Raw genomic sequence first — 60,948 nt, 5'->3', positions numbered from 1 at the left:
CTTTCAGAAATGCAGTTTGTAAGGACTAAATGCACTAGGAGACTGGAAAGAAAACTGTAACATATATGGAATAATTTTTCTCATTGCTTTGGGTATCTGTGCTGATTTATAGCTGTGGTGAGGTGTAACAGAGCCCATGTAGGCCTCTGTGCTGGCATACAATACGTAAGTACTCTGTTGTAAGAATCACTGATTTACACAAGTAGGAACAGTCAAAAGTATGATAACACCATTTACTTTAGATAAATAAGTAAAATTGTTATTGGTCAGCTTTGGTCAGCCCAAATATTTCTTGGACATTACTTTTTCTTGTGTACATATGGTGGGTTTTGTGTACTTCTTTCATCATGTAACTTTGATTATAACCCAGCCATACTGAAACAATCTCATTAGCAGGCTGATCTGAGAAATGCTTCCTTTCATGTCCTCCATATATTAAATGTGCATTACTACACTCACACTTATTTTGGTGTTTTCTAGAAACAAATATTTTCTGTATTAATGAATTTACACTTCATAGATATCAACAATATATAAATTATTATTATATACATCAGGTGTAGAATATACATGATGGGTCCTAATGCAACAAAATGGTTCAGTCTAGAAACTAGCATTATCAAAGCAGATTGTGCTAGTCACAATAAGAGCATGTCATCCCATTTATGGTCACCACAACTCCATAACATCCCACAATGCTGGAAGTCTGTAGTAACATTCAGTGGACCTCCTTAGCTATATTGCTACTATGTTCAGCAGGATCTCTAAGTAATGAAGGAAGGAGAGCTAGAAGTGTTAGATCAACCGTCTTAATAACAAAGAGAAATTTCACTTGTATGTTGGTTTGCTATGAGGTACACATACTTACTATTACATCTTTTTTATACATTCAACATGCTTCACATATGGTGTTGCATCCCATTTTGATAATATTCAGATGATCAGTAGGCCTATATTGTCGCTGTTGGATGGTCATTTTTTCACATAATTTGTATATGTCAGCTGCTTTCTATACTGTGTTATGATTTCAGGACAAACAGACCAAAAGAAATTATTTCAAATGACTTGGAATAAAATCTTATGACCTTAACACTGAAAATCAAGCATATTCTTTTTTCCCCTATAATCTTACTATTCTAGAGATATGAGGTTTTGTTCTGACAGTAACGATATGTTTATCATGAATTCTTAATTTTCTTCAGATGAGTCTTCCTGTAAGTGCTGGGATTTTTAGACCTTCGGCAGTAAAATGTAAACAGGACATGATGCAAAGCTGCGACTATTGTCTCAGTCCAGAATCCAGTTCATGTTTTAGTGTGATCTTCACGGCAAAAACAGGAGCCAGACAGGCAGAAGGAGTTAGCAATGTGAAATTTGTTTCTGCCTTCCTGGGCTTATGAATGCTCTAGTTTGACAAATAGAAAAATCTATTTCCCCTCCCTTTTTAAGGTTCTCTCATTTATTTACTGTGGTAGCGTATCTAACTGCAGATATTTCTATTTGGGATTAAAATGATTTCATTTCTACACAATAAATCTATTATATATTTTTTAAACATTTCCACATCATGCAGTCTAGTCCTATATCCATGCCTTCTTCTAGATGTGTGTAAAAGAAAAAAACAATCATTGCCTTTTATTCTCATATCATACCAAGCAAACACATCTATACACAGAAAACAGTAGTTTGAAATACATAGGAAAAGACAATAGATGAAATGTAAGAAGGTTTGATATATCATGGGAAATTAAAGAAATATTTGATCTGCACATAAAATGTATCACATTGATGATATTGCAAATAAGAAGTGTTGCATTTTTGACAAAATACTAATAATAATAATAATTTGGGCCTACAATATTACTGTGTTCCTGTGTTATCATTTCCTAAAGGTTTGTTGTGTATGTTTGGGGGAGGGGGGTACAGGTTGTGAGAACGCACCCACAGATATGCTTTCCAGCTCCGGCTCCTCTGGAGTGCTACTTCTTTCCTTAGCACACATCAGAGAAAGAGTTTGTGTGTGTCACGGCTGCCCAGCAACCTGCTGGCTGAGGACCAACTTCCCTGTGTCTGCTCTGGTTACTTTGTGGATTCCTATGTGGGGGTGTGTCTGAGAACAAGCGATTGAATGAACCACTGATTGAATGGAAGGCTCCACAAAACAATCTCCTCCCTACGGCCTTGAGTGTAGCTTATTGGCATATTTAAGGTCATGGCTGTTTTGGTATGAGGTTTACAAGCTGTACTGCATACTCTGATACGTATGGTGACAAACAATAACATCACCTATATTGCATTTTAGCAACTTTGCATGTACCTCTGTTAACTGGATAGATATAAGCATGCAAGATTTTACTCCAACTCTTTATGAAACATAGTACAGAAGAAAGCGGGAATACTTGTGATGTTACCTAAATAAATACTTCAATATGTTCTTATTACATTCAGCAACAACATCAACAATAAAGTACTGTGATCATTCTAGGGTAAAGAATTAGACAGTCACCTTTTGTCCTACAGCATACGTGTCAAAGTGTTAGAGGGAAAATGAGCTTGTGAATGTTGAAAATATATACATTGGTTATTTGGATTTTTGTGTTAAATTACAACTAAGTTCATGGTAAAATTCACATGATTAAAACACTGAGAAACATAAATATATATTTATTTAAATCAGTTCACATATAAGTGAAAGTACACAAGTCATACATTTATAATCCCACTGTTTCCTCAATTTTCTGCAGTTTTTTCTTTCATTGTGTAGATATTGTCTAGAAAATTATTATTTTTCCACTTAGATTTTCTATAACTTAAGTTTAACATCAGTGGGTTGCAAATACTGTCGAAAATGTTGCCTATTACGGATTGAAGTGAGAGTAAGTCTTCTTCAAATGCAACATTTCATGGTAGATAATTGTGAAAAAAGATATATGTGAATGTGACAAATGAAATCCCTAAAATTTAACCTTAAAATGTAGCCTTGAAAACATCTGTACCAGAAAAATATGAAGGGATCTCCCTCTGTCGCAGGCCAAGGCTAGAGTAGGCCGGCAGCGGGCTACTTGCAGCTCCGCACTGCATTAAAGCTGCTCTGTGCTGCCCATCCCCCACACTCAGCACCAGAGCTGTGCTTCTTTTGCAAGCAGCGAGGCTTCAGCTAGAGAGGCAGGCAGAGAGAGAGGGGAGAGATGAGAGGGGGTGGGGAGAGATGAGAGGAACAAGAGACCATGTTATTCTTCTAAAGAGAAATATTTTCTCCCGTGAGATCCAGGCTCTGTTTCTTTCAGAGTCCAAGCTGAACCACAGTATAAATAGATAGAGGTTATTTTGTGATGATAATGTATTCTGCCTTTCAACCGCTTGCCGTGGTTTATCTGATTTTCTTCTCACCCTCTCCCTCCCTCCCTCTCTCTCTCTCTCTTTTTTTTCCATTTTCACTTCCTGCTTGCTGACTAGCCCAGCCCACCAGCAGCCCTCCTTACTTCTGCCTCTTCCTCTGCCTCTCTCAAGCAAAGATCTCCTTTACTTTAGTTTTTCTACAGTTTTCCCCTCTGGCACTTGAATGTTTAAAGAAAAAAATCAGGACCGTTTTCATGTGTCTCTCACATTTGTCTTATACATGGTATATATATTTTCTAATAATGCAGAGTAACTGCGTATGATTTTTTTCTTGTTATATCATAATGTGGACATTATTGCGTTTGTCCTATTGGGTGCCTTTCATTCGCAGCAGTTTATTAGAGAACAAGGAAATATTCAGATGACGACAGACCTGAACGGAGTGCTTGAGGTAGAATAGAAATACTATACACGACACTTCCAATCCAGTCCATTCATGCTGTATGTCAAAAAAATAATTTATATCAAGTTGTTGTGCTAAATTATGTCTTGCCAAGAAACTGTTTTACTTCTTGTTATGCAACGTCAAGACACCCCCCTCCCTCCCAAAACCACCCCCAACCGAGTCCATTCCGCACTCTGAAGAGAGTCCAGGCCAGGTTTCTCATGCTCCAGCCTATCTCGGTAAAATGGCTGTGTGAGCCTCGTGCTGGTGTGATCCGTTCCTCCGCTGTAGTCTAGTTCTGTAACAGAAACCCCCCACAGTTTCTGTGTCGGTTAAATTCACTCCCGGGACTTCACTTTACTTACACTTATTCAGCAAAGCCGTGCTGGCGGTGCAGCCCGGATTCGGTCCGGAGGAGCGGGGTGGGGATGAGTCGGGACGCGGGTGAATTGTTGTAAAACTGCTGTATTTACATTCAATGTTGAGCGTTTGATTGTGACTGGACTCGCCGAGAGGGAGAGAGGGCTATCATGGCCGCTCAGGTCGCCAGCGCTGCCTCTCTCAACACCAGCCCGCCTTCCGAGCTGAAAAAACCGGATCGAGACCCAAAGGAGGAGTCGGTACCGGGGGAGAAGCAGCAGGAAAATAAGGAGCCGGGATTAGAGAGCGGATCTCCGGGCCGCGGGGAGCTGCACGACCGGGCCGATGTTGGAAATGCTGGGGGAGGAGGGGAGTCGGAGATGAAGAACGGGAACGGGAACCCTTCTCGAGTGAATAATTCTCAAAATGATACCACTGGACCCGACGGGAACAACCACCCAGGGATGGTACACCATCACGCGTCCGCTTTTCCGCCGCCTTCCTACGGTTACAGCCAGCACTACGGACGGGCCCCTTTTCATCAACATGGCGGACAACAAAGCCCTGGCATGGCAGCTGCAGCGGGGCCAGGCGCGCTGTCGAGCAACATGATGGACCCGTATCAGGCGAACTCGCACGACCACGGCTTCCCCAACCACCACTTCAACAGCTACGGCCCGTTTCCGAGCCGGACGCCCTACCCGGGCCAGGGCTACGCCGTGAACTCCCCGCGCAATCCTCCGGCTCAGGCGGCAGGGGGGCAGGCGGCCAAGCCACAGCCAGCGGGAGGATCCGCGGCTATGGCTGCATCCTATAACAGTCAGCGGTATTCTATGGGAAATCCACAGCCCACGTCCACCCCGACTCTGAACCAACTCTTGACCTCCCCGAGCTCGACCAGGGGATACCCCAACTACCCCCAGAGTGACTACAACAGTCAGGAAGGTGCTAACAAGGGACCAGCGGAGATCGGCAGTAGCAGCCAGTATGGTGGGGGCCATCCGGGCTGGCAACAAAGGACCCATCACCCGCCGCCCATGAGCCCGGGAAGCACAGGGCAGCCCCTCGGTAGAAACCAGGTAAATGGGCATTTACACTTATTTTTGTAAAGAAAAACTCGTTTCCCTTTGCCTAGTTTCTGTCTAAACGTGTACCTTGAGCACGCTAGGCTAGCTATTGTCTAGCCTAGAGATACTCTAAAATGGCTGCCTCCTTGGTTTTTCATACACCACTTCATTTAACAGCGTTTATTTTAGCGGAATAGTGACGGTGTGCGACTTCGCTGCCTGCTTATATTGTGTAAAACGACCACTGCGGTCCACTGAAGGACTAAAGTAAGCGCACAATGTGTGTAAAAGCGCGAAAAATGCATATTTTGTGCCACTTTCTTTTTCCAGCAGCAGGCGGCTTAAACGTAATTAGCTGAAGGTTGGCTAGCAGCTCGATGTGAACGGCGTTTCGGCGTATAATTTGGAGTCTGTGTAGTTTGAGGAGACTGATGTGCGTTGGTTATCAGACAGATAGCGTTCATTCCACGTGTCAGTTGGTCAGATTTGGATAAAGGTGTTTATTTTGGGTCAGGTTAGCGGACGTTTCACGCCTGTGTTTGAAGGACTTGCTTGTTTCAACGGCAGTATCTAGCTAACAGTAGGAACATACCGCAGTAGTGAATTTGCATGTTAATATGGTTTCTTGAAAAAAAAAAAAGTCGATATGTGCGCAGAATTGTGTGATTTACTTTGAAAAAGCGACGTTTCAAACATGGCTAGGTAGGCCTGGCCGGACGGTATTAGTTTGCCTGTAAACGCAAGCCAAGTGATTTGAGTGAGTGCAGATTGCTTTGCTGTGGGATTTGAATTGTGGAGGTAAAATCCTCCTGTCAAAGGCAGGAGACAGTTGGTCTTGGGTTGACATGCTAGCCGAAATCTGATTGGCTCTTCATCCTCAGCTCTTGGCCATTTATAATTGCTTATGATGTAACGCAGAAACAATTCCTGATGAGTTAATATTGCTCGCGTCCACACAGTGAAAGAAGAACATGCAGCTTCTCCAAAAGTGATGTTTCATGCAGTAAATGAAATTTAATAGGTTTTCAGTATGTTTTGAAACAACCTTTCTGATTTTGAAACAACCTTTACTGTGTTCAGTACTGAGTGTGGTGAACTAATCTGTAGTTCTGACCTTGTCTTTGCAATCAGTAATGATTGCAGGAAAACACGATTGTGAGCACTATTTGACCTGTTATTGCTAAAATGACTAATTTCATTTTGAAATTATCTTTGTTACTTATTTATTTAAAGCATTTAAGGTCTTATGTAGAGACTTTTTCTTGAAAGATGAAATGCTTGGAATTGAATGTCCTAATATGTTGCAGATTCTTAGGTGAAGTGGTGTTATAAGGTAATGATCCCTTTATACCAAACATAGGCTAAAGGCAATTACGAGTATTGGAAACTCTTAAACTTGAAAATAAAACACAAAACAGGCTTGTATGATATTGCAGTTGCAGTATGACGTGCAGGATGGTAAAACACATCTGTGCATTCTTTTATGTGACAGTTGAAGATAGAGCTGCGTGATTATGACCACAAATTATGTTCAGTTGTAAGACCATATGAATGTGTAATTTGCTAGAATACCAGTGAATGGTGGTCTTGATGAACATCTGACGTTTTACTTGCATAGCATATAATGTAAATTCCTGTGATTTGTTAGTGCTCTTAGGCATATTATGGCCTCTTTCAGTGCCACTGTAGAGGCCGATTAACAAAGCTTGTGTTCTGTGGGCCTAATCAACAGACAAAACTACAAATATGTGCAGTTTCTGGGTTTACAGTTCGCTCATTGGTGATGCTGTTAAGGCTATAGCAGTCAGTGGGACACGTTGTTTGCATGTTTGGGGGACTAGAAAAATATATATTTTATTTCTTTAAATAAGTTTTTTTTGGTAGGTAATAGCTATGCCACGGTAATTGAAATTACTTAAATTTTGATTGCCTTTTCATTGATGACATTTCATTAGAAATTGAAGAGCTAATGCAATCGATTTTAATTGTCTCAATGTGATGCTGTACCGAAAAAAAATTGAGTAATAGAAAAATAATTTTATTGGTGTATTTTCAACTACAAAAAAAGTTTTATGCGAATTGATATATGTAGAGTTTCCCTAATAGGACTTAGTAGTTATTTCGTAAGATCGTCATTCTTAGTTTTAAAACAAAAATTGTCCATGGCTGACAGACAAGCTGTGTACAGAAACCAGATGATGGTGAAAATCCTCATCTGTTTGTCTGTTTGTTTAGAGGGGTTAAGCAATATACTGCACACTCATCGTTAATGGCATACAAACTCAGTATTGCCTTTTAACTATATCATTAGGTATAATACTGCATTTTATATAACTTCTCAGTTTTTCGCTAGTTTCTTAAGTCACATTAGTGATAACCACACTTAGATGTTTGTGAGTAAAATGAATCTTTTGAGGGTTTATTTTTTTATTTATTTTTTTGATTTTCAGTTGTTATATTAAGGTAATTTACAAATTCTTTGTTTGTTCGTTGCTAGCTGGTGGGCTTGTCATACACTTAAGCTAGTCGATTTCATTTCATTTTCAGTGTTTTAATAAAATGAAAGCTATAACAGTACCTGTACAAATGATCACATTTCTAATGTTCTGCAGCATTATATGTATCATATACATTATCACTGTGAAGTGTAGGGTGTATGTGAGGTTTCATCTGAAGGTTTTACGTAGTTACACCAAAGTCACAAGTACGCTACCTCATTTCTGTTTACTATAATTTAGAAAGGTTTTATTCAACTTTCACATTTAAATCTAAATCAGTCTGAAAATGTCGGACAAATGTAGGTGTGGATGATGTGGCTATAATCATTGTGATAAATCACAAAATGCATTTCTGAGCAACTGCATGCTTTACTAGAAAGAACATGATTAGCCCTGTTTGATGGAAACTGCAACACAGTTTGTGAAAAGTTCAATACGATTCATTGTATTCGTAGTTCTTCATGGTATTTATTTATTTATTTATTTTTAATGTAGCCCTGCTGGTGTTTTCTTGTCTGTTTAAATTTATCAAACCTCAGGAAAACTAAACGTTGTGGTGCATATTGTGGGAAAACATCTTCAAGAATCTTTATTTTTATATCACCTGCCCTTAGACAGATGGTTTAATTTCACATTCAAGGTACGAGGTATGTTGGTGCCATTTACTTCAGTTTGATCAGTAAAAGTCATTTAAAAAGCTTTGTTTTTTTGGTAGGTATGTTGTAATTTGCATATTTGGCACTGCTATGTATGTTTGATGTTGATGTCGCTCTATTTTCTTGATCTTGTTTGTTTTTCTACTGTTTAAAATTCCAGTTTTAGTATGTATGGGTTCTGAGCATTTGTAACCAGAGCAGACTGAAACATCACTACACAAAACTATAAGATAATATGTACAGGAAAAAGGATCAATGCAGCGTTAACAGAGACTTAACGTCCACTAGAGCGTTCTCTGACAGTTTTCACAGAGACTGGCACTCTTTTCATGATATCTTCATGATCCTGTTGTAATTTTGTGAAAATAATTCACTTGTTTATTGGTTATTGTTAGCTTTTTGTCATCTTTGAAGACAGTCTTGTCTCTTATCAGTGTGCCTTGTGCATTTCATTCTTAGCTTGCAATCTGTTCGTCTGCATTTGCCAGTTATATACAAGGCTTCTATACTTTATTTCTCGTGTTGTTCAATTATGCCATTTTCTCTATCCACACTTCATATACATTGACAGTCATGTACTATTAAATTGTTTTTTTTATTGTTTCAACACCAAACATAGCTGACGCAGATACCAATGAGTATTGATAAACTTAGCATAAGCGTAGTTGGTTTTGTTTTGAAGCTGTGATATGTGGGTTTTGTTGATCAGAGCTGTTGCTGCTGTGCTGTATGGTGTCCTCCCTGCCCTCAGTTCATCTGTTGGAGCTCCAGTATCCACCCCATCCCCCACAGCCAATCAAAGAGCCAGTCCAGCAGAGACTCCTGCCAAGGGAGCCTTTGCTTTATCTTATGCAGATTAGCCATGTGCTGCTTTTATTTATTTTATTTTTCCATTTGGACACTGGAAAATGTCAAGAGCCGCTCCGGCTCAGCCACTTAAAACTAGAGTTTGTTTACCAAAGGAGGCCTTCTGTCAGGTCTGCAATTACATCAAAACAGCTTGAATCGATAAAAAGATTTGGATGTCTGTGGAGCCCCTTATAAGAATGTTGTTGTTGTCGTTGTCATCATTGTTAGTATTAGTAGTAGTAGTAGTACTGTTCTGCAGTTTGTGATAACAAAGTGTGTTGGACTTTGAGTTGGTTTGAAATGACATTTTTTTTTTGGGATGACTGTTCATCTTTTTCTGGTTGTGAAATGGCACAGATGTCAAAAGTATGAAAATAAATTTAGGGAGGATGGGTTGCACACCTTCAAATATATGCTGCACTAAAGCGGTGATGTTTACATATTTTTCCCTTTACCTAAAATGACTAAATTCTTGCACCCTTGCCTCAAAACATGGTTTGGCTATTGTTAAACAGTTTCAGAAAATAGATGTTATTTGAATATGCAAGTCAAATCGGAGTTATGTTTGTTATCAAAATTGTGTCTAACTTACTGTGTATGTTGCGCCTCCTACTTGAGTCTGTTTCATGGGGGGGAAAGAGATTCTCATTTGCTACAAGAGATTCTCACTTGGCATACCTTTTTCTAAACTGTGCAGTTTATATACTTATTAAATACTTGCATATGGTATTTAAGATTACTTAACAATCTTACAGATGAGGCAAGTGTGTGATTTCGGTATGCAGTTTGTACAATGATGGTCGCAACTGAAGGTGCAAACTTTGAACATCAGATGTGTCTTGACTGACTACATTTGTATGAATTTTGGTTTTGGTCATCCATTGCTTTAATAGTTTTTGCTCTTTTCATAAAGAAGGTTTGTTAGTGGAATATCGGTTCTTCAGTCATTTTGTAGCTTTGTGTTTCAGTCTGGATGTTGTGTTTTATGTATGTTATTTTTCAGCTACCTTTTAGTGTTTGTGTTATGTGAGTGTTAGCTGTTTTGGATTTGCCGTGCTTGAAATAGGACAAAACCTCCATTTTTATGACTCAACTAGGGCTGTTCAGAATGTCATTATGGCAGTATACTGTGAATATGTTTGTGGCAATATGCATATATAGTGATGGCTGTATCTTTACCATCACAGAGAAGATCTATAATAGTTTGACACTGAAATTTCAGTAGTAATGTATATAGCACTTGCATAATAATCTATATTATTTCTGAAATATTCCTGCAGTGTTGGCTTTAAATTAATTTGATGCTTGAGTAGTGTCCTGTTGTAAACTGGTAATTGTCTGAATTTACTTTGGGGTTCTTAGAGAAATTCCTAGAAAATTCTGTAATATTGCTATTGATTTTTTTTTCATACGGTTAATTTAATGCCTACTTTTATTTACATTGCAATTTCAGTTTTGCTTGTCATTCAAGTCTGAGTGCAGTATTCATAACATCCAGCAGAAGCAAACAACTCCAATAGCTAAGGTTTTGCCCTTTCTTGGTGGTGTTGTTGTTGTTGTTGTTGTTGTTGTTGTTGTTGTTATTATTGTTGTTGTTGTTATTATTGTATTATTGTTGTTGTTGTTGTTATTGTTATTATTATTATTATTATTATTATTATTATTATTGGTGTTGTTTGTTAATTTGATGATGATAAAGAGAGGCTGCGCTGGAGGTGACATTTCACTCTGGCCCCTTTTGCATGTCATATGTTCAGGAGAGGATACAGTTTAAAGTGAACTTGTTAGAGGTGTGTGTGTGCGTGGAAAGTTATAATTAATACGCAATAAATATGCAATAAAATAAAATCATTTCTATTTCAGAAAAATGCATAAAATGACTAATTCTAAAAATACAAAGCTGTAAAAAAAAAAAAAGAATAAAGACAATATTCAGCCTTATTTTTCCAAAAGTGGTAATATTTAGGTGTGTGTGTGTCTCTTTCTCTCTCTCTCTCTCTCTCTCTCTCTCTCTCTATATATATATATATATATATATATATATATATATATATATATAGAATATAAAACAATTATATATGCACATGCGCGCACACACACGTTATTATTTAGTGCTGTTAGCATTTTGGTTACTCGTTTATAGCGTTGCTTTGTATTGTAGCGCTGCTAAATGCTACACAGATGATGATGATGATGCTGCTGCAGTGTGTGTGATCTGTGGCATGTGTTGAAAATTTGTGAACCACACTTGTAATACAGTCCTTAAAAAGTCCAGCATTATTTTCATATGCATTATTCTTGTTTGCTTCAAATTCTGTTTAAAAATACATCAGTAAAACTTGTTTTTATTAGGAGTTCTCTGGAGTTGATCAAGCACCATTGAATACCTTTGGGATGATTTTGGAGAGGCATTTTTTGATCCAGAACTAATCATACAACTTTACCTGATCTCATTTATGCTCGTGAGGCAAATCTTCATGACAACGATGAACATCTAGTGCAAAGCCTTCCCAGAAGATTAGAGGCTGTTGCAGCAGCTTCTGTAAAAATCCTTGTTTTCAGAAGAAACATTGATTTAGGTCTACAAACTTTTGATCATAGTGTATATGTTGTATCGTGAAGTTGCCAATATCCAGCCCTCCATTTATAAAATGCTTCTGAGCATTTTGTGAGTAGTCAGTGTATGTTGTCCTTTTGAGGGACACACCTCCCAAAAACGATCCCTGTCCTGAAAAATGTGCACACCATCAACCTCAAGTCACATTGCTCACAAGATTCTGGGCTTCTCTGTTTATACTGCTATGGCTTCTGTCATTTATTCAGTGCCAAGAATGCCTCCTTTTATTAAAAAAAAAAGGAAAAGCCAACTTGGCTCAGTCTCAGACAGAAGTACAGCTGGGATGTGTTAAATATTCGGCAGACTGCCTTCCATTTGAAATGAGTTATATATAGCACTCTTCACTTCCTTAACTAAGGCAGAAAAAGGTAACATGCAGGTTAATAACCGTGGGAAACAGTGTTTCTGCTGCACACCTCCTCCCCCTCTTCTCTGCCTTCTTACTGTGATCACATTTTATGCTTTTTTTTTTCTTACTCGATAAGTTTGTAAGACGGCTTTGCTTATCAACATGTGGAAGTGTCTATTAAAACATATAGTATGTTTTATCAGTATTAGAATAGCGATAAAGTACTAATAAGTATTAGTATTATGTCAATAGATAGTCACAGAATAGGCAGCTGAGGTTTACAACTTGTCTAGACCTCATAAGCCTGGAATGAACTACAGTTTCTTCGTTTGGCAGTTGTTGTAGGCTGTTAATAACTACATTTGCTGAAGGTAGGTAGCTTAGTAAACTGTTGTCTTCTGTGTCCTAAGCTTCAGTGCACAGGAGCCTAAAGAAAGAAAAATAGCTCTGCACTAAGCTCAAAACTGTTGCACCTGAAAAGATGGTGCTAAGACTGGGTTTTATTGAATGACAGTGTTTAATTGATGGTTTGAATTGTTGTCTTGTCTTCAGTGTTATTTAGCAGTGATTCTTTTGCCACATGTCTGCATTGGTGCATTGGCATGGCTATTGTCTGTGTCTTAAAGGGATGCATCACAATTTGAACATAATTAAGTGCACTCTAACAGGTCACATAAAATTTAAATGTTAACTGATGCGAATTGTGGTCATGCTCTAAGAATATGAAGCTATATAAGAATCATTGATGGTGAGTATTAGAAATATCAGATTGGTGCTACCAGGTGTCATACTGCTAGCAGCAGAAAATGCTGGATTAGATATGGAGCAGGAAAGATTTCAAACCAGTTCAAATTTAGCCTGAAATACTCAATCACGTTGTATAATGTTATGATATTAGCTGTGTATTTTTTTCTGTGGGCTAGTAGAGTCTACTTATAAATGGTCATCTTAAGTGCTACAATTAAAAATAGTTCATTTAAAAGCTTAGTTAGTGAAAAAAGCAGTTGAAAAATAGTAGTATGTAAGTTAAGAAATGTTTGTCACAAAATCGGATCCTATTAGTGTGTCATACAGCAAACAGCCATTTAATATCACCTCCTTGTTGATTGTGTTTGTAAGCATGTGTAGACATAAGTTTGTGTTGAATTCATGCCCAGATCATAAACTTGTCTCTGGTTTCACAGACTCCAGGCTCTATGGATCAGATTGGCAAAATGAGAGGTCAGCCATATGGAGCAGGCAGCCCTTACTCCCAGCAGCCTCACCAAGGGCCTCCAGGGCCCCAGCAGGGACCTGCATATCCAGGCCAGGGCTATGGGCCTCCTGGTCCTCAGAGATATCCTTTGGGCATGCAAGGGCGCATGCAGTATGGCCAACAGGTCAGTGTTACTGACTGCCCTTGTTAAACTGGACAACATTATACAATATTGTGTATAAAATAAAATGTCTTACATGCTTTTTGGTTTATATTTTCCACCTGAATAAGTGTGATAATATGGAATAATATGGATTTCAGTTTTTTGCCATTGAGGCCATCTTATCCTTATTAAGTAGACAGGAACAGTACCAACCTTTCAAAACAAATAGGGCTCGTCTGTACAATTAATAGTCTAATTTAGTTTTAATGTAGGGGTGTGTGCTACTAATACAAGTTGCATTTGAATTTCAAATAAGGCCATTTTATATGTAATAACAGAATTTCAGCCATAGACATTTTTGTAAGTCCTCAAAGTCAGCTTTGTAATGACTGTGGTGCGACATGTTTGTACAGATGACGTCATATGGACAGCAGGGACCAGGCAGTTATGGGCAAGGGCAGCAGCCTTATTATGGTCAACAGGGCCAGGGCCCTCACTCTGGTCAGCAGCAGTCGCCATACCCTCAGCCTGCACCGGGCCAGCCGGGCAACCAGGCGCCGTACTCCCAGCAGCCCCACCCTTCACAGCCATCTGCCCCTCATGCACAGGGTGGCCCTCCCTATCAACAGCCTCACATGCCCCAGCAGCCCCAGGGGCCTATGTCAGGACCCCCACAGGGCCCATCCCAGTCTCAGCCTCCATACTCTCAGCCTACTGCTCCACAGTCCAGTCAGTCACCCTACCCACAGCAACAGGTGCCCCCATCCCAGCCCCAGCCCCAGCAACAGGGTGGTTCCCAGGCTCCACCAGTGTCACAGGCCCAGCCCAGTTATCCTCCAGGTCAGGGTCCCCAACAGACCCCCTCACAGCAGCCAACACAAGCCCCCACATCTGCCACCCAGCAGCCCACAGTACATGGCCAGATGCCACAGGGACAGCCCACATCGTACCCCCAGAATGCTTCGCAGCAACAGCAGCAGTCTTCTTATCAGCGGTTTCCTCCTCCACAGGTAACTTGGATGTTTATATACCATAAAATGGGGCTGTAACAGTACACAGATTGAACATCACGGTTTGGTCTATGTTTGGTAAAAGGGAGGGAGACAAAACCCCCCAAATGTATAAAGCTAGGCTTCCAGCTCCTATGTGTCATTTGCACTCGTCATAGTGTTACTTATTCAGTCAGACACCAGTCAGCTTGAACTAAGCTTAGCATTGCATGTTGCTAACTTGCTAACAGCCTACAGCTTAAGGTTTCCAGGTGAAACTTGCGCTTCTTAAATTTGGTTCTGCATTATTTCTGCATTATTATGTAGGCTAATGTATTCTCACTATGACTGCATCCACTGAACTGCAATTTCTGTACCATGATGGTTTCCGATAAACACATGTACTATTACACCATTGCAAAAGTAATTGCAATCCAGTCGGAGCATGTCACAATAAATATTGCTTTGCCAACTTTGAAATCTGTCCTAATGTAATATAATAATCCTAAACATTGAACTAGCAAGACACAAAAAAGCGCAGATCTCCCTGTTATCACATGATACAAAGCTAAACTGGATCGGTTCTGTTTTTATGCACATGCAAGAAGCATAGCGAAAACGCGAACTGGGCATGAATATGGGCTCGAGAAATGCAGATATAGTGAGAGACAAAGAAGTACTTTCTGCAAACTGGCAACTGAGTTGAATTTGTTAAGAGTGACTCTCTTCCTGTGTTCCAAAAGCAACTCCTATATCTCTGCTGTCAGCTGCACTTGCAGCATCCATGTATGTCTCTCAATTTTTTTTTCTTTCCTCTAACTCTTTGATTTGCTGTTGCCTGAATCATCCATTCAGTTACATCACTGGCCATCTCACACTACAGGATACATATTTTCAGTAGTAAAACATATTTCAAAATCTCAGAAGGCCTCAGATCACTTTGGAACTGTATTTGAAGGCTAAAGAATTTCACTTCTCACACCACCAGATCATTTGTCAATTGCTTCTAGCTGAGCTCCCAACCTGGAAAATTGCTTCGGATTGTGAAAATTTGTTGGAACAGGCAAATTGGGCTAATAATCATGTTGTGTAGGCCCAGCTTAAGAGTCGACATTTTCATCAAAGGCTAGCCATAATATATGAAGTTCACTGAGCTCTGTACTTCACCTTTTACAGTTATCTTTAGACTCAGGTTGCTCTTGTGTGTACCACAGGAAATTTCCCAGGAGTCTTTCAGCTCCCAGTCCAGTGCTCCTCCTTCCAGTCAGCCTGTGGCCTCCTCCAAAAGTGGCTCTGAGGACATGCAGGGCAGGCCCTCCAGTCTACCCGTAAGTGTTCTCCGTTGTTCACCTCATGTCGATACTGTGGGCCTCACACATTCTGAACTTGTAGTGTAATTAAGGAATGCATTGCGAATTGTGAATTTGCACCTCTGAGGTGATTCTTTTTCTGTCTAGTTGGTTAGAGGGTGAGATTCCATTAAAGAACCTCATCATTAACTGCAGTGTCAGCCAAGGGTATTCCTAAGAAATTTCTATTCTGAGGATTTTCTTTTTTGTTTGCTAGTAGATTGTAAGGCTGTGAAGGGGCTAGATCTGGGGAGACAGGAGACCTGTGATGGATTCTTTGCTTGTTGTTTTGAAACTTTAAGGCTAGAGCAAGAAAGTGGATGCTTTGACCTCTGAGTCTTAGACAGATGGAGAGACTTGCCTGCGCTGACTCAGCATATGTGCAGTTAACCGCTGTAACCATGGCAACCCCCGGAACGCTTTGTGGATTTTTCCTTTTTTCCCTCTCCAGATGAGATAAATAAGGCCAGTGGGTTGGTTGGGGTTGGTGTGTGTGGCTCAGCAGAAACAGTGACAGATTTAATTTTTTGGAAAATGTACTGGAGGTTGTGATGGTAAAAGTAAAGATGAGTGATTCACCTTTTGTAATGTTCATTAAAATGCTTTATCTTGTTTTATGGATTAACATTGGCATTCCAGTTTAATGTCTTATCAGATGTTTTTTGTTTGTTTATAAAACTGTAGCATGGGTTTTTTGGCATTTAACCTCTGAATTTTTTTTTTTTTTCTCTCTTTTTTTCTCAACCTCCTCTCTACTTTTTGTTCATGTTTAACATGCAGTGAATACATGGATTTCAATTCTGCAGTATGAATTTGCTGTTTGCGGCCAGCGTTGGAAGTTTTGCAGGGCAAAACACTGTCGAAACATTCTCAGTAGTCTTTCAGATTTTGAAGAGCAAAAGTCATTGTCTAGTGATCCACCAACAGGCAGAAAGTTTTCTTTCATTTTCAGCTGGATGATTTGGTATTATTAAGCTCAGTTGAATTAACAGTGTCACAGGTCCTAAAGGAAAATGTTGAACTTGATGAAATAGTCTTACAGTATGTATGTATGTATGTATGTATGTATGTATTTATTTATTTATTTAAATTTGGCAACAAGGGAGACCATGTTTAACTTCAAACTAGCTACAATTTCTGTGCTTTGTAGAAGGCCCTGTATAATAGGTACTCTACTTGCTGAAGCATTTTCTTCTTGTGTGAATACAATATGACCCTCTCTTTCTGTAGGACCTGTCGGGGTCTATTGATGACCTACCAACAGGTACAGAGGGAGCCCTCAGTCCTGGTGTCAGCACATCTGGGGTGTCCAGCAGTCAAGGGGAACAGAGCAATCCAGCACAGTCCCCGTTTTCCCCCCACACCTCCCCTCACCTACCAGGCATCCGTGGTCCATCCCCGTCCCCTGTCAGCTCACCTGCTAGTGCCACGGCGTCCCGCTCTGGACCCCTTTCTCCAGTTGCCATGCCAGGTAACGCCATACAAGAATGTTGGTCATAACAGCTAATAACTTCCATCAGTATGAGTTGGTTAATTTTGCTTTGAATGAGCTTTACCCTGTTTCAGATACGTTTTTGTTGCTCTCTAACAGTGTTACATGCGTATAGTTATTTATTTATTTTTTTATTTATTCTTTACTAATAGGAAATCAGATGCCTCCTCGCCCCCCGAGTGGTCAGTCTGATGGCATCATGCACCCTGCTATGAATCAGCCTAGTGGTATGGGCCAGGAGAGAGGTAAAGCTAACTCTAGACAAAGTATTAATGTCATTATTCCATTCACCTGGCTTTTTTTTTTTTTTTACAATCTTTTCTCCCTCCTTTAAACAGGATTCATGCAAAGGAACCCTCAAATGGCACCTTACGGCTCTCCTCAGTCTGGCTCTGCTCTGTCTCCTCGTCAGTCTTCTGGAGGTCAGATGCATGGTGGCATGGGGCCTTATCAGCAGAATAACTCAATGGGCAGCTATGGGCCTCAGGGTGGCCAATATGGCCCACAAGGTGAGCAGTTGAAAACTGAAGCCATAGTGAGGAAGCTTGTGTCAAGGTTTGAGTTCAGATTGCCGGGTGTCTGTTAGCTGATGTAGCAGAATTGGTAGATAGTATAGTTTTTCAAGCGTGTTGTCCAGTGATGTTACGTTAGTGGCAGTTTTAAAGAGAAAAAAAAAGATTGGTGTCTCGTGTGTCGGAGGGGATATGTGCTAGTCTTCACCTTGCCTGTTCAATGGCATTGATGTTTGCGAAATTGATAAGTACTGCCTTCCTTATTGTTGCTACTTTGGTCAAACTCCATAGCATCCATAGTACTACCCGTTAGTAATGTTGCCTCTGAGCTAAGGGTTTGGTCATCCACATAGGTTAATCCAAAATTAAAATAAAAGCAACCCCATCCTCCAGATGGTCAGAATGGCACGTGTCGGGCATTATGTGTTCCTCAGTAGCTTGTTTCCTCAGCTACTGAGGTTTGGACTGAGTGGCTGAGAGGGGACTCAGTCAAGATTTGGCACAAGTCAACTGGCCACAATTACAGAGGAGAGGAATTTGATAAATAGCAAAATGGAGGGAGAAAAAAAAGCTGTTTTTACTTTTTCACACCATAAGAGTATTGACCCCTGTGGTAAGATATCATTGAAGGCCACAACATGCAAAAAGCACTCACAGAAATTGTACAGTAAATGATGTGCTTTGTTGTCAGAATCACAGGACGTAGCAGTATAATTAGTCATGCATTGCAAACCAATAAACCAATGTGCAACACTGTTGTTGTCCGATTTATCATCAACTTCTGCCAGATTTTACTAACTTGTCCCGCAGTTTTCAAGATATCAACACTGATGCAACTCTGAAATGTTCAGTATGATCGGGAACGGTGTGCTTGTATACAACTATTTGATCCGACGTACGTTTTTTGTACGGTGCATTGAATTCTGAATGTTTTTCCCACAGGAATGAATGGGGTGAAAATTGCACAACAATCTGCTGTACTTCAGCTCGAGCAAACGACACTTTCGCATATACTATCTCGGGGCAGGCCTCCGAGCACAAATTCAATGTTGATCTTGCATACATCGTGTTTTTTTTTTGTTTTTTTTTGTTTTTTTTTAATCTCCCCATCTCCCCCATAGAATCCCATTCATTTTTGATCCCACACAAACTCTATTTCTTTGACTCACTGCACTCACTCAGGGCAGGTCCATACTGACCCACACTCCTCTATGTGATGTTTTTTCATTCCTCATTCCTCCCATAGACTAAATGATTTTTCAAAACAACTAGCAACCACTTGGCAGCCCCCTAACAACCACTCAGTTCAAACCCCTAATGCTATAGCAACTGCCTAGCAACAAGCTTTAGCTGTGCAATCACTCTGCATTTTCTTTTAGAAATGCAGTATTCTAGCATTATTAATGATATCTTTTTCTTATTTTTTCTGCCAGACAAAAGTCTGCTGTACTTGTTCTGCAGTTTTCGAGATATTAACTCTGTTACAACTCTGGAATGTTCACTCTGATCTGGAATGGTGTGCTTTTTGATGTACAGTTTTCGTATAATCTTTGTTAAATTGTGAATTTGCATCCTATAGGAATGAATGGGTGCAAAAATGGCACACCCATCTACTGTACTTCTGCTTGACTGAAATACTCTTATTTTGCCTATGCTATCTCAGGGCAGGCCCCCAAGCATGAATTCAATCTTGTTCTGACCCACAATCATCTGTTAGTCTTTTTTATTTTTTTTGAATCCCTCATTTCTCCCTTAGAGTCCCATTCATTTTCACCCTCACACAAACTCTATTTCTTAGCCCAACAGCCACTAAATTGCATGTGCTCCCTCAGGGCAGGTCTCCAAGCTCTAATCCGCAGCAGTGCTGACCAGCAGTCCTCTATGTGTCGTTTTTTCATCCCTCATTCCTCCCATAGACTCCTGTTTATTTTTGCCTCCACACAAGCTCTGTCAGGTCCATTGCCAGAAAGCTACCAATCTATATGTACTCACTCAGGGCAGGTCCCCAAGCTCTAATTCACAACTATAGTAACCCACACTCATTTATGTGATGATGTTGTGTTTTTTTTTTTTTCTTTTGTTTATTTTCTTCAGGAAATGCACTATTCTAGTTGCAGTATATTTTGTTAATGCTGCGCAGTCGTAGGCATATATTGCTTCAAACCCTGTTAGCATACTGACAGTTGAAAGGTTTATCTCGTAGTTTCAACAGAAGTGTAAAACTCAATGCAGTGTGTTTGAGCCCACTTTTTTGTCTGTTGTCTCATACTGGTGTGCTAACATATATAGACAGCTGCTACATTGTCTTAGTTAAGAGATCTGAATAATAACAGCTAATTCTGATTGTTAGATTTCTTTTGGCATGTAGTCATGAAGATGGGGTTGAAGCAGGTCTGTGCAGGTCTATCAAGTTCAGCATGGGGAACTTATTTTTTGGACTGCTCTCTCTCTCTCTCTCTCTCTCTCTCTCTCTCTCTCTCTCTCTCTCTCTCTCTCTCTCTGTCTGTCTGTCTGTCTGTCTGTCTGTCTGTGTCTGTCTGTGTCTGTCTGTCTCTCTCTCTCTCTGTCTCTCTCTCTGTCTCTCTGTCTCTGCCTTGCTCTCTGAGAGCCCAGTGGATCACAGTGCAGCTATTTTTAGCCTGGGTGAAAAGAGGCAGCTGACGTAGCACAGCCCACGTCAGTTGAGCTGCCACTGTGACTGTGTGCTACAGCAGCACTCCAGCCTGCTAGTACACTCAGGGGACTCTGAGACTCCACTGGGCCTTGAGAGAGGCATGATGCATAATGAAATGCATAATATTTGATATAATATATATTGTTATTAATATTAAGAAATAAGGATTTGTAATACAATTATAACCAGTGATTCTTGTTCCACTGACAGAGTTGATGGATAGATATTGTTACTGCCTTGAAACTAAATAGCATTTCATTGCTAGCTAGAGTGTGTATGGTTGGGTGCTGCCTCTCCAGTTAAGGGAAGTATAATTTGTGAACTGAGACTTGCTCAAAACTACTTTTGATTTTGATTTATATGGTACCTTAAATTAACCTTTTGGTCCACCTGCCACAGTGCCTGCTGGATGCCCAAATTTTACCAGCCTTATTTTTTGTTCATTAGTAGACGTAGTTGATTTAATATAAAACGTATCTATCAAGCTACTACACGTTTAGAGATACATGTTGTGGGTCCTCAGAAAAATATTTTTTACTTCTGACGTGGCGCTGTATCACCATTAGATGGCAGCAGTGAATGTTTGTTTATTAGAGCTTGTCTGTCTTTTGAGTGACTCAGTATCAACAACTAGGAAGCAGCTCTGGCCACTTTAGGCACAAAAATTTATATGGTGATTGTCACCAAATAAATAGGCAGGAAAGAGTTGCGCTCAACACTTTAAGTAACTTTTTTGGTCATTGTTCAGACGTTTGTCATGATGGCAGTGGTGTTCCTGCTTTGTTTTTCCTTATATAGGTGGGTGGTGTTCCCCATTATGCTGTCTAAATGTCCTCACTTATTTTCAGAGGAGACTAGACTATTTTTTCCTCTTGAGTTTGATAATTTGTTTTGTTTCACTATTCTAACCAAATCCACTGCTATGTCATGATTTAATCCACAAACACAGGTTTAACTAGCTATCTGTCTAAACTGGCGCAATGAATAAGTTGCATTGCTGTCTATTTTGTAAATTTTTCAGACTCTGAGATGATTTCACTGGCAATCCTCTATTTCATTAACAAATAATGACCATGCCTACTTCTTGTGCAACTTTTACGGCTACTTGTGAGTGGTTAATCTTGTATGTAGCGCTCTCTGCTTTCAGCAATGTTAGTGTTAGCTTCAGCTGACTCTGTATAGCTTACTTTTAGTAGGTGGGTGAAGCAAACCTACTCATATCAACCCAAACCTACTATGACAATTTTCATATCACATATTAAGATATTCCGTCCTCCTGTCTCTGTAGGTTACCCCAGGCAACCAGGCTACACTGGCATGCCCAATGCCAATTACCCAGGCCCTGGCATGGGTGGATCTATGAATCCCATGCCTGGCCAAGGAGGAGGACCACCTTTTACTGGCATGCCTCCTGGTAGAATGCCTCATGGACAGATGGGTGCCCGTCCATATGGCCCTAATATGGGGCCTAACATGGCTCCTAACATGGGGCCCAATATGGGCAACATGCCACCACAGGTGGGTTCTGGGATGTGCCCACCACCAGGCCTCAACAGGAAACCACAGGAAGCAGCAGCCATGCAGCATGGAGCCACAAACTCGATACACAACAGGTATGTCTATCAAAGTTCTGTCATCATTCAGAGGACTGATCAAGTCTAAGCAACAGCAGCACTTAAACTGAGGGTGATCTGCAGGCTTGTGAGCAACTGTACACCCACTTTGTAAGCCTGCATAACTACATTACTACACACCAGTACCATTATCCAAATAGCCAGTATAGTTTAGCAGCTACAAAATGGTGTCTTATAGGGTTATTCTAAAAGACATCACAGAATGTGAGAATTCTCAAATTCTCAAATTGTGTTGTGTATTAAAGGCTTTGTTGCAGTGGTCTAAAGTTAGACCAAATCAGCAGGTCAGCTCCGAGATAGACAGCTAAGGGACAGACAGCTCTGCAGTGTATAGGGATGGACACCCTAGGCACTCTTCTCACTGCTGTTAGGAAGAAACAGACAGGTATCTTTCTTCAGAGGTCAAGTCTTCAACTAGCTGTTCAACAGGTGCTACATGAGCCATGTAATTCTGTTACTTGATAGGAACTATTTCAGGGAGCGCTTCAAAGATGATGCTTTTTTCACTTGAGGGGAAACGTCCAGAATTGTCCCTAATGTTTTTTCTAGTTTTTTGTACTTAGTATTGTAACTTCTGGTATTTTGGCTTGCAGGCTGCCTGGTTACCCCAATATGTCTCCTAGTATGATGAGCTCAGGACCTCCATATGGGCCCTCCATGAACAATATGCCAGGAATGATGAACACCCAGGGACCACCCTACCCTCTGGGTGGAAGTATGCCCAACAACAGCAGTGGTGAGCACTCTACATAAAATAAAAAAAGATTTGTGTATGTCTTTTCCCACTGGCTATTCAACAAAAGTCCTTCTTTGGCAGTAACCTCATTTTGATTTTATTTTGTGCATTTTTATTTTTTGTTGAAATTGTTGCCTGTTCTTTTGTTTGTAGGCATGTCCCCTGGTCCAGAATTTGGCATGGATGGGAAACTGAACCAGGCACAGAAGTTGAATAACAAGGTTGAGGGGACACCTAAGACAGATTCCAAATCCAAGGTTTGCAGCTTATTTCCTACACAGTGTTATTTACTTTTTAATTTATTTAATTTTTTACGTTTCTCTATTAATCCGCTGCAACGTAGAAACAGCGGCGTTATGTTAATACAATCTACTCAGAGGTAGCCATGGTGTCACAGGCCACCCAGGATATTTATAATGAGTCGTTTTTTGTGATAATTTGATTTGTTTTCTGTAAGCGCTGTTACTGTATTACTGCCAATCAAGATCTGCCAAGCTCCACCTTATTTTCCTCAACCCTCCAATCACTGCTTAGCATCCACTGCTATCCACAGTTACTTCAGTAATCAGCTCCTGTGATGTTCGTGACTAGTGTTAGGACACTGAGGTCCTCTGAAGTTCCTGACGGGTGTTATGAGATTTAGTGTGGGGGGGGGGAAGCGATGCAACTATCCAATGAGCAGAGACCGGTTCTTAGCTGACCTCAGAACAGCTGTGGTTCGGCCATAGACTGAACTGCCCACTCCGTTCATCTCAGCACGAGGCGCTATGCTGCCCTGAGTCCCAGAGTAACTTTGACTTTTCAGGTATGCAGCACACTTGCTATAGGCTAACATATAACATCGCTGTTGTAAAAATGTAGCTAGCTAAGAGGTTATGAGCACAATCAACACATTACACACTGTAGCCTGCTATAATGGTGATATGATGAGACATTAGTTGTACTGTTACCTACTTAACATACTACAGCCAGCATGAGAGTTCACTGTTAACCAGCATATTGATGGTATAGCATAATGTATCTAACATTAATGTGCCTGCTGACTTCTTATTAGACTGTGTTTTGTCTCACTAGCTTCCGTTTTCTGGGGTTTGGTATAGACAGCCTTTTGTAGCGTATGTTTAATGAGCATTAATGTTTAATGCTTTTTCAGTAATCAGTGAACTAAAATCAATTTGAAACAATCACTTGATTTAATGTAGGTTTCAACACAGCTTAAAATAGACATAAGTATAGTTAAATGATTAAATAAATAAACAGGGTAGGAGTCAAATTAGTGTATGAATCAGTAATAGCAGGTCATGGAAGAATGGAGGGACAGGGAAGGAACAAATGCAAGGAAAATGTTATGAATGGGTGAAAAAGGAGTAATGATTTGGTGAAGGAGAAACTTTCAGTTGGTGTAATACTCATATATGGCAGTTAGTTTATTTACTGAGATGTAGGTGACATTTTTGCAAAATGGACCTCACTAAAATGTTGATCCTAGTTATGGCCCTGGCTAGAATGCTAGTAGCCGCTGAGTTGCAGCTGATTGTGATAAATAAAACACAGAGCCTGACACAGCTACTTGGCTAAATAATGTCAGCTAACATAAGCTGGCCAATAGTTACCCTTGTTAGACAGAGTCTCCTAGAACCCATTTTATTAACTCTGTTAGCTTCCGCTGTTTTTAACTCATTTTCATAGTGTAGTGCTACTGTTCCCTATGATCAGTTATGGTCAGAACTGGCCATTTTGGTGTTGGCAATTATTTTTGGAAGAGCTAACCAACTGTTGTAGTGGGTCTTTTCAAAACTCAGGATATGTATTTCTTGTATTTCAGGATATAAGGCTAAGGATGAGCGCTGTTATTTCTGAAAAGTTATATTGACATGAAATGCCTTTTTACTAATCGATACTGAATATATCCTTATAACTACTTTAATGTTTCGGCAATTAAGAAATCCAGTCACCCTGTAGAGCCCCTAATTGCAGTGTATGCTAATGTGCGTAAGTGAGTGAGTTGGGGAAGGGTGTCACTCTTTTGAGTTGGTGGTGAGTGCTAACTGACAGCTGTAGTGGAGTCAGTCCTGCGATAGGTGTTACTGGCAACATAGGTTGTTGCAAGGACCATTTTAGAATTGTTCACCAATTTCACTCTAGGCTACATTGCTTAGTTTTACCAAGGTGCACTCAACAGCTGTGCATTTCAGTTTGTGTGCCTGTGATACAATGTGAAAGTTAGCGGAGTTGTGCTTGATACAGGCATTCACCTCTCAAAATAGGTGGTACACTTTTGTGATGAGAGAGACTTGCATTAGGATGAACTTGATACAGACAGAAAAAGGACAGTTGATTACGCACAGTGACAATTCTGCTGTTTAGTGGACTGCAAATATAAGGGTGTCTAATGAAAATTGAAAACATGCACAATGCCATTTAGGATATAGGTTAGGTTATGGATATTAACGAAACTTTTGGTGCTCTAGCGAGCTAGGTTTTTAGCTCACTGTTTGTGGAGATTAGGGTCATTCACATGAACATTTTACTTGTGGTTTGAACGTGAGTTGAAAGCTTGGTGTTGATCAGCCTCACAGCTATCATTTATTTTTCCCTGTAGAAGCATACTTTTAAAATCACAAAATTAACAAGTCTGTGATTGCATTAATGAATTTACCTCTAACAGGACCCATTCCCAATTGGCCTTCATTCTTGTGTTTGTTGCTGCTGTTGCTGACTCATTGTGTGATCATTTCAGTCTTGGGTACACAACTGATGTGTGAATGTGTGTTTAAGAGGCTACGTTATTGCAACGCCAAAAAATATTGTGAAAACTTGTTGTGCTACTTGTGTAATTTCTCCAAAAAATTTGCTTATGCCTAGAAGTCCAGTTCCTCCACAACAACCAATGAGAAGATCACACGTTTGTATGAGCTGGGCTCTGAGCCAGAGCGGAAGATGTGGGTGGACCGATACCTAGCGTTCATCGAGGAGAAAGCCATGGGCATGAGCAACCTCCCCGCCGTGGGCCGCAGGCCACTAGATCTCTTCCGCCTCTACATGTCCGTCAAGGAAATTGGAGGTCTCACACAGGTGAGAATACAAGCAGGCAGTGAGGTTCCACCCATGCTTACATATACTCCAGCAGACAATGTGAGGTATGAGAAAGATCTTGCACACCAAAACAGCTATTGGTTTACGTGTGAGGTATGAGTACTCCTGTGACAGTGTTGGTTACTGACATGGCTAATGATTTTCTTTGGCATATGCCTGATTGCAGGTGAACAAGAATAAAAAGTGGAGGGAGCTTGCCACAAGCCTGAATGTCGGCACTTCCAGCAGTGCAGCTAGCTCTCTAAAAAAGCAGTACATTCAGTGTCTGTACGCTTTTGAATGCAAGATCGAGCGTGGAGAAGACCCACCACCTGACATCTTGTCTGCAGAAGGAAAGAAGAACCAGCCTAAAATCCAGCCACCCTCCCCAGGTAAGGGCTTAGCTCCTTGAACATGTTGGTTATGCCTTGTAAAATCATGCTATGATCCTTCTTTCTTACCTAACTGACCTTTTCCCTTCTCTTCATGGTCCAGCTGGGTCTGGTTCTCTACAGGGTCCACAGACCCCACAGTCCACAAGCAGCTCTATGGCGGAGAGTGGAGACTTAAAGCCTCCTACTCCAGCTTCAACACCGCATAGCCAGATGCCCTCAATGCAAAGTGGCAGGTGAGTCCAGGTCATTCACCATATGTCATTGTTGTACGTCTTATTTGACCGTGAACATCTCCTTAACTGGTCTGTTTCATAGGAGCAGTGTGAACCTTCAGGATCCATTTGCTGACAGTAATGACCCAGCCTTTTCCAGGAGAAACACTATGACCCCTAACTCTGGCTACCAGTCTGGAATGAGCACTCCAGAAATGCCTGGTCGCATGGCCCCTTATGAGCCCAACAAGGACCCTTTTGGTGGGATGCGCAAAGGTAAGAAGAGAGTTTGAGCTGTCTGGATTGTCATTTTCCCTAGTTAGATTTTTTTATAAGCATTTAAAGATTCTGTGAAGTCTGTATATCTCTGAAAATAAAAAGAACTGCTAATCTTGTCAGGGTGTTTTAAAATTGGTTTTAAATTATTTTTCTTTGAACCAGTGTGTTAGTATATAAGTAGAGATCTGTAAAAATCAATTCATATTTAACACACAATTTCAGCAGTCTTTTTGAATCTTGACATTAGAATTGAAAATTGCGTCAGATCTGAAATGGTATGTGTCATCACAACCATACAACGTTAGAGTAGGCAAATGTCTTAATTTAGTCAGAAGCTCAACTTCCCTCATCTTATGTTTATTTATTTATTTAGTTGCCAACAATGCAAAAATAGTGTAACAATTAACAGTAGTGGTACCAAACACGCTACACTACAGTTTTTACATTTAGCTGCACAACACACCTTATAACTGTTAGGGAGTAGAGTTGGGCTGTTTTACTTTTCCAAATCACAGTCACAGTGATGGAATTTATAGCTAACTTTCCTATAGAAGACATGTTAAAGTGAAACTTAAATTTAACTTGCGTAATAAAGATTTGAAAGAAAGTAGATTTTAACTTTAACCACCAGGGGTTGTAACTTGACTTTCGTGATGTCTACAGGATGTCAAATTCGTATAGTACTATAATTTATAGTTCAATGATGCAAGGACCTTATTGGTACTATTAAAAGAGAACTTCATTCTAAAATACTAATATTAATATGATAATGCTAATGCTGTATTGTCCGCACTAGCTATGTCATTTATTAATTGGAAATATTACCATTTTCATTGGCCATATTAGCAAATTATTCGTGAAACATTACAAACTACACTTGACAACTAGGATACTGATTTTCTTTTGCAATTGCTAATGCTGTGTAGTGTAGCTGGCAATATTTTTGAATTTGAACATTACCCTAAGTTAATGTGGCACTTATCAGTAGTGAAAATTTTGGCTGTAGTTGGTGAGCAGTTCATGCCTGGTGGACAGGGTCCCAACAGCACTCTAGGAGAGCAGTTTAACCGTGGACCAGGAGGTGCCATTGGGAACATGCCCATGGCACAGAGACAGCAGTATCCATACGGCCCAGGCTATGAGAGAAGGTAAACCACAGAAAACCTTAACCTGCTTAATCTTAGTCATGAACAATTTGTGTGTGTGTGTGTGTGTGTTATATGCAGTGAGACTGGAACTCACTATTTGGGTTGTGCAGGCCAGAGTCAGGGATGGGCCCAGAAGGTGGTATGGGGCCTGGAGTACCACAGCCAAGCATGATGCCTTCTAACACTGACACTGGGATGTACTCGCCAAATCGCTACCCTCCACAACAACAGCGGTCAGCTTACAATTTTTTAAAACATTTAAGCATTCATTATGTGTGTCTAATTAAAGTTGTTAATCAGACTGCTGCTTAATGTTGTATACTGTCACTGAACTGTTTAACGCTTTGTGTCTTTTGCAGGCATGATTCCTATGGTAATCAATATCCTGGCCAGGGTGCGCCTCCTGGTGGCTCTTACCCAAATCAGCAACCAGGAATGTTCCCGCAGCAGCAGTCAGTAAGTGATTACAATAAATTAACAATTGTCTTAATTGTTAAATGATATGTAAAATTATGACATTTAAAAGAAGCTGTGTGGAAGTAATGACCACACTTAATTTGGGACCAAACCAAAGCTGGTGGTGTTCCTGCTATTAACGCTCTTTTGAAACATGAAAGGAAAGTCAACATGGGAAAAACCCAACTTAATCCTATTCTAACTCGAGTTTTAAAGTGATTTTGTTACCAGTCTTGTAGCAACAAAGTGTATATGATTTTCTTTTTCATTTTTTATATGGGCATTATTGTAAATTTCAACTTCCTTTCAATCAGAACTACAAGAGACCAGGTGAGGGTGGTTACCCTCCAGCAAAACGTCATCATGATGGTGAGATGTACAGCGGACCGTTCAGTGGCCAGCAGCAACAGCAGCAACCTCAGGCTCCTCCTACTGGCCCCTCATCAGGTCAGCAGGAGATGTTCAATCAATATGGCAGTTCTTACCCTGGATCAGAACGGCGTCCTCCTGTACCACAAAACCAGTTTCCTTTTCCCTTTGGAAGAGATCGAATGCAGGCTGGGTCAGGCCCTAACTCTCAGGGCTCTATGCCCCCACAGATGATGAGTAGCTCCATACAGTCAGCCCCTGATGGCCCCCAGGCTGGGATGTGGCAGGGTCGAGGTGAGATGGCTTATCCCAACTTTCCTAACCGACAAGGTCCTCCTGGTGGGCCTGCGCAGGGCCCTGGATACCATGCCATGAATCGATCTGATGAGATGATGTCATCTGAACAACGCATGAACCATGAGGGGCAGTGGCCAGGGCCACGGCAACCCCCCTACGGCCCAGCTGGGGCTGGCCCACCCATGAGCCGACCATTGCAGTCCAACTACCAGTCTCCCCAATCAATGCAGAACCACATTCCGCAGGTGTCCAGCCCTACACCAATGCCCCGTCCCATGGAGAGCAGGACTTCCCCCAGTAAATCTCCTTACATGCACAGCAACATCAAGATGCAGAAGGCAGGTCCTCCAGTCCCTGCTTCCCACATCATCCCTTCCCCTGTACAGCCCCCACTGATGAGAAGAGACCCACCATTCCCGCCAGGTTCTGTGGAGGCCACACAACCTGTTCTCAAGGCTCGTAGGCGTCTCACAATGAAAGATATTGGTAAGTATTCCTTGTTGGAATGTATGAGGGTTCAAGCATATTTCAAGGTACAACTGAAAGTATAGGCAGAGGAGTCTGCTTCAGGTTATTCTGTCTGCCCTTGAATGAAGACAGATTACATAATTAGTAAGTTGGCTGTTTTTTTTCAAAACATTGCATTTGCCATGTTTATTTGTCTAATTGTTTTGAGTATCACACAGGTATTTGAGATGTTCTGTAAAAAAGGAGTACAGCCTGTCATGTCTTGTAATTTTTCTATACTTCCCATATTTCTAAAATGTTCAATATCTTTACTTTCAGTTGAAGATTAGCTTGTTTGCAGTTCTCTATAAGGCTATGTTCATATAACACAGAAAAGTTAAACTTGCATTAAGGTCTTGTTGCATTGTCCTGCAACAATTGCACTATATTAAATTCAAATGAAAGATGAACATTTTAGTTTAAAATAGATTTTTAGTTTTAAATGTGAGAAGATATGCAAGATTTTTGATTCTATACTGTGCCAATAATTGTCTTGCAATCTATCACCCACAACTGTTTTAATCAGAGAGATCGTTTTTTATTTTTCTATAGGCACACCAGAGGCATGGCGAGTCATGATGTCACTGAAATCAGGTCTTTTGGCCGAGAGCACATGGGCTTTAGATACCATCAACATTCTACTGTATGATGACAACAGTATCTCCAATTTTAATCTTATTCAGGTGAGTCCTCCCTAAGCATCTTTAAATCACTTTTTTCTTCTCTGTTCAGAGGCACAATATCTTAATTACACATTTGTCTCCTTTGCAGCTCCCTGGTTTCTTGGAACTAATAGTGGAGTATTTTAGGCGTTGCCTCATTGAAATCTTTGGGATTCTGAGGGAATATGAAGTTGGTGATCCAGGACAGAGAACACTGCTGGACCCCAATGCTCTCAGAAAAGAAGAGACTGGTGAGGATGAGGAGGGGCCAGTAGTGGAGGGTATGGATGAAGATGATGAAACAGAAGACGAGGATGAAGGAGAAGAAGAAAACTTGTCATCACAGCAGCAAGAAGAACGTGTTTCAGCAATGCAGGTTCAAATAAAGTCGGAACAGAGGACAAGCGAATCAAAAAAAGATGAAGATGGTAAAGTCATGGAGAAAGCCTCTATTACAGATCCCAAAACGTCAGAGCCACCTGTTCAGGACCTTGCTGTAGCTCAGGAGAAGCCGAAACAGGCCAGCAAGTTTGACAAACTTCCCTTGAAGGTGGTGAAGAAGAAGGACCCCTTTGTGGTAGACTGCTCTGGCAAGCTTGGGAGGCTTCAGGAGTTTGACAGTGGCCTGGTGCACTGGAGTATTGGAGGGGGAGACACCACAGAACACATTCAAACCCATTTTGAGAGCAAAGCGGATTTATTGCAGCCACGAAAGTGGACCAACCAGGCATCTGGAAGGAAGAAAATGTCTGAGAAGAGAGAGAGCGAAGCACCTGTAGTGCCCTCATCTAGTGTAGAGCGAAGAAAAGAAGACGACCAGAGGCCCTCTCAGCAGTCACCTGCAGGAAAGCTGACAGACAGCGTTTCTGAAGCAAGGGAAGAAAAGCCCTCTAATGGCCCTGAGATTGCCCCAGAGCCAGTATCACAAAAGGAAAAAGAGACAGAGGGACCTGAGAGAACAAACCAGGAGAGCAGCAAGCCAGTTCTCCCCAACATCAGCTCTTCCTCACCGATTCAGCGCTCAGTGACCGTTCTGGAGGATGAACCTCACAGCAAGGATGAAGCTCCACTAATCACGCTCTCAGACTGGCAGGACTCGCTTGCTCGTCGCTGTGTTTGTGTCTCCAACATTGTCCGCAGTCTTTCATTTATTCCTGGCAATGACTTGGAGATGTCCAAGCACCCAGGACTGCTGCTGTTACTGGGTCGTCTTGTGCTGCTTCACCATTGGCATCCTGAGCGTAAGCAGGCGCCTTTAACGTACGAGAAGGAGGAGGAGGCAGATGAGGACACAGGTCATGACAAGGAGGAATGGTGGTGGGACTGTCTGGAGATGCTGCGAGAGAACTGCCTGGTCACATTGGCAAACATCTCAGGCCAGCTTGACTTCTCCGTCTACTCTGAAAGTATCTGCCTGCCTTTGCTTGATGGCCTGCTCCATTGGGCTGTCTGTCCGTCGGCAGAAGCCCAGGATCCCTTCCCCACTCTTGGGCTTAATGGGGCTTTGTCTCCTCAGAGACTTGTCCTGGAGACGCTCAGTAAACTCAGCATCCAGGACAATAATGTGGACCTAATTTTGGCGACACCTCCCTTCAGTCGACTAGAGAAGCTTTTTGGGAACCTTGTACGCCTGGTTGGGGACCGAAAGGTACCTGTATGTCGGGAGATGGCAGTCGTGCTGCTGGCCAACCTGGCCCAAGGGAGACAGCCTGGCAGCACGTGCCATTGCGGTACAAAAAGGCAGTGTAGGGAACCTTTTAGGCTTTCTTGAGGACAGTTTAGCAGCCACACAGTTCCAGCAGAGCCAAGGCTCCCTGCTGCACATGCAGGGGGCACACTTTGAACCTACCAGTGTGGACATGATGCGCCGGGCTGCTCGGGCTTTGCACGCCCTCGCCAAGGTGGAGGAGAACCACTCTGAGTTTACGCTCTACGAGTCACGGCTACTGGACCTCTCTGTCTCCCCGCTTATGAACTCTTTAGTGTCCCATGTCATCTGTGATGTACTCTTTTTGATTGGCCAGTCATGACAGCTGTGGGGAGCGGTGGCTCCATCTTCTCTGGTTTTCGTTCTCTCCTCTCCGCCTGTGTCCCTCAGTGTGCAGGGAATGAAAAACAGAGAAAAATGACTGTTTCCCTTTTTTTAATTTATGCAAGCCCCTTCGGATTCAACCCTTCGATCCCCGTTTTTTGCTGTGTCTCACTTTGGGGAGGATATCACAAATTAGCTGCGGGTCATGAAACAGAGCCTCAAAAAATAATGACACAAACTGTTAGCAACCATGATGCCAACAAAATAAATGGCCATGGACCCCAGGTTTTATGTGCTGCCCAGTGGGAGGGTGGTGGGGGATTACTTTTTATAGCAAAATAAATAAATGAATAAAATAAATAGCAGAAAAACTCTTGACCAAAGTTGCTGTCTCGTTTACAGTGAGTTTGGGGTTAACTGTGCCCTCGCTCTCCCCTAGCGGGCACCGTGAGTGCACGTTTCTGGTTCATATTTGGAGTTTGATTAGACAGACGAACTCTCCAGTGGTGATGTTGCTGTGTTGTGATGCTACACATTCAGCCCCACAGGAGCCACCTTGTCAGCTGTGAGCAGGATACCCTTACAATGGAGGCCTGTGCAGTAGATTGTAGACATTTTCTGTGCAGATCTGTACTCCATTTTCCTTATGACTGTAAACATACTGCAGCACTGTTTCATGTGGAGAAATGTTGGCTCAGCAGCTCCACTCTAGTTTTTAAAAAGTTTTTAAAATTTAGTTTGATGGTAAAGAGAGAACGGCTTTCTCCCCAAAGTATCGAGAACCTCGGACATTCTTACCTCCTCTCTCTAACCCCTTGATTGTATGACTTGACCCTTATAAAGAAATCACCTCCTAGGACTGATTTTCAACTTAAGATACAGCCCAGGCTGTGATGTATATAAGATGTTGTACATTACACTTCTTTTTTTCTGTCTCTCTTTCTCTCCCTCTGTCTTTCACTCTTATGCTTCACACTTTTTATCTATGAAGAATGAAAGTGGACACTTGAGTCGGGTTCATTACATAAAATCCTTAGGTATATAAAAGGAACCACCTTTTGGCCTCCCCACAGTTTCTCCATAGTACAGCGAACACAAATTAAATATTTTAATTTCATCTCCTGGTACAACAAAATAAACTCTAGATGAAGAAACACAGTTGAGATATTTTTTTTCTCCAGTGATATGAATTCTGCATATTTGTATTTCAGACTATGTAGCTAAAACTTAATGTAAATTCCTCCTTTTTCCCCTTTTTGGCTCAATGAATATCATTTATTCAGTATGAAATCTTTATACTATATGTTCCATGTGGTAAGAATAAATGTACATTAAATCTTCGTAAGATGTTTGTGATTGTTTTATTCATTTGAATGGGTGGTTATGGGAGACCCAAAGAATTCAAATATAATGGCTTGACTTAATGTTTTGGTAGATTAAGCAACTCTTGTAATATCAGTGTGAAAATTACACCTATATGTACAATATAAAGTATTATATACAGGATTTAACTTTAACTTCCAACAGCGGAGCACACTGTGTCCATAACTATGCAAGTTAGATACCTGTTCATCCAGCGTTTCTTCTGAAATCAAGGGAAATTATCACAAGCGCCACTCCAGCTCATCCCAGAGGTCTTTTTATGGAGCTCCATCACTCCATGGAGTGAGAATGCAGTTCCCCTGCTCCATAGCCCGAAGCCAGCATTTGGGCAAGGTGACCTTAGGTTGTTGTGCTGGTGCTGCTGAGCGCCCCATTCTACAGACAGTACTTTTCTACGGAGATATTACTTGTTGAATACATCTGTGCCGCGACATGCCGGCCTATATGTGAACAGCAGAGCAGGAATTCAGCGTGAATGGCTGGGAAGTGTTTCAAAGCCAAGTCCACAGTTCTGTGCCTTGTCTAATATACACCACTGAAAGTGTCAAGGTTAAATCTGTTTCAACGTTTCAGCCGTCCGAGAAAATTGACTTGGTACCCGAGTTTCTCAGGAACGTCTGGTGACAGGAAATATGGGAAAAATGTAAGTTTATAAGAAGTGAGCAGAGTGGCTCTCTACTCCATGACATTTCACTCTGAGGAAGTCCCGCCTCGAACAAGCGCCGTAGCTAGCTGCGTTAGCTTCAGTTAAAGTCGATATTAATGAGGTAAATGTTCATTTAAAAGGTATCCTTTCTTATGGTTGCTGGATTCATTTGATAGGTTTCATTGGAGTGATCATATACATTTGCTTAAGATTATTGATTTCTAAACGAAACTTGAATTCCCGCCTTTTGTGCCTTTGATCTGTTATAAAGACGTACATCCGTCTCTACAGGTTCTCTGGTCTCACTCCGAGCAGTGGCCATACTCGCTATTCGGCGGTTACTGAAACTAGATGATATTAGTGCTGTTTCCTCCATACGTTCAATCCTGACTTTTTCTTTTGAGGGCACAAACATGTAAATATTGATATGGAGTGTTTTCTTTTACTAGTAATTTAATATTAGTTTCCTGTGGCGTGTGAATTTGCACTGTAGCTAACTACTCTGGAACTACTTTTTCTTCCGCTGGTTCGTTCCGCTCCTCATACACAGACGGTTGTCACACAAATGTAGTAGATTTGAGTTTTTTCGTGATTATATCCCACTACAACACTGCTAAGGATATTGTTAATTAAAAATGATGCTCCTGATACCAACTAGACTGTAGAAATGAAATTTCCCTTTACTGTGTACAAAAAGACACGCATTGGTATTGGTATTACCTCTGGTATCAGATAGAAAACAAAATGGTATTGTCTGTCCCAGTTTCCTGTTTGAGCTGGGAATCTCAAATGTTGTCACTTTCAGTAGAGTTCGTGTTTTTTTTTTCTACTGCACTGCTGTATTTGTCGTAGTATTCTTTAATCGTTGGAGCAAGCATCATTTCTGAACGGTCTTAAATGCAGCCTCTCATTTAAAGAGAACTATATAGAACCAGTACAGACTTTTATTTTGACGCTGTCGAGGCGCAGCGCACCGGACGTACACGCACAACTCAGTCCTGATCCAATGTTTAAAACCGTGCGCTGTTTGTTTCAGTGTGTAGTTGTTTCTGTACTGGTGTGATTGTTGGGTGTTTAACTTACATAAATTGCTAGATATCTAAAGACCTGTTACTTTCTTGACTGAGATGTGATACTCAGTTGAGTAAGGCTTTCTATGGTGAACTGCTCAAATATGCTGGGCTCAGACAGTCATGCCAAACTGGACATGCGGATAATTGTGCGCTTTGCTGCTTTTACACGAGTATTATCACTGTTCTTACAGGTAAGAGGACTTGATTTTAAAGTAAAGGTGAAGAATAAAAGCACCGTTGTACAGTTTTCCTGTTTGCTGTATCAGTTCAGTGACATTAAAGGACCCATATAATACAAAAACAAATTTGTATTAATCTTTAAAGTTTGTAAACATTGTTAAAGTTTCAAAATGTACCTTTCACTCCAAAGTCTATACAGGACTATCTGCAAAAACAGCTCGTCTTGAATTTGTTTTTGTGATGGCACGAAAACCAACTCATTTCTATACATCCAGTTGTTCAAGTTGAAGTTACGGAGTGTTTAAGCCAGGACCTAACACCTCATAAACATAAATCTACTTTAGAGAAAAAGTAAAATGAAAGAAAATGTAAGATTTGAGTCTTTCAAGGAGTAATTCTCTTGCACTTTTGTGCGAGTGGCAACGAACGCGCATTTTATGAATTTTATGAATGAAAAGTCTGTAGATTTGAGCAGGAAAATAGTAAAAGAAAGAAAAAAGACATAAGAGAATAAAACATTTGCTTTTAAAATTCTGTTTCTTTCACATAAACTGCGCGTATATTCTCATATATGTATATTGCTCTGCCACCTTGTGGTCAAGTTGATAGTGCATAAATTACTGTATTTACTTGGATATGTCCCACATTCAAAGGCACATGCGAATGAAGGCATGTTTGAATTTGTTTCTTTTGTCTCCAACTTAGGCTGTTCTAAATGCAGCTATTCCTGATCATATAGCAGATGCCTTCAGTCCTCCCCGGGCAGAGGACCCACTACTCCTGGACTATGGTGTTGAGCTGCTGCTTGGTGGCCTAGGGCACTGGGATGCAGAACATTTCCTCTTCATTGCAGAGCGAGGATACTTGTATGAACACAACTTCGCTTTTTTTCCACTGTTTCCACTGGTGATTCGTTCAGTAGCAGCTACTTTGCTGTGGCCTCTGAGTTCCTTTCTCACAGTTCGTGGACGTTTACTTTTGGCAGTGGCCTCAGTTAATAGCACGCTCTTTGTGCTGAGCACAGTGGCACTTTATGGACTAAGCCGTGTAGTTCTACAGGACAGAAAGCTTGCCCTTGTCTCAGGCCTTCTCTACTGCCTTACACCTGCCAATGTCTTTATGTTAGCAGGCTATTCAGAAACCCTCTTTGCAGCTCTTACATTTGGAGGTCTGTGGTTACTGGAGAGCGGTTTCATGTTTGGAGCATGTCTTCTTCTAGGTTTAGCCACTGGTGCTCGTGCTAATGGACTGGTTAATGCTGGATTCTTGTTGTACTTGCCACTGCAGCAGAGCCTTGCCCAGGCCCGGGTCCTTAGCAAAGGATCTACATGGCACAGGAGATATCGTCACTACACCTTCTTAGCTCTCAGATTTTTGCTTACATCACTACTTTGTATTACAGTTGTTGTGCTACCATTTTGTCTGTTCCAGTTTTATGGTTACTACACATTCTGCACACCTTCTGTGACTCAGGAGCAGGTTTCTCCTGTGCTTCTTAAATTGGCCAAGGAGAAAGGATACAAAGTTCCTGATGAAACAGCACCCATTCCAAGCTGGTGCTTGAAGCCCATTCCAGTGCTCTACTCTTACATTCAAGATGTTTACTGGGATGTGGGATTTCTCCGCTATTTCCAGTTAAAACAGATACCCAACTTTCTGCTGGCACTGCCAATTGCTACACTGAGTGTCACTGCGTCATACATATACATAAGAGCTAATCCACGTTTTTGTTTACGCCTTGGTCTGGGGCAGAGTGGAATAAAAGAAAAAGAAGGAAAACCACGAACAGACTTCTACAACTCAAAGGTGTTCGTCTACATTGCTCATTGCTCCGTCTTACTTGTATTTGGAACATTCTGCATGCATGTTCAGGTAAGCTTCTCTTAAACAGTACTAGCCAAGGATTGTATTGATGAGGTTATCGCAGTGTGAAATCACTGAATATGCAAAAAAAAAAATTGTGGGCACACTATTTTCAGTATGATGAGAAAGGCCAGTAGCTATATGCTCCACATTGACAGCTAATACTTAATAAGGCTTTTGTCATAGAAAGATTCAGTAATGACCGCAATGGAAGATCATTTATATATATATATATATATATATATATATATATATATATATATATATATATATATATATATATATATAAAGAAAACAGTTATTCTATTTATTGAGGTAAGAGTTACACTAATGCTAGCTTGATTGTATTTTTTATTGACTAAGCTAGCATTCAGAACTGGTTGACACTCCAGGGATTCTCTGAGGTTCCCTGATATATTTGTGTAATGCATGCTGGGTATTGTAGTGAGAGACAAACATGTGGGGCTGAGAGTTGCGATGTGCTACAGAGTACTGCATAACATGATAAATAACATTAAACTTCAACGGAATACCCCTTTAATTCCCCAACTGAAACCTGAAAAAGCAGCCATCTACTGAGGAAATCTACTTTGCCGCTGAAGGCAAACAGCTGAGAATTGTGGATTTGGTTATATTAAAAGTAGAATACACAACAGTACAAGTAAAATGTTGTATATAAAAATATATCAGGTCTATATTAAAGATTTAGAATTAGGTCTATACTATGTATTTTATGAATAGGAAGCCTTTATATTTGAAAGAAAATGGTTGAAGAAGAGAGACATAAGATATATATACTACTATAAAGCATAATAAAGCATCTGTTATTTCGGTCTGCCACCTTGTGGTCAAATTGATTTATGCATGAATTACTACAGGTTCTGCGGTATGAACTACATTCAAAGACACATGCAAGTGAAGAAATGCTTCACCTAGTTTAAAGCATGTTTGAGAATAGTTTTCTATCATGACATTTGAAATACCTAGGAATTTGAACTTGGTACAAATATTGTCACCATATTATCAACCACCTCTAGGGTAAAATGTAAGCAAATGTAGAACATAAATGAGACATGTTCCTAACATAATTCACTGTATATGTTCTCACAAGGTGCTGACCCGTTTCCTAGCCTCCTCTTCACCTGTGATCTACTGGATCAGCAGCCACTTTCTTCTCTCATCTGAGCCCTTATTGCGAGAGAACAAAAAGTTTTCTTATGGCCAGCGACTGGACAACTTCAAACAAGGCTTTGCTCATTTTCTCTTAATGTACATTAACAACCCTGTCACTCAGCTGCTGATACACTGGAGGACTTGCTCTTCTTCCACACGCTGCATCCTGGGATACTTCATCTCATACTGGCTGATAGGTCTGGCTCTGCACTGCAACTTCTTACCTTGGACTTAATGTTCAGAATTCAACTGGACGGTCTAGTGTCTAGAGTTTCTTCTCGGGACTTTACTGTTTCTTTTAATGTTGGGTGGATTTTTAATGAAGAACTGCTGGAATTAAAGAATTTGTAATGTTTAAACTCTCTCTTTGTCATACTTTTAACAGTAATATAAAACTAGTATTGAGGTTTAAAAAAAAGCTAGTTAGCATGGTAACTGTTAGCCCATTGTCCCTAGATGACCGTTTCAGCAGCTTTGTTGTAGGGTTGTTAAGGACAGTGCTGGTGAAAAAACGATTATCAAGAATTTCTTGAAACTGATTTCTAGTATGTGCGTCAAAGAGCCAAGTTACCATTGTAAATCATTATAAAGCTTTTCTCTTGTGGTGATTACTGTATTCTGTAGGCCTGAATAAGTGATTATCCAGTGTCGCCATCTCGTGGTACTAAAAGGTTTTGCGTGTAGTCAGACTTTGGAGGAGAAGAACGTCTTTGAGGGCCACGTTCTTCGGGGTAACTACGTGGTCAGCTGTATGTCGGTATTCTTGACAGTTGATTAGAATGAAAACAACTCGACCTTCTTCCGTTTTGCTGCTTTTAAGCGTCATTGACGATGAGGAAGAAGAAGTGATGAGGAAGAACTTGTTCACCCGACTGATCCCGTTCATATGATCACCCTGCTGGAAAAAAAAACAAAACAAAAAAAAAACATTACAACTATTAGGATTAAAACCTGATGTTTTTTCTTTCTAACAGGAATTGCTTAATGGTTACTATTACAGCCCACTAGTTTCCTGTAGGACACCTCTAGATCCCATTGGATACCTTTTAAATACATCAGTTTCAGAACACGTTAAACCATTAGTCCTTACACTGTATGTCCCAGACACTTTACACTAATGATTTCTATGATTTTTCTCAGAGTAAAGTGGGAAGTAGCTTTGTTTTTGAAAATTCAGGAGTCCTGATGCAACATCATAGTTGAAAGAACTCCACACGTTATTTTGTACGCAAGAAAATAAAATATTTAAGAGGAGAAGACAAGTAAACTTTGTCTATGAATAAATAAAAATACAAACATTAAATAATTAATTCTAATGTGTGGGTTTAAGTGGCGGGTAAATAATTTCTTTTTTCTTTTCTGCCTGTTACTTTTTTAGTGTTTGATACATTCAGAGGATAGTTTTCTCTTAATGTGAGTGACAAATTCTGTGTATAAATGTTACCTGAAACACAGGGAGGTGGTAAGGTGGGAGGACACAGCATCCAAGGAGGGTAGACACTAATAACCACTTGTTACAATACAAAGCCCATGTCTTCGGCCACAATTATTCTAGTGAAGGCAACTACACACTGACAGTAGAACAGCATAGACAACAACAAATATCTCTTTTTATGCCAGGACTGTGGTGAGAGAACCACTTTACATGGCCACACCCCCTAAGCTCCTCATGGCAGCAGGCCACCAGTGGCCCTCGAGGATCCATGCACTGGCGCTGTTTATTCAGCTCCTCCACCATTGGTGGCTTTACCCACAAAAAGCTGTGGTGCCACCGATGATGGACGCTCATCACCTCCTAAATGGCAGGTGTGCCGCTCTCAATGTGAGGGAGCATGTCTGGACGTGGCAGTATCACTGATGAGCCAGTGTCAGTGAGGGCAGTGCGCTGTTTCCCATCTATATTACAACCGTGGCAGCCACCAATCTTCCTAGCTGGCCTCTGTTTCCCCGCTGGCTCAGGTTTGTGGTATTGACTAGCCCTGTGTCCCCTCTTCCTACAGTGTCTGCACACCAGTCACTCCACCACTGATTGTGTGTGGCCTGCTTGGGGTCTGCAGGCTCCTCCTTGAGCTCCTCGGCCATGTAGTGCTCTTTGCGCTCTGAGGATGAGTTCTGTCCTCTCTGCATTGGCAGCAGCAGCTTGAAGGCTGGCTGGTGCGGCAAGCACACCACATACCATTAACAGCAGCAGCATAAACAACAACAAATGTCTCTTTTTATGCCAGGAGTGTGGTGTGGTGGTCCTCAGCAGTGCGCCCTGTGGCTGACACCACGATATATATTATTCATATTTTAAATATGTAATACCTATTTTAGAGATGTTACAGATATTTTAAGATGTTTTAACCACAAAATCAGAAATAAGATGTGGAATAATTGTACGTTATTTCACTTTTGGTCTCGGCCAGTTGGCACTGCATTATAAATTTCTTTGAATATGACTTCATCATCTGACTTTGCAGTGTTCCTGGTCTCATGGCAGGAAACTTGTTTCCTGATAAAACAGAGACCACTTTAATAAATTAGCATTAGTAATAAACCTCAGCTGATGTTTTCTCTTATTATAAAGGTCTAGCAATATGATGCTTCTGGCGACCTCTTGTGAAAATATGAGTGCATTCAAAATGGCATACTACTTTACCACATAATGCGTGCTGCACTAGTAAATACTGTATATTGCACACTATTGTTAATAGGAGTACACTGTACAGTATCAGGTATACGGCACAAGCCATGTGCTGGACTACAGAACAGGGTTGCGACTAGACTGTAAATATCCGGAACTGAGCCAATCATACCATCTCCAGACCTGCCCCTTTTTTTCTTCAGTTCTCTAAACAGTAACCATTGCTAGTCGCTTTTCAGCTCTATTCAGGTGGATATCTTGGTCCAGAGATGTGCCTGCTGAATTTTGAAAGCTACCATGGCAAAATGGAGAGTCTTGTTTTCTACTCATCTACAAAGCCACAAATAAACGTAAAATGCCAGATTTGACTGAATAAAAACATTTTGATAATAAGCAATGTGACTCCAAATGTGAGCGATTAGCGATGGTTATATGTACAACCGTGAACACTCAAAGAAATATTTGAATACACAAGTGGTTCTTTGCATGAATAAATGGTTCGTCTCTATGGAGCCAAACTTCGTATATGTTTCTTTAAAGAGTCGTTAAAAAAACGCCCTATATAGCACCAAAAAAACAGTTTTGCTAAGAGTGGCACTAAAACTTACAGAGACAAACGCTCTTTGTCAGAGGCCTGTAGTTCACTTAATATTCTTGGTGTATCCACTGAATGGTACAGTTTTGCTTGACTCAACTCAGCTCTACTCGCTTTTGGTTCCAGCTACTTCGTTTTCCACTGCAGATACAGAACCCACCCAATGTAGCTGGTCATCAAGGCGATGCTGCATGAAACTGCTGAGACATGAAGAAGACAATTTTTTGTTCAGAATAGAGGACTGGCAGCAAGATAAAATACTGCTGAAAAAAACGGGAGTTTGGGAAATACTACACCAGACAAGACGATTCTGGTTGCTCAAAGATGATGCAAGAGTGTACGCTAACTTGATAGCTATTGTTAGCATTTAGTGGTTCTCTCTTAGTGTTTTTATGTCACCTGTAGGTATCGGCTCAGCTTGCTTGGAACCTCAACGGAGGTGATACCAAAAATAGTAACCAGTACCATGTACTAGATTTGCCTAGTGGAAAACCAAGAAAAGCGAGTCAAGTGGATGCAGTGGAAAAGTGACTTTTGTTGTATTTGATTATGATTCTGTTATTATTATTCAGTTAGCTTACCCAAAAAGTGGAACACTGCAATCTCATTGGCTAGCAACATCAAAGTACTTCAGTCCTGCAAGCTGATTGGCTAAGTCCGTTACTTCTATTGGATAATAATAATAATAATAATAATAATAATATATTATTATTATTATTATTATTATTAGTAGTAGTAGTGTAACTGAATTTGCTCTATTGATATCTGATTGCTTAGATGAATGTTGCCTTTCACTTAGTCTATACAGTGTACTAAATGCTCCTCGAGTACAGTAACCTACATGACCCAGTGCCCTGTTTCAATTATTTTTTTTCGACTTGACCTCATCCACATCGACTCACTTGGATGTACATTACACCTACATTACAGAAGTGGCCACTTGTGGCAGAAGCGGATGAGGGGACATTGAGGAGCGAATGATTCAAACGGAACGCACTCGCCCTCAGCAGGTTAGCCTCAGTGGGCTAATCGGCTAAACTTTGCAGTGCAATATATTTTTAAAGAAGTGAATAAAGTGTACATAATGTTAGTAATTGCTTTGTCTGGCTATAATTGATTTATAAGTGTAGTGTGCCTTACTTTTTGTTCTTGTTAGCCGTGTAGCCATAAGCATGCTAGCAGCCAGCTAGCAGAGGAAAGTAATGAAGCTGGATTGGCAGTCATGCATAACAGATGGAGCAGTTTGTAACTTAAAGCCCAGCAAATTGCATGTAACGATTTTAAAACGTTAAGCACTTTAAAGTAGTTTATTGCTATAGCTAAGAAACAGTTTGCTGCTGAAGTCGACCCTGGTGTTTGCTCAATCCCTCACCTCATGAAGGATATAACACCCTTCACTTGAGCTACTAAGATTGTGCTGGGGATTCCTCTGAATGGGAAATGACAAGACTAAGTGGACGAGGGCTTGTTAAAACAGGTATTAAAACGAGAGGGCAGATTTTTAGACTGTGTCGATCTTCTGGAGGAAACCTACACTACCAGGACTCGAGCTGCAGCTCGAGTCTGTTAGGCCCAGTGGGTGGGGTACATTCATATCTACTTCCTCCCATCACGTTTCCATTGGTTTATGGGTGCATGAATTGCCTTACTTACATTTATTAACCAGAGCAATTTAGAGTGAATGTTACTGGTGGAGCAGTGGTGTTTCTGTCTGGAGGAGAATGAACTGGAACAGTGTTATCTACAGCCATCCAATCGCTACAACAGACCACTACATAACTGTGTGGGCCAGGAGCATAATACACATGCAGGCGCTACCTAGGCATATAGTGATAGGCCTAATATTTGTTTGTTTTAATAATTTAACACCTGTAATTTATTGAAACATCCGTAATTTGTTGAGCAGCACAATTCACAGCAATAGCCTGGTGAATAGGTAAGGTTACAGATGATTGGACAGTTTATACCCTTTTTTAATATATATTTTATTAGTGTTTTTCTATGTACATATGGATGCTTTTAAAGCATCTCTATGGATAGCTCTTTGCATGGTTAAATGATTCTTCTTTATGATGATACTCAGGGAAGAAAAACGTGCACCTTTCCCTTGGGCTTCTGTCTCATCAGTCACCTCAGGTAAATCTCCTCCTGATAGGGAAGTGACGCGAGTGTCAACAACAACAAGCGGTTTGCTAGCGCCTGCTGGAAAACTGAAAACTTAATCGATATCTATAAAGGCCGATCACTGGAAGCTTGTTCAAAACACCCGTAGCTACGACACATAACGTTTCCCTCTGCGCAGTGGGTGAAGTTTGGAGGTGGGCGATTAGCGGAGTGATGAGCCGTGGAGTGAGCCGACACGGTGGCTGAGCAGAAGCGGAGAAGTCCGAATGGAGTCCGCGGTCAGATGAGTCGGCCGGACAGACAGCGGGGCTGGAGCCGAGCGCTGTTTCAGATAACTAACCAACGGTTAACGGAGCTGACTCAGTAGCATGTACTGAATGTAGCACTCATTGTGAAATGTCAACATTTAACGAGCTATAGTATTACATCCCAAGGCAAAGCCCAACGGTGTCTTAAAAATTTAATGGGCCAACCAGTATTCTTTACTGGCTAATGCTACTGCTGCTAGCCTAGCCAGCTCGTGTTTAATACTGCGTCGTATTTACTTACCTCGCCGACTATCTAAAGTATTGTTAAACAGTATATGAAAGACTAAATAGATTCTTTAACAGACTGGAAACACATTTTTTGACAGGCAGGGATCTTATTTGGGGGAGAAAATGCTGCTGTTTTAGTGTAGCTTCCATAGCTAACGTTAATTAGCTTCGCTGGTGAAACTTGTCAATGCGTTTATGTTGCAGCATTTTGCTAGCCATGTTTAGGCATCCAGGTTACTCTGCTCTATTACCATTCAAAAACAGTTAAGGATTTTTGTTGTGGGGCAAATCTTTATTTGTAAAACTAGGATAACATTGTCAGGTTTGACAAGTTGGTTAGCTTAGCCATCTACCTCTGTTAAACTCTTCGTTGGTCCCAGTCGCTTATAATGAAAAACTGCGAATATCAACAAATCGACCCCCGAGCTCTCGGAACACCAGCCTCAACGCCAAGCTCCACTCTGCCATGTGCGAAGAAAAATGCTCATCGTCTGCGACGAAAATGGGAAGTTTTCCCCGGCAGAAATCGCTTCTACTGTGATGGACGCATCATCGTCGCCCGGCAGTGCGGTGTACTGCCTCTGACACTCGGCCTTATTCTCCTCACCAGTGGCTTATTCTTCGTGTTTGAGTGAGTACCGTGAGGCCCTGTGTCATTCTTGGCAGTTTGTTATAATAATATAACAATAATAAGGGAGTATATTCTGTATTTGCTTCATGTTTTAAGTAATGTTGAAATTAGCAATAGTAATTATACTTACTTGCAGGGAAATCAGGCTTGTTTTGACAAGTGGTGGCATGTTAGCCATCCAGCAGTTTGTGGAGTTATTGACATTCTGACATCTGTTTCCCAACAGTTGCCCCTTTCTGGTGGCTCACCTCACTGTCTGCATCCCTGTGATTGCCGGCGTGCTGTTTTTGTTTGTGGTCATCACTCTTCTTCAGACCAGCTTTACAGACCCAGGGATCTTACCAAGGGCTTTACCAGAAGAGGCTGCTGACATAGAGCGTCAAATCGGTAAGAGTCTTGAGTAAACCGCGATGGGTAGATGACTATGAGACTGAGTGTGGTTGTAGTTAGTATTTGATAATGTTTATGTATGGGTTATGATACGATTAGTTTGAAATGTTAACCGGGTCAATATGGGATTGACTTCTGTATTCTTTATGTGTGTATACTTATACAAGGTGTATTTCATATTCCTAGATAACTCCGGGTCGGGCACATACAGGCCACCACCACGTACTAAGGAAATCCTTATTAACGGACAAGTGGTCAAACTCAAATATTGCTTCACATGCAAGATGTTCCGCCCACCCCGTACTTCTCACTGTAGTCTTTGTGACAACTGTGTAGGTAAGACCTTACTCAAACAACTGAAATCTAAAAAAAGAATGAAATGTTTGTACTAAGAATACTTTATATAGACCCAAGTCTTTTTATTTATGTCTAATAAAACAAATAGAACATTGAATTAATAATAAGTGTATTTATGGCTGTATTTCCCAGCTTTGGTCCTGGAGGCCCACTGCTCTGCACATTTTAGTGGTTTTCCTGCTTTAACACACCCACTTCAACGCATTGTTAATGACCTGATAAGATAGATTAGTTATGTTGGCAGCAGGGAAAACACTAAAATATGCAGAAGAATGGGTCTCCAGGACCGGCGTTGGGAATCACTGATTTACGGCACAAGTAAATTCTAATGTAATTACTTATGCTTGTTTGTTCCCCATACAGAGCGTTTTGACCACCACTGCCCATGGGTGGGGAATTGTGTTGGGAAGCGCAACTATCGCTTTTTCTATACCTTTATAGTCTCATTGTCCTTTCTCACCTCCTTCATTTTTGGATGTGTGATCACACATCTCACTTTACGTAAGTCATCTCCAGCTACCATGTTATGACTCATACATAACATACACACACACACACATTTTTACATATACGTACATACACAACCTCATGTGTGTCACCAAACTGTCACTGTTAGTCTCTCAAATACTTTAAGAAAGAACTGTTCATGGGTTTACACTGGGATTCATGCTTTAAATGATACAATCACCTCAACATTGGTATTTGTAGTGCTGCTGAATGACTTCTATATTTAGCTTTGTAGTTTTGAAAATGTTTGGCTTAGTACCTCTAAATCTGCACTAATCTTAGAGTAACAGGTGGTAGTGTTCTGTCATTTACTCTGGCATCAAGCTGCCAGATTTGAATGATCAAATGCTTACACAGAGTACACAAGTATACGTCTGTGAGTATTTGTTGTGTTTTGTGGGGTGATGAAAGCAGTATCTATTCATAAACCCTAATTTATGCTTATATGCCCAGATAACATTAGGTGCTTTCTTCTAGCTGGATCTGAGTAGTGCTGAAGGAGCTCAACACTAAAATAGTAGTTTAGTTATGATGGTGGAAGCATTTCACGATTATTAATGACGTTTGTAGTTGTTTATATTTTGATATTTCCCGATCTTGATTGTTTGCTGATTAATCATTTCTTTTACAAACAGGATCACAAGGTGGAAGAGGTTTTATTCAAGCCTTACAGGAAAGCCCAGCCAGATATCCTTTCTGTCCATATGTACTATCTCGCTACCTTGCTACCTGGCATTGATGATTCATTCATGTCCCGCATATTCACCCTGTGGGCAGACTGAGGGAGTTTGGCTGTCTGTTTCCCAGATCACAGTCTGCTGCTGATGATGCTGCTGCTTCTTCCACTCCTAATCCCATTCATCCCTAATCGGCTCAGTCACTCCTTTGGGCCGTACACTCTTGATCACATGTAGCTGCTGCTACTTCTAAAGACTGACTGCCAAGCAGGTGTCCAGTCTCCTGAAAGAAAACAGAATGATGTCACTGACTAGGCAGCATGGCTTGTGTGTTTGCGTGGTTTCACGTAGCTGGTGGAAAGTGTCCTGTTGGTCCATATGGTTTAGCAGAGGGGTCTTGAGTTGTTGGCTCTAGGATGCAGTTAAGCAAACTGTATTGTTCTAGCAACATGTTTTTTGTATATATATAAGTACTGTCTAATAATTATGCTTATATATTGTTTGTAGTTCCACAGTGAGGAACATGGCAGATTCACTTAAATATGATCATGCTTGATATGAGGAGCATTACATGTTAATAATTTGCAACTGATATCTCCATTACACCTTAACTCCTCTGTCACTGTCGTCGAGCTGGTTGTTTGTTTCTTCTCCATCTGGTCTATTCTGGGCCTCTCTGGCTTCCATACATACTTGGTAGCCTCCAACCTCACAACCAATGAAGATGTAAGTATTGCCATACAATCACTTGCTATGAGCACAGATTCTGGAAGATTGGTACAAATCACGTTTCCTGTGTTGATATTTATTAAATCAGTCTCTGGAGTTGGAAGTATATTTCACAGAGGCACCTATTGAAATTGAAATTTACATGTCATTGAACTCTGACAACTTCTTCAAATTGGCAATCCTTCCCAGATAAAAGGCTCTTGGTCAAGTAAAAGAGGAGCAGAAGATTCAGGGAACCCTTACACCTACAACAGTATCTTCACTAACTGTTGTGTGGTGCTGTGTGGACCCATGCCTCCCAGGTCAGTACTGTAATAAGGAGGCTAGAGATGCATGACAATGTCATGTCATGAGTGATCAGTAAAGGTGTTAAGGTAGAAAAACTACTAGAATAGCAAATTATTGCAGTAAAAAAAAGCAGCTGATTTTTGTTCTCGATATAGTATTAGAGAATTCTGCATCAGTCACTTTACACAATTATAATCACTCCTAATGATTTCTGTTGTGCTTCAGTTTGATTGACAGAAGAGGCTTTTTACCTCCGGATGTGATCCCTCAAACTGTCAACTCTGATACTGATCTTCATCCTTTCATGTCTAAGAATGACACCAACATGGTAAGAATGTCAGTTCCTTGCTCATTAGACTCCTTCTAGAGTTGTCATACCTGACAAAAATTAAATGTACACAATTTTCCACTTATCCCAAATGTAGTCAGTCAGCAAATGTAGTCGATCGGCTTGTTTATTGTCCAAATTTTACTTCTTTAGTTTAATGATGGAGCTACAAGGCTCACATACATAATGTCAGTTGGATGCATTTTCATCTGTTGGGTTGAGGCAAATAAATCTAAATGAAAGAGAGCCATTAAACTTTTGGGGTCTTGTGTACCAGACTTATCAAAAGAGTCTTGATTTAAGATGAGTTTTGGCCTTGCATATAAAGCTAAACTTGTTTAGAGGAACAGGAGAGTTGATCTAACAGCAGACATCATAGCTTGATGTATCTGAGGCCATGTGCAGCACTTATGAGTGATATTAAAAATGAGTCCCAAGCCAATGTAAGAATGTTTATAACCCAAGAAACACCCTCTTACTTTTAAGATTTAGTTGATGGACTTTCACACCTAAACACTAAAATAAGAGTTCCGCCAAATGTGTGATTTGTCAAAGTGCTTTCACTGGGATTTCAAAATGACATAGTAGCAATATGTGCAAATAAGCTCTGAACCGGAACTTAGTAATAATAGTAATAATAATAATCAAACAGGAATTTGATAAGCATACACAATACCAACTCCAGGATCTATCTTGCTACAGGGCTGATGTTGTTCAGTGCATGGAGCTTTATTTGCTAATGCCCAGGTTAAATAACTCTGTCCCCCTCACTAGTGTTTTTTTTTTTTAATTGTTACAACTTATATGTAACCAAATTACATGTATGTGTTGAGAACAATGGTTAATTTTTATAAAAAAAACTTTTATACAATTTCCAGCTGTTGTATGTGTGCCTGCCAGTTGCAGGGATTCCTGATTACCAATGCAATGATTAAAGCAGTGCAGTGTGTAACATGATGTTAGCTGATTTCAACAGGAGGAGAACTGTCAGGACTTTGCTGTCTCCTGTACTGCCTGAACACTCTGGCAGGTGTCTGAGTATGGATGGTAAGAGTGTATTACTGGGCGTTTTGCATGCAACTCTGCCACCTTCTGCTCCTCTCATGACTTAACTACCATTTACTGCATATTCAGCTCAGTGTACATTCATTTCCTACCTTCTCTGTTGCAGCTTTCTTCTACATTCCTAGCTCTGTGACTTTTACTAACACTCTGAATGTCCAGCTTTAATATGTAGTGTGATCATTTTCTTTTCTATCATTTTCTACATTTTTCATGTTGCTATTGTAAGAACTTTTCAGGGAAGTACTAAAATATTTGTGTTTTAACACTGTTAGGCACATAATACACTTCTGCTGATGACATTGCTAAAGCTATTTTTTTTCATGTTCTAGATATTATTAAGGTTATTTGTTCTAGTATGAAAAGAAAAAACAAATTGTCGAATGCACTTTTAAAATGAATTGCAATCAGACTTGTGCAATAGTGGCATAGGTCTTGTTTCTCCATTTCTTATGTTCTATTCATATACTCCAAACCCTGATTTTACTTCCTATCAGACCCTTACAGGCGTGTGCTGTGTAATAACAGTTTTCAAGTAAATGCATACTGACAATGCTCATCCACTTTCTTCTTCGCTTTCAGACATTCCAGAGGGCTCAATTTGCTGGGCTCTTGGGTTTCACAGCTTGAAGCTTTTGCATAGTAATCATACATGTATCTAAATGCTGGATGCTTTTCCTGACATAAACCAGCCCGTCTTTTCACCCCTAGTGGCTTTGGGGAAACCATTTACCTTGCACAGTACTGCCTCTTCTTCATGTGGTGATTCTTGGAGAGACTGCTTGTGTGTGCCATTCTTTGTGCTGACATTCTTTATGATAAAACATGCTGCCTCACCCTTACCATGTTGTCTTTCCAGTTTTCAGTGCATGTTTTGTTGTGCTTTCTTAATTATGCACCATATGTCATTGCCATGTGTCTTTGTCCTTTAAGAGGCTGAATTCCCTGGTTTCACTGTTCGTAAACTGATTCTTTTTTTCTTTTTTTTTTACCTTCTCCCCTTCTCACTCTCCCTCCCTTGTTCCCTCATTGTGTGCAGTGCACACAGGGAACTAAGGAGCTTCTGGAGTCAGTTGCTCACTCTTCACTGATCCAGAGCACCTGCACCCCAGCAACACCTAAGACTGCCCTGGTGACCCAGGAGAGTCTCCTCAGTACTGTCTCCAGCACTCTGTCAGCATCTAGTAGGCCCCCGCCTACTGGCTGCTCAGGACAACAGGCTCGCCGCCCCATGGACAAGTCTTGCCCTCCGAGAGGGAGCAAACGGGCCTCCCTCCACACACATAAAGCCAGCTTCCGTCTGCCCAGTCCACCATACTCGCTCAGCCATAGCCCTCTCATTCTCAGTGATGCTCCTGATGTTGGCTTTATCCCACTGACTTGAGGATAGCTAAACCACCCCTGGCAGACACGGCACAGTTCATTCACTCTTTTTTCTGTGAATACCCATGTACTGTTACCAGGTAGCTGAGAAGAAGGCTTTTTTTTTTTTTAACTCAGGGTTTTCTCAGGAGAAATGCCATTTTGGAGAAGTAGAGAATAACCTCTTGACTTAAGACTTTTAATGAACAATTTTGTGAAACAGCAAACAGATCTGAGGAATAAGTACAGCGGCCTCTTTCATCTGCATAAACTGAGTAATGAGAAGCACAATACATGTTTTATGAAAAATGATGCGTCCTGCTTTGTTCACAGTGATCACAGCTAGGGTATCAAAAGGGTATCAAAATATAATACTTTTATGGTACCGACGGAATTACTAAAATACTGCCGAGTATCAAAGTATTCTTTGTCATTCAGTACTGAATTTCAGTACCTAAGTAGTCATATTATTCATATTATTCATATTTCAGTGTAATTTGAAAGAATGTATTGAAAAAGTATTGTTCTAAAATCAATGTCAAAATTAAGGTATCTGAATTGGTATCAATGTCGAAAATATTTTTGATACCCAGCCCTAACTGACATTTGGTGTTCCACTAAGCCTTGAGCCATGATAAAGCCTTTGTCCATTTGCTTGCAATCATAGCAATAATTTTAATTTAAAGACTGGACTTTAAGACTAGGGATGTTTTATTTCACATGTACAGCCAAACAACAGACATCTGCCATGTAACCATTTGGGGGTGAAGGGTCAGGGGTGAGTGTGAAATGGTGAAAGAGATTAGTGACCGATTTGAATTTGTAAATGAGTGGTCAAGTATAGGATATGATGATGGTTGTGTCTGTTTATTAGGAGTAAAAGTGCATTTGTTAGTCAGGAATATAATCACTGGACCTCCTTTAAGATATGATGTCAAGGGCAGTGGTCCTCAAACTTTTTAATTTCAGCATTAAAATGATTACACTAGCAAATGTGAACCTCAGCATACTCGCTTGATTAGAGAGATGCGCTTGTAGTCAGATGCAAAGCTTTGTGGGATGTGGTTGAGCTGAGCAAGAGGAGGGAAAAGTGATCTTCAGCTTGCAGACCAACACTCAAGATGCAGAACTTTACTAATGTGGACTAATTTTTTTACAGACCAAAACAATGGTCCTCATTACCAACTGTTCTTAAGGATAAATTCTGCAGTTTTTCATGAAAATTTTGACATTCACCAATGTTTACTTATTTTGGATTTGTTCTTGGGTAAGAACAGAATCTACGCACACTCAAGAGCATAATGATGTGAACAATTCTGCGGTTTAAGAACACATTATAAGTCTGACGTAGAGTTTTTCTTAGAACTTTTCTCAAGAACAGGACAAGATATTGGTGAATGAAGCCCTTTGTTCTTTAATAGACATTTATGTATGTGTAGTTTATATTTAAGCTTGTTGACCCAAGTTTGAGAACCACTGTCTAGAAAATTTTTATGTGAACTAGAAAGATTCTTATATTTTTTGTATGTCTAGAGTGGTCAGTAATTGTTAGAGTTTACTGAACAAGAAGTGTTACATTCAGATATTAAGCTAGTATGTTAAAGAGTGTAATAGTTCTGGAACATAAAAATATGATAAGCTGGTGACTTACAGGGGGTATATAAAGTCATGGAAACACAAGGTAATATATGGATATAAGTTGAGTTAAGCTGACTTGTCTTTAAAACAGCTTCAGATGATGAACGTTCAGGAGAAGGCTGTATGGGTTCACTGCTTTATTTTTAATTATTAATTATTTATTAATTATTTAATTATTGATTATATAATCAGTGAGAATGTCATGTAGTTATTGCTTTTTACATGTTGGTTGTAGGGGATCAAATAGCCCCTTTTATGTGATATTTTCATTACTTTGTCCATTCCCTGTAAGTCTGAGTGACTGTATAGCATAGCTAATGCTAAAAGTTTAAGTTCTGTATTGCAGTTATTTATTTTTTAACCACATGCCTACACAAGGACACAACGAAGTGTTGTACGTTGACCTACACCTTTAACTGAAAGTAAATTCAACACTGCCAACATTATATATTTTCCATTTGAAAGAGTATTGAGAGGCTCTTGTTTGCCTTATTTTGATATACATAAAAAAGGTGAACATGGTGAATTTGTGCTCTGTAGGCAAGTGTACACTGTCTGTTCTGCATAACTGTTCACAAGATGTCATGTTCCCATAAAGAAAATTCTATGCATTCACCGTGCCCTATGGTGGGTAAATATGTTTGATAGATCTTCATTTCTTCAAGGGTCAAATTGGAAAAGTACACCTTCACAAAGCATCTCACAGTGGCTAGATATTGTGACCAAATTCTTTATAATATAAGTAGAACTACCAGTTGCAGTGAGCACTGTTACTCTGAGATACTTTACAAGTACAGCCCTGATATCCATCATCATTTGTACCACCTTTTGACCTGAACCTTGACTGCGAGTCATTGTCTTCAACACTAGATGGCACATTTATCCTTTGCTGCAGTAGCCTCTGCTCTTCTAGGAAGGCATTACACTTAGTTTTGGAACATTGCTGTGAGGATTTGATTGTATTCAGTCAGAAGAGCATTATTAATGTCAGGTACTGATGTTGAATTAATTCTGTATCACAAATGCCATTCCAACTTTGCACAGTGATATTTGATGATACTCCATCACTCCAGTGAATGCAGTTCTACTGCTCCATAGCCCAATGCTGGGGAGCTTTATACCACTTTAGTCTTCACTTGGCATTGGGCATGGTGATCATAAATAGTTTGCTGCTCTAGAGCGTCCCATTCTATTGGTGATGATACAAGCTGTGTGTGCCCAATTAAACACCTTTGTCAGAAGTGGGTGCCCCTTGAAGTTGCTGAAATCATTGATTAGAAGGGGTCAGGGCTCTGCAAGCTGGTCGAGTTCTTCACACTTAACTCATTTGTTCATGGACCTCTTTGTGCATGGGGACCATTATTCCTCCTCCAACAAACTAAACAAATGGCAGCAAACATTCGGGCAGGTAGCATTCCCCTGGCATTCGCCAATCTCAGATCAATCTATCAGACTGTCAGACAATGAAGTGTGATTGATTACTCCAGAAAATGTGTTTCCACTGTTTCAGTGGCACTGTGTTTTACACCACTTTAGCCAATGCTTGGCATTGCGTAGACAAACAGTTTTTGTCCTGATGTTGCTTCCAGAGGCAGTTTGGAGCTTTGTAGGGGCAGCTATAGTAGATCAAAAATTTGACAAACTGACTTGTTGGAAAGTTGGCATCTCATGATAGAGCCACTTTGAAAGTCACTGAGCTCTTCAGTATGACCTTTTTCTACTGCCAGTGTTTGTCTATGGAGATTGTATGGCTGTGTGCTTGATTTTATGTACCTGTTAGCAGTGAATGTGGCTGAATGGCTAAAACAGCCAAACCCACTAAGTTTTGGCTATGTGTGATGCGTGTGTGTGGACATATACACTATTGTCCCTGGATCTCTGCTTAACCCCATAAATAGCCAGGGTTACGAAGGTTTTGTTACACACTTCTAAAACCTAAGAAAAGCTGAACCAGTTTGCATTAAAGTCCCTGTAGTTCCTGAAAAATAAGACTTAGTATGTAACAAGCCTGGGATTTTAAGGGGTTAATATGAAACCTTGGGCAATAGCAAGGTCAAGAATGGAGAAAATTGCCTAGTTAGTTTTGTGGAGACTTGAACAGAAGGAAGAATATGTTTGATCTGACCAGTGCAAGGCACAGCCTTTTCAGTGTCTTTGCTTCATGCTGACAATTTAAAGATATCCCCAAAGTGTTTAAACCATCAGAATTGCTGTAAGACCCAAGGGGTATGGCTTACGGTTATGACACTGTGGATGAAGATATTCCTAAAATTGCTAATAGTTAAAGTGTGATGGCACAGTCTGCATTTATGGAAAAAAGCCAGCACTTAATTTTCAGATGCATCCACTTTAATTAACTGCCCAAAAAGATCCACTGGGAAATACATTGATTTGGCTAGTGACATGGAAAATGAACTGGGTTTAATCTAAACTACTACACTAATTAGAGGCAAGAAGTCCCCGACACTGCAGTGTCATAAAAGAAGAATGAAAGAAGGTAGACCACATCCTCGTGGTGTGGTGGGATGTGGTCAAAAGTTCATTATATCTCACCCGCTACTGATTCATGCTTTTTTGGCTTATACTCATCAAAAAAACTTTAAAAAAAAAGCTGTCTGGAAAATAAGCTTGTAGTGGCTATCTTTTCTAACTGTACTTCAACAAAATAAGGGAAAATGTGTGGAGCTAGCACAATTTTCAGTAAGCACAAGAAAGTTGTATCAAACAAACACTGGTCACTGTTCCTCAGATATGCTGATAATGTTATAATGCTAGTTTCTATGCCAGGTTTACTGGTAAATATACCAATATCATTCATATTTTATTAGTAGTAGCTAAGCCAGTCATTCTGCTAATTTTTTGATTAAGTTAACGGTGAGGGTGATAGTCCAGTTCTGTCTTTAGCTATAACTCATTTTTTCCCCAACATTTCCAAGCATTTCCAAGCAGCAAAATAAAAAGTCCTCACAATTTACATGGGTAAAAGATTTTGGATAAATGATCTATTATTACTGTTACTGCAGAGGTGTAATCTATTTCATATATATCCAGTAGGAGAGAACTAGGAATTGCATCCTAGTTGTTTCCTAAAAAATGTCAGATGACATGTAACGGACTCCCATGCTTGGCAGATAAATGCAAAATTATATGCAACATTTTCACACAATAATGGAAAGTAACACATTCACAATTCTGAATAGCCATAACAATAATAAAAATGTCCCTCACCCCTTTTCAAGTTAGCAGAACAATTAAAAAAAAGTATGTTAATGCTGCATAAAATATATAGGCGTATTAGATTCTTATGCTTAGATGCTTAAGTGTGCAATCCGCCCTTCAAATCAGAAGACTACGAGAAAGATCTGAAAAGCAAATTTATTGGATATCCGCAAAGACAGATTGCAACAAAAATGGCAACTCCATCTTTATTCAACATAAATTACAAATTCCTTGCACTCTCAGCCCAAGAAAAATGGCCAAACTGAGGTATGGTATCTTGTTAGCTAGGTAGTTAACTCGCTACATTAGCCTGTCATTCTCCTCATCTCATGAGTCAGTCTCATTGCTTGAATAATTTGGCTTCATAGCTTTCGCTCTCTGGCTTCCTTCTACACTTGCCCAATGGTATTAGCTAGTCAGTCAGCTATATGTATAAGTATCTGCCCCAAAGCAATTGTAGTCTTCAAAATTTACTTCTGTCTTCAAGATACATGTCATCAGAGAGGGGCATTCCCAGTACACAACCAGGAAACGTTGCTCCAAAGACTGCTGCGTCACAACTGTAAAGGGTGATGTTTACAACAGGACTATCATTGGTTGAGTTTTTGATTTTGGCTTGAGTACCCCTTTAAAGAATACCACATTTGTATATTTAAAAGACTTCAGACTTCAGAAATATCACAGCTATCTGTTTAAAAGAAATGCCTCCAGACACCCGCAACACAGATCTAAAACACAGAGCTACGGTGGCAAAGAAGTTTATCAAGGACTGGACAAGCCAAACTCCTTTATCTTTTGCATTCAATCAAATATTACATTCAGTTGTGCATTTTACATGCTGGTGTCAGAAAATGCACGCTCCATGCAAAAGCTTTTCAAGCCTTCCTAAGGAGGGTTTTTGGGAGGATGATAATGTCTGCTGTTGCAGGTAGTGAAGTTAGTAAATGTGCACATTCATGGATGTGACATCAAAAATCGGATATTGGATGGGAAACTCATGCGGTAATGAATAGAACTAACTGAAGAAGGAACATTTTTGAGTGAAAGCTGAAATCCATAGGAGTGACTATGCATCAGGAGCATCAAAAGATTGTTTATGCACAGTGCCAAGTGTTAGCTAGAGTAGTGGAGCACACGCTGCCACTGGGCTCTGGAAACATGTTCTCAGGAGTAATGAATCTCGTTTCATTATCTGTCAGTCTGAGGGACAAATCTAGGTTTCGTGGATGCCAATGCATTAGCACAAAAGCATTGGCTGTGTTATTCTAACTTGGCCTTAGGTCATGTATTCTCTGTATTTCTTGAGAATATATATGAGCTTGTTAGAGCTGTTATTATCACATAGTGCCAACAGTAAAGTTTGGTGGAAGAAGGATAATGGTCTGGGGCTGTTTTTCAGGGTTTGGGCTAGGCCCCTTGGTTCCAGTGAAGACTAATGTTAATACCAAATCATACAAAGACATTTTAAACAATTATAAGCTTCCAACTTTGTGGCAACAGTTTGGGGAACCCTTTCCTGTTCCAGCGTGACTGCCGCTGTGCATAAAGAAATGGTTATGCAGTGGCCTGCACAGAGCTGTGACCTCAACCCCACTAAACTCCTTTCGGATAAATTGAAACATCGATTGCAAGCCAGGCCTTCTTGTCCAACAAATACACTGACACAAGTCTTCTGACTGAATAGGCACAAATTCGCACAGACACACTCTTGTGGAGAGCCTTCCCAGAAGAGTGAAGGCTGTTATAGCCGCAAAGGGGCGAGCAACTCTATATTAATGCCGATGGTTTTGGAATGAGATGTTCTACAAGCTCACGTTGGTGTGCTGGTCAGGTGCCCACATACTTATTGCCATATAGTGTATTTATAAGAAGATATCTTTCAAGAATTTAAATCTAGGTATCAGTGTTGGTGTCTGTATCAAAAATGTATTTATATCCAGCTCTAACAGGTATGTTAGCAGATGCCCTAGAGGAGGACTATGTGATTTTGTCCACACTGATTAGTTTAAGGAGAGACAGTAGATCCAAAAATCTCAATTTTGCAGAAAGTAAGGCAGGGTAAATCTTTGAATGCCTGACCCCATTTCAGTCTGCTTTAGTCATGAGAGACATGAGTGTTATTCTAACTTGGTCATAGGTCATGTATTCTCTGTAAATCTTGAGAATACATCTGAGCTTGTTGAAATCTCATTGCTCTAGAGTTGTTATTTTCACCTTCCTTCCTGCAGTGTAAATCACACATAATAGTTGACCTTTAACCATCTTCCCCAAGAGTGCACTCTTAAAAAAATAAATTCTAGGAAAATACTCAATTGATATTGAACGTTTACTTTGTGTGAAAGTTCTCTAAATTTGTAAAAGATTTTTTGCAAAATGGCAGGTCTCTCTCTGGCACCTTTATTTTGAAGAATGTTTTTTTTTATAATTCCCCCAAATCACATGAGCCTTTTTCCTGTTACCTCTGTGAGCAGTATGAGGAGACTGCAAAACAAGCATGACTCACTGTTAACAAGAAAAAACCTGAAAAAAATGAGTGTAGATTCCTCTAGACCGATGTACTGCATGATACAGTACAATTAACATCCTATCATGCTCTGGCATGTATGAAAATGCCAAGCAGGCCCAGCTGACGTGCATTTTGAATCAAGATGGCAAAAGAAAAAGATGTGACTTTGAAGGGAGGTTCATTATTTGGGGCACAGATAGTATGAGCTAAAGTGACTAAAGTGACATCTTTAGTAAATAGGGCTGGTAAGAAGCGTATATTTGAGAGGAGGGCGTTGGGTTGCTGGCAGGGTTTGGATCCACTTGTCCCCTTAGGGGGAAGGGTCACTGCAAATCCATACAAAGTTATTGTGACTGATCACTTTTATCCTATGATGAAACATTTCTATCCTGAAGTGGTCTTTTCTAAGATTACAGTGACTCCATCACTGAAAGGTTTGATGAGTGTGAGAATTATGTAAATCACATAATGTAGCTTTTGTGAGGTCAGATGCTGATGTTGGATGATTAGTTCTGGACCACAGATGTCACTCCAGCTCTTCATAACGACGGTATATGGAGCACCATCACTCCAGAGAATGCAGGTCCACTGCTCCTGTAGGGAGCTTTGTACTCTTCTAATTGACACATTGAGCATGGTGACTTCATGCACAGCTTCTCCAGAGCATCCCATTCTATTGGCAATGCTTTTCTTTGGAGAGTATGTGGATTATACAAACTCTCTGTATGCAACTGAACACCTGTGTCAGCAATGGGTAAAGTGGTTTATCCAGCTTAAAATAGCTGAATTCAATAATTAGAAGGGGTGTCAATACTTTTGGGCATATAATGTGTATGGTACATCTACAAAGAGTGTACAAAGTGGAAGACAAATCCACTGAGGTCTAAGGGTCAAGGCTGGCAGGCACTGGCAAACCTTATTACAAATGTAAACATGAAGCAGGGCACCATCACGTTTTGCTATGTTCCTGTACCACCTCTTTTAAAAGCAGTACACATATGGGGACATATTCTTTTGCTATTGTTTTGCTACGGTACCATTGACACCAGTATGGTCCCCTAAGGTGGACATCTCGTTAATATTACAAAAGCTGAAATTCAGTATTTCACAGACATATATACACGGATTAGCTACAGCTGCAAATAATAACAACACACCGAACCTGCAACGTCTAGTCATAACACTAGCGTGCAAGTGATCTTTCAAAAATATGGGAATGTGTGTGATTAGAAGAATTGGTCCTCATTCTTTCAATTAGTTGGCTACAGCCAATGAATGAGGCAGGATGTGGGACAAAGGTAAGCCACAGTGCAGAGGGCTTTACATGTAATAGACTTGCCTCCCCTAAATCGCCCTTCATTTGTAATTGGATCTGAAGCCTGGCAGATATGGGATTAGACAAAGCTGAAGGTAATAGTTATCTACTGAGTTGTGTTCTCCTCCTGCATAGGCCTCCATATGCATTACAAAGGAATGACATGTAGTAGTGGCCACTGTATGGCTCAGTGAAATCCACAGATAAATGGGTAGGGATATCTAACAAATCCTCAAGTCATAACACAGGCAGACTGATTTTGTATCCTGCAAGTAAAATGCTACTGCCATGGGCAGTAAAAATATTGCCTATAAAAACACTAAACATGATAGTCATGTTGTTTTACCACACTAGTGACCTATGCACAGCATCAGTAAAGATTCAGTGATTTTCACATCATCACAACATAACTTAAAATGTTATGATAATAAGAAATACCATTTATAAACAGTAGTTTTCATAAAGGAAGCCCAGTATTATTTGTAGGTATCATCCTAGCTTGGGTAATCAGTACTTCATTAAATTAAATTAAGTGTGCTGGTTGTGGAATTTAACAAATCTATGTGGTGGCGGGAGGTTTTTAGGAGAAACCTGGAACTAAAATTTGTTCACAAGCAATATATATATATTTTTTTAACAAGAAGTTATTATTACTTTCTTTTTACTAAATTTGCATTTATTTGTATTTATTCTAAGGTTATTTAGTCTTTTAAATGTTTCAAGTTTATTTGTCATATGCACAAAATGTCAGGACATTCATGCATCGAAATGCTTCTAGTGATGCCAAAAACAGTCTTACTGCCGAGATAAATGTTTTACTGCAGTGTTTAAGATGTCTGCACAGTACTGTGTATGTTGTAAATCTCACTCATGACTTTGTCATTTTGTTATTCTGCTATCAGTCTATCAGTATATATAGATGTCATTTTGCTGTGGCCACAGATGCAGATTCTGAATTGCTTTCTGATCAGTTCAGCAAAGTGAAGACCACCCACACATTCTGCAACATGCTGTCCAAAGGTGAAAGTTTTGGTCTTGTATTAACACAAATAATTGCTCTAGTGATGAAGCTCAGCAGTCAGCAGTTTTCTCCCCCTCAGTTGAGCCCCTTCTAAAAAGCTTTTGTAATACAGCAGAACTGTTTGCTCTCTATTCAGTTTCTTAATCATGTTTTCTTGCATGTCTGCTTTAATTGTTAGATGTGTGTTCTTTTCACAGTATGATTTCATGAAAAAAAAAACATGTTGGCTGGATGGCTTTGTAAAATGATACTTGTCACCTTTATATAAATATAGTAGTATAAATGTAAAAAGTTCTCCAATCCAAGGAATACAATGAGCATTGACAAGTTAGAGATTAAGGTTTAAAAAGAGTATGTGTGGTT

General features: G+C 40.3%; 3 protein-coding genes across 5 annotated transcripts; all 3 read left to right on the top strand.

Annotated features, from left to right (window-relative positions):
* Nucleotides 1–4,314: 4,314 nt before the first annotated feature.
* On the top strand, nucleotides 4,315–33,707 carry arid1aa (AT rich interactive domain 1Aa (SWI-like)). Its single transcript, XM_036587343.1, is given in 21 exon segments — nucleotides 4,315–5,223; nucleotides 13,365–13,559; nucleotides 13,952–14,548; nucleotides 15,742–15,855; nucleotides 17,107–17,347; nucleotides 17,521–17,613; nucleotides 17,707–17,877; nucleotides 21,843–22,167; nucleotides 22,782–22,924; nucleotides 23,078–23,181; nucleotides 25,790–25,999; nucleotides 26,187–26,391; nucleotides 26,495–26,627; nucleotides 26,710–26,882; nucleotides 27,892–28,033; nucleotides 28,144–28,266; nucleotides 28,393–28,489; nucleotides 28,804–29,641; nucleotides 30,215–30,345; nucleotides 30,434–32,020; nucleotides 32,022–33,707. Coding segments are annotated over 21 exon segments (6,864 nt in total). The 3' UTR covers nucleotides 32,355–33,707.
* Nucleotides 33,708–34,743: 1,036 nt separating this feature from the next.
* pigv (phosphatidylinositol glycan anchor biosynthesis, class V) lies at nucleotides 34,744–39,033 on the top strand. The gene is made up of 3 exons (XM_036587355.1): nucleotides 34,744–35,649; nucleotides 36,344–37,510; nucleotides 38,613–39,033. The coding sequence occupies exons 1-3, from the start codon at nucleotides 35,542–35,544 to the stop codon at nucleotides 38,907–38,909; spliced, it is 1,572 nt and encodes a 523-aa protein (XP_036443248.1). The 5' UTR covers nucleotides 34,744–35,541; the 3' UTR covers nucleotides 38,910–39,033.
* A 4,950-nt stretch (nucleotides 39,034–43,983) lies between these two features.
* On the top strand, nucleotides 43,984–52,856 carry zdhhc18a (zinc finger DHHC-type palmitoyltransferase 18a). 3 transcript variants are annotated; one of them, XM_036587378.1, is made up of 10 exons: nucleotides 43,984–45,186; nucleotides 45,413–45,573; nucleotides 45,763–45,912; nucleotides 46,297–46,434; nucleotides 47,076–47,127; nucleotides 47,741–47,843; nucleotides 48,036–48,148; nucleotides 48,360–48,462; nucleotides 49,439–49,509; nucleotides 50,564–50,771. In XM_036587378.1, the coding sequence occupies exons 1-9, from the start codon at nucleotides 44,945–44,947 to the stop codon at nucleotides 49,478–49,480; spliced, it is 1,104 nt and encodes a 367-aa protein (XP_036443271.1). In that variant the 5' UTR covers nucleotides 43,984–44,944; the 3' UTR covers nucleotides 49,481–49,509; nucleotides 50,564–50,771. The 3 variants fall into 3 exon arrangements, with proteins under 3 accessions (XP_036443271.1, XP_036443261.1, XP_036443279.1); XM_036587368.1 differs by having other exon boundaries at nucleotides 49,426–49,509; XM_036587386.1 differs by lacking the exon at nucleotides 49,439–49,509 and having other exon boundaries at nucleotides 50,564–52,856.
* The last annotated feature ends 8,092 nt before the right edge of the window (nucleotides 52,857–60,948 follow it).

Source organism: Colossoma macropomum, unplaced genomic scaffold (genome assembly GCF_904425465.1).
Source record: "Colossoma macropomum unplaced genomic scaffold, Colossoma_macropomum, whole genome shotgun sequence".
NCBI classification, from domain to species: Eukaryota; Metazoa; Chordata; class Actinopteri; order Characiformes; family Serrasalmidae; genus Colossoma; species Colossoma macropomum.
This window is presented reverse-complemented; position numbering and strand designations above follow the sequence as displayed.

What these genes read in the sequence shown, in the direction of transcription:
- pigv (XM_036587355.1), top strand. Translation starts at nt 35,542, where the DNA reads ATGGTGAACTGCTCAAATATGCTGGGCTCAGACAGTCATGCCAAACTG. An exon ending in TATTATCACTGTTCTTACAG is followed by an intron (nt 35,650 to 36,343) that starts GTAAGAGGACTT and finishes TCTCCAACTTAG; the next exon opens with GCTGTTCTAAATGCAGCTAT. An exon ending in CATTCTGCATGCATGTTCAG is followed by an intron (nt 37,511 to 38,612) that starts GTAAGCTTCTCT and finishes TGTTCTCACAAG; the next exon opens with GTGCTGACCCGTTTCCTAGC.
- zdhhc18a (XM_036587386.1), top strand. Translation starts at nt 44,945, where the DNA reads ATGAAAAACTGCGAATATCAACAAATCGACCCCCGAGCTCTCGGAACA. An exon ending in TCTTTGTGACAACTGTGTAG is followed by an intron (nt 45,913 to 46,296) that starts GTAAGACCTTAC and finishes TTCCCCATACAG; the next exon opens with AGCGTTTTGACCACCACTGC. An exon ending in GATCACACATCTCACTTTAC is followed by an intron (nt 46,435 to 47,075) that starts GTAAGTCATCTC and finishes TTTTACAAACAG; the next exon opens with GATCACAAGGTGGAAGAGGT.